The sequence below is a fragment of the Homo sapiens genome, chromosome 13, assembly GCF_000001405.40.
Source record: "Homo sapiens chromosome 13, GRCh38.p14 Primary Assembly".
Classification (NCBI taxonomy): domain Eukaryota; kingdom Metazoa; phylum Chordata; class Mammalia; order Primates; family Hominidae; genus Homo; species Homo sapiens.
Window position 1 is genome coordinate 89,035,544 of NC_000013.11, and position 72,089 is coordinate 89,107,632.

Genomic DNA, 72,089 nt, shown 5'->3' on the forward strand with positions numbered 1-72,089 from the left:
TAAGGAGTGGGAGGCCACTCAAATAAATGTCTAAAAATATAAGGCTTTGTTTTAGAACTGAGCAGTGAGCTGAGTGATTGCATCACAGTATTGTAACTTTCATTTTACTTGCAGAATTTGTCTTTTGTTTTTTTTTCCCTTGTAAGCTTTGATGAACTAAGCCATCATATGCAGAGTTACACAATGCAAGCAATTAAGGGTGGCATCTTGCTGAAAGATAGCAAGGAGCTAAGGCCCTCAGTCTGACAGCCCACCAGTAACTGAATCACACCAATACCCATGTGAAATAGGAAGCAGATTCTTCCCCAGTTGAACCTGAAATCAAATCTGAGTCCTGGACAGCATAGCAATAGAAGCATTGTAAGAGATCCTAAAGGTAAGCTGTGCCTGTCTTTTCTGTTCCACAGAAACTTTGAGATAATAAATGTATGTTGTTTTAAGAAATTAAGTTTATAATGATATGTTTCACAGCAATAATAACTAATACAAAATCTGAAAGATACTCCTTGATTATTTTTGTTGGGGGGCAATATTTTTATTTACTTATTTTTTTCTTTCCAATTCTTACTTTAGGATCAAGGGGTACATGTACAGGTTTGTTACATGTCTAAATCGCATGTCAATGTGGGAGTTTGGTGTACAGATAATTTTGTCACCCCAGCAATCAGCATAATATCTGATAGGAAGTTTTTCAATCCTCACCATTCTCCCAATTTTCACCCTCAAATGGGCCCCAGTGTCTATTATTTCCATCTTAGTTTCCATGTGTACTCAATGTTTAGCTCCCACTTATAAGTGTGAACATGCATATTTGGTTTTCTGTTCCTATAATAATACATTTAGGATTATGGCCTCCAGCTCCATCCATGTTGCTGCAAAGTCTAAGATCTCATTTTTTTTTATAGCTGTGTAGTGTTTCATGGTGTATATGTACCACATTTTCTTTACCCAGTCCACCGATGATGGGCATCTAGGTTGATTTCATGTCTTTGCTCTTGTGAATAGCACTGTGATAAACATATGCATGCATTTGTCTTTATGCTAGAACAATTTATATTCCTTTGGGTATATAACTAGAAATGATTCATTGATTTTAATTGCTCCCCAAACTTGCTTCTTCCTAAGTATTCTATCTCTTGTTAATTGGCAACTCAATCCACTTGTTTGTTCCATAAGAATTTGGTGTAATCCTTGAATTTTCTCTACATATCACATCACAAAATGCTAATAACTCCTATAAGGTAGAGTAAATAAATATTTTTAATACTACCATGGATATGAGGCTACTCTGAAGAACCAACATCTCACTTCTAAATCACTGCAATGGCTTTATAACATATCTCTATAGTCATATGCCTAGTCTCCTTAAGCTGATCCTCTGCAATATCAAAATGACACTTTCACAGTATAAATCAGATTATATCTCAACACTCCAACAATGTTTTATACACAAACTGAACTCCTAACCACAGTCTGCGAGGCTTTCACATCAGGTCCTTCATTTCCTCTCCCTGTCTTTCTCTCACTCACTCTGATTAAATTGGACTGTAATTTCTGTTGCTTCATCTTATAATGATCCTGCCTCAAGTCTTGGCATCCACTCCTCTTATTGGGGAAACTCTTCCTCCAGATCTTTGTGAGGTTTGTTCTTTTTATTTTAGGACCTGCAAAAATATTCATGCCCTCAGAGAAGTCTTTACTGGCCACCTTATCTAAAACAGCTTTATAGTATCCATAACTACCCATTTTCTTACTGGCATCTATACTACTTAGTTATTAGCCATCATTTCCTTAATTTTTTCTTCCACCCCATTAAAGGAAAAAAGCCACTAACTTTCTTGTTTTAGTCACTGTTTATTAATAACCTCTGGAAATATAACTGTCATAGAGTAGATGCTCACTAAATATTGTCTAGTGGTGCATGATTAATCAACCATATATAATTATAATTATAAAATTATGTCTAATTTGCTTCAACTATAGCACCGTCATTGACTGAGATTCGGGTGAATATTAGCTAAAGTGATTATGCTCATATAATCGCTATTCTAATGTTCATCTTTTTGATAGTCTCACTTTTAATTTTAGGTTTAATGTCTTACTTCCTGTTTGATTTATTAAGTTAAATAATCTTGAAAATTCCTATGTACTTTGTCTCCCAATAATAATATGCTCCATCATTATTGCTTCTTTTGAGTTATCTTGTAAGTGGCATTACACATGTGCCTTTAGTTTACATTCTGTTCTTTGCCCATTTTCTTTTATAGTTTAAATTTACTGGTACAGTTTTCTAAAAACTGGCTTCTATCTAAGCTCTTGTGACCAACGATTATTTTGTGATTTAGGGCTCACTGGTCTTCACAGACTTCAAGTTCACCCAAAATAGGACTGTCTGTTTAAGCATTAATTTTGAGCTGAAAAGTGCCTAGAGCTTGATGCCCCAGATAGAAAAATTTTGTGTATATATATATATGTGTGTGTATATATATATGTATATATATATATATATACATATATATATACACACACACTCATACACACACACACATATATATATACATACCCACATATATATATAAATGGCATGATGACATGATATAAAAAGTTGATTTTTAATTTAAATTATGTTATATATAATATAGAAGATAAATTATAATATTAAACTTTATATACTGTATTTTAATTAAAACACATCTTTAAACAAGAAATATTTTTGAATCTAACTCAAATGTTTTCATGTTTTAAATCATATAAATATTTCTTACATATTATTTTATTTGAGAAAAAACTATATCCCCACATAACTTTTGATATTATGTCAACTGAAGCAAGTACTCTAAATATCTGAGCTCCTTGAGGAAAATGTTTGTATCTGTACTGTTTATTGTTGTGTGCCCAAAAATTCATATAGTGTCACACACTTAGTAGAAATTCAACTAATTCTTGCTTAATAGTCAAACGAATTAATAAACTGGACCTCAAACCATGCAAAACTTGAAGCGTGCATAGGTTAAACATTTGGTTAAGATTGGAGTTTATATGGATATATATATCAGTTACATATTAATATCACTGATTAAAGAGTTTACATGCCTTTCTATTCTAGTACATAAAGGCCTGAATTTCAACCCACAGAAACTGCATCTACTTGCATGAGGACATTCTTTGATTTCCAGAGACCTCTTCCCCATTTCTAAATCTGGTTAGGTTTCCCAAATTATTGAAACCTTCAGCAGAATTCCTCTAACAATGACTTATAGGAGTTACTGTGTACATATCTGAATCACACAAAACTTATATGGAATAATTCTCTAGTATGTTTTTTTCATTTGCTCCCAGAGCCTTCCATTAGTATTAAGCTTAGTTACCCACAATGGTCACTTGCTTAATAATGCATCTTGTATTGTACCATTTGCTTTTATTGTACCCTTTTCTTTCCTACTTCCTATACCCATAAATACCCAAAATGGTGATTCTTGGGATCACCCCCCAAATAAGTTATATTCATTTCAGTCATTTTCTCAAGTTGGCTTCTGGAAATACCTAATGAAGACAGATTCTCTCTCTCTCTCTCTCTCTCTCTCTCTCTCTCTCTCTCTCCCCAACCCCCTCACACACACATACACACACACACGTTCAAATACAAAACAAATACTCCTGTTGTAAATATATAAACAGTATATAAGGTTACCTAAGTGTTTATGTGGAAGCTGGATAGCCTAATGTATAGGCTGTCCCAATTATAAATTGATGGCTTACCTGTTCTAAATGTACACTTAAATGCCCTTCTTTGTAACATTGGAGCTCTATCTGGTAAACATCTCTTTTTGACAGCTCAACAAGTATTAGACTTTGTCAGGAGAGAGTGTTCAAAGGATAACTGAGAAAGGAAGGAGCCCCTCTCCTCTTCTATGTGAAGCACTTACACATATATACTCTTGCTTATAGGATATGGCTACCAGGAGAAAGCTTGCTTGTTGGTGGGAAGATTCCTTTTCAGTTGTCTGAAGGAGACCCAGTAATGAATGCCCTTTGGTAAGTTTCTCCAGCACATAGTTAGAGAGCTTCTTGGTGAATTTTACTTTACTGCAGAGGGTAATTCTTACCAAGTTTTCTAGCAAGGCAGTGGACAGCTTCTAACTGAGTTTCACCAATAGCTCAGTGACAGATTTCCTTCCTGACAGTCCTAACCTACAACACCTTAGCATATCGCCCTGCCATTAAGTAAACAGCAGCCTCACCCTCTTGCATGAGCTCTTGGCCTCAGTCTCAAGGGTTGGGATGTGAAGAACTGTCCTCTAATGGGCTGCTTCCTACATGTGCTCTTCTTGTATTCTTTAATGTTCTCTTTACTCAAATGATTAGTGAATCTCTGATTACTAATTATTTTATATTAAAATTTTCCTATTCAGAAAAAGCGTGATTTTGGTTCCTTTAATGTACACTTACTAATATATCTACTAATTATGGCTTGTTAAAATATTGTTATGTCATTTCTAAATGATACTTTGTTGAGAAGACAGGAAGGAAATACCTTTCCTTAAATTTCAAAGGTGTTTTTGGCCTCCAAAAAGTTTGAAAATTACTAGTTATCCATAAGAAAAAAAGTATGCCCAAAACTAAGAAGGAATCAGAGCAAATTGGACTAAAATTGGAATATCTATCTCGAGCTGAGAGATACAACGATAAGTTTTCTGATTGTACAGATGCTTAAGATCGAAATAGTAAAAGATGAACACCCAGAAATTAAGTGAACACTCATAGACAGTGAGACTGACAGTGTGATCTGAGGTTATATTTTAATATAATGGCTTTCTAGTCGGAAACCTACAGATTGGTCTTTTGTTGTCAAGAATAGTATAGCATAATGCAATAGCACTCTAATTATCCCTTTTCTGGATTATTTGCATCATATTTTTGAAATTGAAGAATATTTAAGAAAAATAATGTTACATGATAGCTATTCAAATGATGACGATAATACATCAAACATTTATGACATGAAAAAATTACTGCAACTTAAAAAACAATTCAGTATTTACACAACTGGCAAAATGATTTTGTGTCCTAAGAAATTCTGTGCATTAGAAAACCCACAATTGACAGCAACACCTTTAGTGTAATTGCAATGACTCATAATGATGGCATAAAACTTCATCAGTAAAGCATAACAAATTTTTATTTCTATATATATAGAAACTTTCCAGTAAAACACATATATTTACACACACATATATATATAAACACATCCTCTCAACATATGTATATATGTATATACATATATACATATTTATACATATATATGCACATATATAAGGAAAAAATATATATATATATAGAACTATGTACATGACCGGGATATGTATATGTATACATATGTGTGTGTATATATATATGTGTGTATTTTTCCAGGAAAGTTTCACAAATATTGTATGAATGAAGTGCCTACTCTTGTCTATAGGTATTATTCTGTGAAAGAAGTTTAAGTCATTATGATGTATAATTTTACATATAAAATTATAATATTGATAACCATTTTTTGCCTAAAACTATATATTTAGTTTGGTATTATATAAATCTTGGCAATTATGCATAAAAGAATAGAATAAACCAAAAGAAAAACAAGGCAACTATATTTGTGCATAGAATTATTATTTTATACTTTTCTTTAAAAGTATTAGCTCTGAAGTCAATCTCAAGGCTGTTGGAAATGTAAAAAAGTAACTTTTCTGTAATTATAACTTCAGATTGATAGATGAATATCCATACAGATACAATATATTTCAGAGTTATCAGGAATGATCAATAAATTATGTATGTGTATAATTATGTATATATTTTTTTCTTTTGAAAATGGTAGTAATACAACTGCTACACAATTATACTACCGATCTTTTCACTAATTCCTAACAGATTTGCCTTAGTCTTGCGTTTAATATGCTCTCAGATCATCAGTATTATTATTTAAATTTGCTACTACTGTCTAATAAAAATTACTAAGGAATAAAATATAGAAACTTGCTTCAGAAATGATTAAGACATGTTCAACATTGATTATTTAATAAAGTATATTTTAAATAATAAACATGGTATATCATTTTAAGAATGTTAACTGAAAATACATGTTTACCTCCCCCAAATCTTTGTGAATAATAATTGAAAAATCTATAATAGTATGGAGATGGAGTGCATGTTTGTGTGTTGTGAGGATAATGGTAAAAGAAGTATAAATATTTACATATTTTGGAGAATTTCTCAAAGCACAAAACACACTGGTTCGCACATTGGAAGCCACAGCCTGAAACACATTCCAGAGGAGACAGAAGCCAAGATGATTGTTTGTCCCTATGCTCAAAAGAGGTAGAGAAGGACAGTTGCTTGTGCAAGGAAAAAAAATCATGGTAGGTAATTCACAGGCTGTCTAGAGGAAAAACAGTTCTGCTTTTTATTTTCATCTGAATCTTCTATTATCATCACAGATAAATTTTGTATTCAGAACAAAACACAAAGGAATTATCTGAAAAAATTAAAAAGCTACCTTAGGAAATATGGAATCCTTATGTAGGCAATTATTTATTACTGGAAACATCTCTTCAATCTGCCTCAGAAGTGAGAGGGAAAAAAAAGTCTGCTGTGGGCTCCACGCACATTAAAGTAAATCCAAATACTTGCTTCCCCTACATGCACAAAATTCTTGGTGAGAAATGCCATCAGAAGACAGATTTGTTCAGAGACATGTGTGTTTAGGCATACAGAATAAAATAAAAACCCCGAGCAGCCCTCTACATGAATGAGCCTTCTCTTATCTTCATATATGGTAGGGGTTGACAAGTTTGGTCCCAGCAGACAATCCAGCCCAACACCAGTTTTTGTGTAGCTGGTGAGGTAAGAATACATTTGCAGTTTTAAATAGTTGTAAAAAAATTTAAATACGATTTCACAACATAAAAATATATGAAATTCAAAGCTCAATGTTCATAAACAGAGCTTTTAATTTTTGTTTTAGGAACATGGAGATATTCCCTGGGTTACATCTATGGTTAATGTCATGTTGCAGTGGCAGAGATGAGAGGCGAGTAGTTAAGATAGAGGGAGTAGAATTTGCAAGCAGAAATGATATCGATATGGATATAGATGTAGATATAGACTGACAGATCTATAACTATATTGAATCTATCTATCTATCTATCTATCTATCTATCTATCTATCTATCTATCTATATCTATCTATAATAGCTGGGGCCTATCCCAGCAGTTCAGGGTGCAAGGCAGGAATTTCACCCTGGGAACGCCAACCCATGGCAGGGTGCGCTCACAGACACCTACATTCACTCATATTGGCACAATTTACACATGCCAGTTAACCGAATATGCACAGTTTTGTGATGTGGGAGGAAACTGGAGTACCTGGGAAAGACTCACACATACATGGGGAGAAACAAGAGCTCACATAAACAGTAGCCACTGTATTTGTGTAGAGAGTTCTTATTTGATACACAGTTTTCCTCTTCAGGAACTTATTGTTTCATGCTTCATGGCGTGCACTGCTCTTTCCTGTATTTTCAGTCGCTGTTCTTGGAACAAAATACTATGTTTATTATTTAAAATATATGAAACGATCAATACTGTACATGTCTTAAGCATGTCAGATGACATATCTGACCAAGGGTATTGTGCAGGTGGGAGAAGCAATTATTTGAGTTTACTTTAATGTGCATGGAGCCCACGGTAGACTTCTTTTATTCCATTTCTGAGAAAAATTAAAGAGCTCTTTCCAATCATAAATAATCACCTATCATTAGATAAAGAACTCCATATTCCTTAAAGCAGCTTTTGTAATTTTTCAGATAACTGCTTTGTTTTCGTTCTGAATACAAAAATTATCTATGCTGAGAATAGGAAATTGAGATGATTGAGATTAAAATTAAAAGCAGATTGAAATGCTGCTTTTTAAAAGTAAAAAGCAGATTGAGATGAAAAGAAAAAGCAGAACTCTTTTTCCATATATATCTTTTATTTTTATATGTATTTATTATATATATATTTTATCTTATATTTTATATACAAAAGATATATATTTTATTTTCATTATATATGTATGTTTTCCATATATGTACATATATATGTTTTGCATAAATGTATGTGTATATGTATATTCCACATATATGCATACGTTTTTCCATGTCTATGTTTTCCATATACTTATATATGGATAAACAGTTATGTATGTATGTATATAAACCATATATGTATATGTCAGGTCTTTGACTAGCAACATTTCTTTATAACATTGATGAGAAAAATAAATGATTCCTGATAGGGTCCCCCGTCTATGTGAAGTTCTCACGTTCTCCCCATGTTTGTGTGGGTCTTCTCCAAGTACTCCAGTTTCCTCCCACATCACGAAGCGGTGCGTATTTGGTTAATCGGCATGTGCAAATTGCCCAGTGTGAGTGAATGTGGGTGTCTGTAAGTGCATCCTGCCATGGGATGGCGTTCTGCTAGGGGTTAAATTCCTGCCTTGCATCCTTAGCTGCTGGGATCGACTCCAGCCACCCACGAACCTGAAGTGCAATAATTGGGTATATCATTATCCTGCTTTTTATTAATTTTCCTTAAATGTACATATAGCTCAAATTCATTTTAATGTTTTATATCAGAAGTGTTTTATCTTTTTCTGACAGATATATGCGATAGGAACTTGACTCTTGCTGTTATCAATTAGCCTATAGTAAAGTTGGTTTCGTTATGCATCATTTTGCTTGAAGTCACAATTTCCAAGAATCTATCCATGGCATTAGGTGAGGACTATGCTCTGTGTATATATACACACAATTGAGCCTTGAATGTGGGGGTTAGGGTCACTGACCCCCTGCCCAGTCGAAAATCTGTGTATAACTTTTGACTTCTCCAAAACAACTACTAATAGCCTACTGTTGACTGGAAATATTACCTACAACATAAACAGCTGAATAACAAATATTTTGTGTGTTGTGTATATTATATGCTGTATTTTGTAATAAAGTAAGCTAGAGAAAAAATGTTACTAAGAAAATCACAAGAGAAAATATACTTACTATTGGTCAAGTGGAAGTGTATCATTTTAATAAAGATCTTGATCCTTGTTATCTTCACACTGAGTAGACTGAGGAGGAAGAGGAAAAAGGGGAGTTGCTCTTGTCTTGGGGTGGCAGAGACAGAAGAAGTGGAGGAGGTGGAAGGGGAGGCGGAAGAGGCAGACACACTCAGTGTAACTTTACAGAAATACACGGTAATATCTGCCTGAATTTTTGCTTATTTCTCTAAAAATGCTTGTGTATATTATAGTAGCAATCTTTCTTCCACTGTTTGCTTTAGTTTCAGTGCTTTTATCATAGAAGGGTCCGTGTAGTAAAAAAAAAAAAAAAAAAAAAAAAAAAAAAAAAAAAAAAAAACTGTCAAAAGCAGTCCTGAATAGTTGGAACCCTTTTGACAGACTGTCTAATATCAATTAGTTTTCTGGCACTGCTTCTTCTACCTCTTATTCTCTTCTTCCTCATCATCTGGCCCTGATTTGGAAGCATTCATCTGCATCAAGTCATCACCTGTTAAATCCTCTGTTTTCATTTCCATTAACTTTTGATTTTCTCCAAAATCCTTATCTTGAAAGTCTTGACCACCTGCGTCTTTTTCACTATATCCACAATCTCTTTTATGATTTTCTTGATTGGTTCTGTTGGAAATCCTGGGAAGGGGTGCACAATATCTGTACACAGTTTTCTTCTTCAGGGATTTATTGTCTCATGCTTCATGGCTTTCACTGCTTTTTCTGGAACAATGTTGGCACCTTAAATGTTGTAATCCTTCTAGACTTGCATGGTGTTCTCTGTATCAGGGTTCTCTTCTACAGTTTTGACAGTCATTGCTACAAAGAATTAAGTGTAATGAGTCTTACAGGTTTTTAAGATTCCCTGATTTAGAGGATGAATTAAGGATGTGTGTTTAAGGGCAAGTAGACTATTTTGAAGCCTTCTGTGTTGAACTCATGGGGTTCTGAACGGCCAAGGCTTTGTCCAATATCAAAAGAACTTTAAAAGTAGTCAGTCCCTTACTGAAAAAGTAATTCCTCACTTCAGGGACAAAGCGTCACTGAAAACAATTCAGAAAAAGTTTCTTATTGCCCAGGTCTTCATATTGTACAATAAAAAGGCTAGCAGCTGATGTTTATCTTTTTCCTTCATGGCTCTAGAGTTAGCAGTTTTGTAGATAAGGGCAGTCCTGATTATAATCCCAACTGCATTTGCACAAAACAATAGAGCTCATCTACTAAATGTCTTAAATTCTTGTGCTCACTTCTCTTCCTTCTTAATAAATGTCCTTTGTGGCATTTTTTTTTCCAGAATAGGGCACTTTTGTCTAAATTAAAAACCTATTCAGCAGATATTTCTTCTCCTCAATTATCTTGGGCTTCTGGGAATTCTTCTCCTGCCTCTTCGTCAGTAAAAGCTGCTTTTCCTGCTAATCTTGACATTTTTAAAGCCAAACCTTTTTAAAAATTGTCAAACCATCCTTTACTGGTGTTAAATTATCCAGCTTAATATGCTTTACCTTCCTTTTGCTTTAAGATGTCATATAATGATGTTGCTTTTTAAAAAATTCATTTTAGATTCTGTTAGTACGCCTTTCTTATAGCAATCCTGTACTCACATAAAAGCTGCAATTTTAATATGAGATAAAAAGGTATTTTGCAAAAACTGCAAGGTTTGTGTGCTGGTTGGCACAGCTACAGTGATGGCTTTACATTTTTTTTCTTTCTATAGTGCCTACACTGGGTTCGTTTATCTTGACATGGCCGTCAACTGCAGCTGCAGACCTCAACCTATGGTACGTACCAAGTAATTTAACTTTTTCTTGCAATGCAATGACTTTTATTGGCTTATTGGGAAAACCTCCAGCATCACTAGTGACATTTTATGAGGGTCCCATAATGTTATTTAAGATTTAACTTATTGCACTAAATATGATTTATAACATGGCGAGAACTCTGTGAGATCACTTTTTACTGTGATACACAAATTCACTGGAGAAAAAAGAGATAGCATCACACAGCATTTTAAGTGAATATTTGAAACTTTTGAGCTCATTGCAATAGCAACAAGAGGTGGCTACATAATTATTACAGTATTACAGTCTGTACTACAGTTAATTTTAAGTAGTAATGACTTACTACTTATGTTTGTTTACATTTCTACTGTAAGCAGCGTATGTACAGTATGTGTGCTTTGATAAATATTAACTTTTTATTATAGATTTGGTTATTTTTATGGTAGTACTAATAAAATAGATTTATGGTAGTACCTAATAAAATAGATACTACCTAATAAAATATATATATATATATATATATATATTTTAATTACATATAAGTGGACCCACCCCGTTTGAATCAATTTTGTTCAAGGATCAAAGTATGTATAGTCATGTGCCACACAATGACGTTTTGGATAATGATGGAGTAATATAATATTGTATTTTTCCTGTAATTATTTTATGATTAGATACACAAGTATTTACTATTATATTTGTCTACATTATTGACTACAGTAACATGCTCTACAGCTTTGTAGCTTAGGAGCAATAGGTTGCCCCATATAGCCTAGGTGTGTAGTAGGTTACAACATTTAGGTTTGTAAATATCACTCAATTGAATAAAAATATAACATTATACTAAAGTCATTCATTTAGTCTTCAGCTAGGTGAATGTAATATGGAAAGTGCACAGGAAAACATATCCAAAATAAATTACACAACTTCACTAATAAATAATTCTAAAAATTTGCGTGGTATGTACAATAGCTTTAAAATTTTTATCTTGGCTGGGGCATGGTGTCTCACGCCTGTAATCCCAGCACTTTGGGAGGCCGAGGCAGGCAGATCACAAGGTCAGGAGTTCGAGACCAGCCTGCCCAATATAGTGAAACCCTGTCTCTCCTAAAAAATACCAAAAAATTAGCTGGGTGTGATGCCGCATGCCTGTAATCCCAGCTACTCGGGAGGCTGAGGCAGGAGAATCGCTTGAACCTGGGAGGCACAGGTTACAGTGAGCCGAGACCACGCCACTGCACTCCAGCCTGTGCAACAGAGCAAGACTCCATCTCAAAATAAAAACCACAAACAAAAACAAAAAACAAACAAACAAGAAACAAATTATCTTAATAAGATCAGCCTTATGAGCAATACTGAACACTAAAATAAAATGTAGCAGAGCCTTTTTGAAGGCAGGTTGTTTGTGCTCAGGTTTCTTATTGAAATACCAAATAAAAAGTTTAAACTAATAGACAACATAAAAATATCACTGAGAAAATCAAGGACTCAGAGAGTTTTCCTGTTGTTCATCACTTGTGTAAAGAATATGTACAACTTTCTAAAGATTATTTGAAAGAAACAGAGAAATAATATAGGCTCCTCAGCTGGAATATACAGTAAACATCTGTGCAACAACAGATTTGTATTACAAGAGGAATTCACAGGGTTATCAATACATTTTCTCACCAAAAATATTTTTTTGAAAATGAATGATTAGGAGGACAAAAATTATATTGTTTTGGGAAAGTAGGCATATATTTTCTCTGTTAGAGAAAAACACAGGTGTTGAAAATTTTGCAGACTTTGTGTTTGCACGTGTAGCATGTGTTTGCATGCTAAACAAAATTCATCTTATAAAAGCTCATTTCAAATACAAAAGCAAATTAAATGCAAATCAAAGCCACAGTGAGATACTGTCTCACACCAGTCAGAATGGTGATTATTAAAAAGTCAAGAAACAATAGATGCTGATGAGGCTGTGGGGAAATAGAAACGCTTTTACACTGTTGGTGGTAATGTAAATTGGAAGACAACGTGGAGATTCCTCAAGGATCTAGAATCAGAAATACCATTTGACCCAGCAATTGCATTACTGGGTATATACCTAAAGGAATATAAATCATTCTACTACAAAGACACATGGACACATATGTTTATTGCAGCACTATTTACAATAGCAAAGACACGGAACCAACCCAAATTCTCATCAACAGTGGACTGGATAAAGAAAATGTAGTACCTGTACACCATGGAATACTATGCAACCATAAAAAGAAATGAGATTATGTCCTTTGCAGGGGCATGGATGAAGTTGGAAGCCATCATCCTCAGCAAACTAACACAGGAATAGAACACCAAACGCCGCATATTCTCACTCATAATTGCGAGTTGAACAATGAGAACACATGGACATGATGGGGAGAAACACACACCAGGGCCAGTCAGGGGATAAGGGCTGAGGGGGGAGAGAGCATTAGGACAAATAGCTAATGAATGTGGGGCTTAAAACCTGTATGGTGGGTTGATAGGTGCAGCAATCCACTATGGCACATGTATACCTGTTTAACAAGCCTACACGTCCTGCACTTGTATCCCAGAACTTAAAGTAAAATAAATAAATATTTTTTAAAAAAAGTAAACTAATACAAAATATTTAAATAACTGTTATGATTTACAAAAAGAAAACTGAGTTGACATTGCTTTCTAGAACAATTTCCTTAGAGGAACAGAGATCTAAGGTGCATATGACTGATTTTCTTTTCTGTGGGTCTAACATATAAGTGATTAATACAGCTTATTTAGTGTATTTTAATTGACCTATCAGATAAAGAAAACATGCACTCATACACACATAGTACATGAATTAATCAAGCTATAAGTCAAAAGCATATGCTCTGTATTCAAGAGCTTGAAGGCTTGAAATCTAAATTTATACTTTATAGGCTAAGCAACCTAAATCTGCAAGTTTCTACTTTATGATTAAATGATACTACAGACAAAAATAGTGACATAAAACTTATATCACGATTGTTATTAAGATTATTTACCTTCTCAATCAACCTACAGAAAAAAAATTGAAGAGAAATGCACTTAATGAACAGATTCTAAAAATTAAAAACCTTGGCAATGTTAAAGTAGCCATAGAGTTATATAAGTTGAAAGACAAAAGGAGAGCCAAAGGTGGTTGATGCAATATAAAGGATTTTGTTTTCTTATTTCACATAAATGATAAATGATTGCTTTCAAAGTGGATAGTAAAAAATTTAGTTTTAAGGTTAGTGTTTTAAAATTGAAAGTTCACAAATAGAAGGGGCAGTTGACCAAAGCAGGTGATCGAGAATATATTCAAGTCCATCTTTGGTACCAAAGCAAAAACTCTGGGTTAATTAAGGTGTGATTGATTAGAAGACTATTGACTAAGTACACTTGGACAAGTACACTTGGATGAATCCTTTGAAAGAGAACAATGCTCACGATATTTTAAAATATGGTCAATTCAATAGGCTTACTAAAATTTTCCGTATTATCAGGCTAAATCTAACAAAAATTGGTAACTGAGAGAAATAAACAGGACGTTGCAGAGGGCTTGACTATAAGATAATTGCAGAATTAAAAAAAGGGATTTGTATTTCAATCAGTTTATGGAATTTGGGATTCAAAAATAAAACCCGAGTTTCAACCTTGTATGAGTTGAATAAGAGAATTTACCTCTATAAAACTATAGATACATTAAGGGTGAACATAAAATAATATGATGTAAAATAACCTCACCCATATTCTTGGAAATTTAAGGGAAATCACTCACCTTAGCCTTGATCAGAAATTAGAAGGGAAAAGAGCAAAACCTCATTTCTGAAAAATTTTAATCATAGACCACTCTTTACATAGATGTATAGCGGTCCAAAATTATTAAACAAAAAATGAGGAGAAATTGATTCTTGGGAAAGGCATTAGTTAATCATTATATGTAATGATGAGTTTTTTGTGGAGGCCGTTACATCTTGTCAAACTCAAATTAATATCACAAATAAGTTTCCAATTAAATTTAACAACTCAGGATAAGAATTTATTAAGCACACGAGAAAATAAGCTGTCATAAGTAAAAAACCAGCAGAATGAGTGCTGCTGGGTTTCATTTTATATTCTCAAAGGCCAATTATTTACTTTAGTTATTGGTCTTTGAAAATACAAAATGAAAAATAAGTGTAATTACTATTTTCAAAAATAAAAAATACATGTTTTTAAACACAGAATAAAGAGAATATATATTGACTCATTAGTCAGACTTGAGAAATGAGCTATTAGAACTTTCAGAAATAAAATATTCAATAATTGAAATGGGAAATCAATACACAGGCTTCATGGCAGTTTAACTATAGCTGATGAGAGAATTAATAAACTGGGAGATATATTTGAAGAAATGTTTCCAAATGGAACACTGATATCAAAGAAATGGAAAATATGAAGCAGAAGCTAAAGATATGGAGGGATAATGTGTAATGTATGTAATATAAACCTAACTGGAGTTCTCAAAAGGAAGAATATAACAAACGGACACAGTCCTAATTGTCAAATTAACATTGGAAACATTTTCAGAAATGGTGAGACAACAATCAAAACATTCAAATTATACAATAACAAAACATTCAGGTTATACAACAAAAAATTAAGATATGCAAAAAGAAATCCAAGAGTTGATTTTAATATCTATGTTTATTAACATTAAGTTAATGTTAAGTATTTTAATATTTATATTTATTTTATATACCTATAGGTGTTATATTTAATATCTTTGTTCATATTATATTTAAGCTGTATTTTATCTTATATATTTACTTTGTAATGCTGTATTTGTTTTTCATATTTGGCTCATTTGTTTATAACTTACCTATTATTTATGTTTTATTTACAATATATTGTATATATGCCATAATTTATAATAATATAGTAATTATTTTATAATTATATGCATATATTATGTTATATTACCTATCTGAATTTTTAATTATATAATATATTATATACTAATTTCATGTAAATTTACCATCTATATTTAATATCTATATTTATAATGTATATATTTAATATCTATGTTTCTTTACATTATTTGAATGCGAACATAAACATTTGGTATTTGGAATACAACAGATAATTTTTGACTTTTAGCAGAAAATCATGCTGATTCCTCATGTTTAGTATTCACCTTCAGGGGTGAATATGAGAGCCAGGTGAGATGTCACCTTGTAGACACTGGAGTTTGTAAGATAGTCCAGGAGTCAACAAAATCTGAATCTGGGTGTTAACGTAAGAGAGAGAGAGAGACCTGTGCACCCCAACCCCAACCCTCTTGATAAATGGAGAGAAACGTTTTGATTTCTCTTAAAACAAATTCCCCTTCAGAATAGAAAGGGAAAACATTTAGGGACCTTAACATTTGCAATGTAAATACACATCTCCTAGCAGAAGATAAGACCAGTGTCTCTAGCCTTACAATCTACAGACATCTTTGTGGTCCCAATTTCCAATCACCCTTGAAATGTGAATACACACATTGAGGGAAATAAATGTCTCTGGAATTCTGATTATCTTTTCTGTCATTTTTATTTTCTGCAAGATCTTCTCAGAAAGTCCTGACTACACAGAAATGTAGAAACATTCAGAAATAGTTTTATAAGGCAAAAAGCAAAATTAAGAAAATAAATAAATAGGTAAAGAGAAAGAGAGGAAGGGAGGAATATATTCAGAGTCAGAATATAAAATGTTGTTGGACTTCTCAACAACAGACACCAGGAATGATCAACACCATGTACTCAAAATGCAGAGAAAATATACTTTTCAACCAGAAATATTAGTTTTCAAAAATAAAATTGAGTAGGACCAAAGAAGTTAAAGTATAGCATTTTCCACTGGAAACAATTATTAAAAATAAATCTAAAGGATGTTTTTAAGGCAGAAAGAAAATAATTCTGGATGTAAATTTTGATATGTATGAAATAATGAAGAGAAAAATAAAAAAGATAAATAGACATACTATTGAGAGGAGTTAAATTGATATATATATATATATATATATAAACATATAAGCTTTATCCTTCAAGAAGTATGAGTTAAAAAGCGACTGAGTTCTATATAAAGTTTTCACAAAACTTTATAGTGTTAAAGTTTTACACTATCAGCTCTCAGAAAGCAGCACTGACAGGAAAAGGAAATCTATGTCTGCAATGTATGTATTGATTCCAGTCAAGATAATTCACTCTTCCTTGTGAATTCACTGCTTCCTTGTGCTGGAAAGCATTTGACACAATCAACTCGCCAGCAACACTAGATTCTCTCTTCAAGAGTTTTTTCCATGGTTGGCAAGTTGGACTTTGGCAGTCCCAGTGGATAGATCCACCTTGGTGAAAAAAAATCTATGCTATTGTAACCACTCATAGCTTCAAATCTCTGTCATCAGCTACTTAATTCATCTAGGGTAATGAATATAAGATGACTGAAACTGACTGATATAAACTGGCTGAGTCATTCATTCTACTTTGTTGTTTAGTACCTCTTCCGTGGTAGGTAATCCATGATGTAAGTTCACATGAAATACAAAGTTCTCTCACTTTGCACCCACTCTGTTAAGTCCACTCACAAACTTTTTTTTTCTTACACGCCCCCTTATGCCTTAGCTTTTCATCTTTGTCTTTACTAGCTTCTTTTTTTTTTTTTTTTTTTTTTGAGACGGAGTCTTACTCTGTCACCCGGGCTGGAGTGCAGTGGTGCCATCTTGGCTCACTGCAAGCTCCGTCTCCCGGGTTCATGCCATTCTCCTGCCTCTGCCTCCTGAGTAGCTGGGACTACAGGTGCCCGCCACCATGCCCAGCTCATTTTTTGTATTTTTAGTAGAGACGGGGTTTCACCGTGTTAGCCAGGAAGGTCTCGATCTCCTGACCTCGTGATCCGCCCGCCTTGGCCTCCCAAAGTGCTGGGAATACAGGCGTGAGCCACCGCGTCTGGCTGTCCTTGATAGCTTCTAACCAACCATCCAAGCTATTTGTGGCTACCCTTGACTCTATGTGTATTCTAACCATAAGCCAGCTCTTTTTCTACTTGGAATGAATGAATACAGGTACACTCAAAGCTCTGGCCACTGGGGTAATTTTGCCTAACTCCTTTGTTTTGTATTATTACAGCCTCACTATACCTCTGAGCAAGTCTATAGTGCAATACAATTGCAAATTCAGCACAAACTGTGCTGACTCATCAGAGAATCCCACCCCTCCTCTTTCAGCTCATTATAAGAAAATACCACATGCTAGTAGATGTGAGCAGTAGAGGGACATCATTGTAACAATTTCGGGATGGCATGTTGTTGGGCACCAGTTCATGCAGCTTATTTGTGCCCTCTGGACCTGCTTGTGCCTAATACTGAATTTTCCACATTAATATTACAGTGGATTTCTGTTACACCAGCACATTATGGCATTGCTTCGTGATTGGCAGTGCTAGCTATATGATCACTTGTGGTTTCATGATTCAGTATCTACCAAGGCCCAGTAACTCTCTGGAAGCTCCTTTTCCAACATTATTCCAGACCCAAGAAATGTGAATAACCCCTTGGGATTTTCCATAAGTACCACCATAATGTCTGGTCCCACCACAGATAGCCTGGTACCAAAGAGCCAACTGCATTACATGGTCCAAGTGTATGACTGCTTGCATGGCTGTTTGGATGTGTTGCAGTGGCCTTTACTGTTTACGAGCTTTTCATAGGATTTATCTTCCACTTTCTTTACCATGGGTCCTAATAAAACCTTCAATGTAATTTTACTTTTTGCACATATGTTCTTATTTATATGATGCTGTCAATATAATGGGCCAAGGATATCAAAGTAGACATTGTCTCTTCAGAATGTTATAATACAGGGCAGGAGAATCACCACAGTTCTTGAATAAGGACAAAATGGTATTCTAATTTTAAAATTGTATTTGAATTCAGAATTGTATTGTAGCTCTGTGTAAATGTGAGTTACTTTTGAGGCTCCTTTTTGACATGGATATAAAAGACCTTCCTGGTGTGAAAGAACATACATGCCAAATCAACAGCCATATATTATGTGCACAAAATTGTGTTACTCTCTTTTGAGAGAAAAAAAAAATCCTGTCGAGAACTGAAATTGAGGCTATTACTTGGTTGAGTGTATAACAGTCAAAGACTATCTGCCATGTCTATTTTCTCAAAGGTCAAAAATAATGAATTAATGTGTAATATCATAGGAACCATCACCTCAGCATGCTCTAAATCTTAAGGTGACACTGAACTAGGCCATTCCCCTGAGATCTGATATTATTTTAGATTGAGCATCTTTTCTGGGTTTCAGGGGGTGGCTATGTTAGAGATTTTTAGTTTAAATTTTCTCTTAATAATCAAATAGGACAATTCTAATTATATGTCCCAAGAATTAATCTATTGTAGAGTGGACCCACCATGAGAAGAATCTGGTTCTGCTATTCCCTTATGACAGAGCCCCTATTTGTCCTCAATCAACTGAAGAGGAGAATATAATGGGATAATTCTGTGGCTCCCTGGGAATAAACATAGGGTGAACGATGTTTTCAATAGCCCTTTAAATGTGTGAAAATGTCCTTTACCATTGTTTTAATAAATGGCTGTGGATGTCTTTGAGAAAGAACTTGGGAAATAATTGCCAGATATTACCATGGTTGCTCCCGAGTCTTTCGTCATAGGAATCGGGTTTTTCCTTTACTCAACAAGCTGTGGGTCTGAAAACTGGCTAAGGTCAAGAAATCAGGCTAAGAAGCATTGCATTTCATCAGGGTGTCTGTTCTCAGATTCCTGACAATCCATCCTTGATTTCTGTTGGCTGCTTAACTTGAGAAATACAATTGCTGGCTGTCGATTTTGCTTGTCCCTAAATATTACATATTCCAATAACCATCTTCAAAGCTCTTTGTTGAACAACCTTGTTCTCTTTGTGGAACAGGCTGCCACTCTGACTTTGTTGCTCACTTCTATTTTTGAACTTATTTTGCTTTTTATGGTTAAACCTTATCTCTTAACCTCCATGAATTTGAGATTATATCATCACCAAGTGCTCGAATATACCCCAGTTATAAAACTATCTCTTCCTTAGCCCTAGTCTACAGATGACAATTATCTTTGAACTTCTCAACAATGCTAATGCCCACGCCCCACCAGCGTGTTCTTTTTCAGTTAGTTAAAAACGTGTTCTCCAGGTTCTCCTCCTGAATGTATTGCTGATGCATGTTCTGGCCGGATATGATACATTCAATGTAGGATGTCTACTTCTCTAAGCCTGTTGTTTACCCCCTTTATCGTCTGCCGTGACTGGTCACAAATGCCATGTCAGGCATTTCTATTTTTCTTAGTGGGGGCCATTGCTTTTCCATGTTTCCAAGATCCAAATAATAATAGCACATTAATTCTTATCTGGAGTTTACTTTACGTATCTTGGGCCAGTGACCACCTTTTGAAAAGTACTCCATTTTAAGATTATATCCCATCTCATGTGATCTCTTTGGATTCTTATGATACTGATACTCTCTTGTTCCCTGTACACAAGGTTCTGCAGCACCATTTAATAGAGTTCCTTTCCTTCTGTGCAAACCCAGGATAACTCTGACATGCTACATTGTGACTTGACCTTGGTTATTGTTCTGGCAGCAGTGGAAGAGGTGTTATGGAGGATCCTGAGAGCCTGTATTGGACTTCAAGGTGAAGGCATTGTCCAATTGGGAATATAAGAAGCATTTCTACAGCCAAGAGGGTATAGGAGGAACACGGTTTCTATACCAAGACTCAGGTCCCATTTTTTTTATCCTCTTTTATTTTTTAATTTTTGTTTTATGTTTGAGGGGTACATATGCAGGCTTATTACTTGGGTATATTGCGTGATGCCATGGTTTGGGGATACAAATGATTCTGTCATCCAGGTAGTGAGCATGGTACCCAATAGTTTTTCAACACTTGCCCCCACTCCTTTCCTTCTCCCTTAGTATCCCCAATTTCTATTGTTCCCATCTTTATGTCCATGACTACCCATTGTTTAGCTCACACTTATAAGTGAAAACATGTGATATTTTGTTTTCTGTTTCTGCATTAATTTCCTTAGGAAAATGGCCTTCAGTTTTATCTATGTTTCTGCAAAAGGCTTGATTTCATGTTTTTATGGCTGTGTTGTATTTCATGGGGTGAGTATATGTACATTTTCTTTATCCAGTCCACAGATGGGCACCTGGTTTGGTTCCATGTCTTTGCTGTTGCAAATAGTGCTACAATGAACATGTGAGTATATGTATCTTTTTGTTAGAAGGATTTGTTTTCTTTTAGATGTATAGCCGGTAATGGGATTCCTGGGATAAATAGTAGCTCTGTTTTAAGTTCTTTGAGAAATCTCCAAATTGCTTTCCACAACAGCTGAACTAATTTATTATACATTCTCGCTAACAATGTATAAGTGTTCCCTTTACTCTACAGTCTCACAATCATCTGTTGTTTTTGACTTTTTAATAATAGCAATTCTGATTGGTGTGAGGTGGTGTCTTACTGTGGTTTTCATTTCCATTCCTCTGATGATTAGTAATGCCCAGCATTTTTTATATGTTGCCTGCTTGTATGTCTTCTTTTGAGAAGTATCCATTCATGTCTTTGGCCCATTTTTTAATGGGGTTGTTTTTGTTTGTGTAATTGGTCAAGTTCCTTATACATGCTGGATATTGGATTTTGTTGGATGCATAGTTGGCAAATATATCCTCCCATTCTGTAGGTTGCCTCTTTACTCTGTTGATAGTTTCTTTTGCTTGGCAGAGCTAGTTTAATTCTTATTTTTGTTGCAGTTGTATTTCAGAACTTAGTCACAAATTCTCTCCTAAAGCTGATGTCCAGAATAGTGTTTCCCAGGTTTTCTTCTAGGATTCTATAGTTTGAGGTCTTACATTTAAGTCTTTGATCTGCCTTGAGTCAATCTGGTGTATAGTGAAAGGGAGGGGTCCAGTTTCACTCTTTTGCATATAGCTAACCAGCTAGCAAGCTATCTCACCACCATTTGTTGAATAGGGAGTCCTTTCCTTATAGCTTATTTTTATTGACTTTGCCAAAGATAAGATGGCTTTAGGTGTATGGCTTTATTCTGGTTTCTCTATTCTGTTTCATTGAACTATGTGTTGGCTTTTGTACCAGTGCTATGCTGTTTTGGTTATTGTAGCCTTATAGCATAGTTTGAAGTCAGGTAATGTGATACCTCCAGTTATGTTCTTTTTGCTAAGATAGTTTGGCTATTTGGGCTCTTTTTTGCTTCAATATGAATTTTATAATATATTTTCTAATTCTGTGAAAAATGTTATTGGTAGTTGAATAGGAATAACATTGAATCTGTATATAGCTTTGGGAAATATGACCATTGCAATTATATTGACTCTTCCAATCCTGAGCATGGAATTTTTTTCTACTTGTTTGTTTCATCTGTGATTTCTTTTAACAGTGTTTTGTAGATTTCTCTGTAGAGATTTTTCACTTCCTTGGTTAGATTTATTCCTAAGTGTTTTATTTTAATTGTGGCAGTTGTAAATGAGATTGCATTCCTGATTTGGCTCTCTACTTGAATGTTATTGGTGTGTAGAAATGTTACTGATTACCGTATATTGGTTTTGTATTCTGAAACTTTATTGCAGTTGTTAATCAGTCCCAGGAGCTTTTGGCAGAGTCCATAGGGTGTCATAGGTATAGAATCATATCATCAGCAAAGGGAGATAGCTTGGCATCTTCTTTTCTTATTTGAATGTTTTTATTTCTTTCTCTCGCCTGATAGCTCTGGCTAGCACTTCCAATCCTGCGTTGAAGAAGGGTGGTGAGAGTGGGCATCCTTGTCTTGTTGCAGTTTTCAAGGAGAATGCTTCCAGTTTTTTTCCATTCCGTACAATGTTGGCTATGGCTCGTATTTTTTTGAAGTATAGATGGTTCGTATTATTTTGAAGTATGTTCCCTTGATGATTATTTTCTTGAGGTTCTTATCATGAAGGAGTATTCAATTTTATTGAAAACTTTTTCTGCATCTATTTAGATGATCATGTGGATTTTGTTTTTAATTTTGTTCATGAAATGAGTCACATTTATTGATTTGCATATGTTAAGATAACCTCACATCCCAGCAATGAAGCTTACTTGATTGTGACAAATTAACTTTTTGATGTGTTGTTGGATTCAGTTTGTTAATATTTTGTTGAGGATATTTGTTTCTATGTTCATCAGGGATATTTACCTTTAAATTTTTTGTTGTTGTTGTGTCTTTGCCAAGTTTTAGTATTAAGGTGATGCTGGCTTCATATAATGAGTTTGGGAGGAGTCCCTTCTCCTTGATGTTATGAAATAATTTCAGTAGAATTGGTACCAGCTATACAAAGTATAGCTGGTACATTTTGATGGTGAATCCATCTGGTCTGGGGCTTTTTTTGATTGGTTGATTTTTTATTACTGTTTCAATTTTAGAACTCAATATTGGTCTGTTCATGATTTCAGTTTCTTCCTAATTCAATAATAGAGACTATGTGTTTCCAGGAATTTATCCATTTTTTCTAGATTTTGTAGTTTGTGTGATAAAGCTATTCATAGTAGTCACTGAGGATCTTTTGTATTTCTGTGGGATCAGTTGTAATGACACTTACGTCATTTCTGATTGTGCTTACTTGGTTATTCTCTTTTACTTGTTAATCTGACTAGTGGTCAATTGATTTTGTGTATCTTTTAAAAGAAGCATGTTTTGGTTCCATTGATTCTTTTTATGGATTTCTGGGTCTCAGTATCATTTAATTCTACTCTGATTTTTGTTATCTCTTTTCTTCTGCTAGCTTTGCAGTTAATTTGTTCTGGTTTTTTTAGTCCCTCTAGGTGTGATGTTAAATCATTTATTTGAGATCTTTGTAACCGTTTAAGGTAGGTGTTTAGCACTATGAACTTTTTTCTAACACTGTTTTTGCTGGATCCCAGCTGGTATGCTGTGACTGTGTTTTCATTTATTTCAAATAATTGTTTTATTTTTGTATTAATTTCATTGTTAGCACAAAAGTCATTCAGGAGAAAGTTGTTTAATTTCCATATAGTTGTGAGATGTAATGGTTTTGAAAGATCTTGGTATTGATGTCTATGTTTATTCCACTGTTGCACAAAAGTATGGTTGGTATGATTGCAACTTTTTTTACTTTACTGAGACTTGCTTGTGGCGATCTTGGAGTATGTTCCCTGTGCAGACAGGAAGAATGTATATTCTGTGTTTGATGGGTGGAGCATCCTCCAGATGTCTTTTAGGTCTTATTGGCCAAGTGCTGAGTTTAAGTCCAGTATTTGTAAGTTTTCTTCCTTGATGATCTGTTTAATGCTGACCTTGGGATTTGAGGTCTGTGAATATTATTACATGGCTGTCTAAGATTTTTTGTAAGTCTAGAAGTGTTAGTTTCACAAATTTGGGTTCCCCAATGTTGAGTGCATATATATTTATGACAGTTAAGCCTTCTTGTTGAACTGAAGTTTTTATGATTATGTAATGCCCTTTTTCGTCCTTTTTTAATGTTGTTAAAGTCTGTTTTATCTGATATCTGAATAGTGACCACTGCTCTTTTTTGTTTTCCATTTGTGTGGTAGATCTTTCTTGAACCCTTTACTTTAAGCCTATTGGTGTTTTTACAAGTGAGATGGGTCTCCTGAAGATAGAAGATAGTTGCGTCTTATTTTTTAAATCCAACTTGCACCTACGTGCCTTTTAAGTGGGTTGTTTCCACCATTTACATTCAAGGTTAACATTGATATGTGAGGTTTTGATTAGATTGTGAAGATGTTAGCTGGTTGCTTTGTAGTTTCTATTGTGTGGTTGCTTTATAGGGTCTGTGGACTATATATTTCAGTGTGTTTTTGTGGTAGCAGGTATTGTTCTTTTGTTTCCATGTTTAGAACTCCCTTAAGGATCTCTTATAAGGTTTGCCTAGTGGTAATTCATTTCCTTAGCACTTATTTTTCTGGAAAAAATTATAATTTATCTTTCTTTTATAAAGTTTAGTTTTGTGTGATATAAAATTATTACTCGGAATTTCTTTTCTGTAAGAATGCTAAAAATACTTCCCCAATATCTCTTGGCTTGTAAAGTGTCTACTGAGAAGTGTGCCATTAGCGTGATAAGAATTTGACCTTTTTCCTCTAGCTGAGTTTAAGATATTTTCTTTTGGCCAGGCACAGTGGCTTACGCCTATAACCCCAGAACTTTGGGATGCTGAGGTGGGCGGATCGCCTGAGGTCAGCAGTTCCAGACCAGCCTGCCCAACATGGAGAAACCCTGTCTCTACTAAAAATACAAAAAATTAGCTGGGTGTGGTGGCGGGCACCTGTAATCCCAGCTACTCAGGAGGCTGAGGCAGGAGAATCGCTTGATTCTTCTGAACCCAGGATGCGCTTGAACCCAGATCCGCTTGAACCCAGGATGCGAAGGTTGCAGTGAGCCAGGATTGCTCCACTGCACTCCAACCTGGGTGATAAGACTGAAACTCCGTCTCAAAGAAAAAAAAAAAAAGATACTTTCTTTGGACAGTCTAGTGACTCTATGCCTTGGTGATGTTTATTTTGAATAGTATCTCACAGGTGTTCTCTGAATTTCTTCCATCTGGATATCTACCTCTCTGACAAGATTGGGGAAATTTTCTTGGATTATTCTCTCAACTATGATTTCCAGGTTGTTTACTTTTTCTTCTCTCTGAGAAATGCCAATAATTTATATTTAGTTTTTCTTTACATAATTCCATATTTCTTGAAGATTTTGTTCATATTTTTAAATTACTTTTTCTATTTTTGTCTGACTAGGTTAGTTCTACAGATTAGTCTTCAAGCTCTGAAATTACTTCTTCTGTTTGGTCTGGCCTATTGAAAAAGCTTTCAATTGTATTCTGAAATTCCTTAACTGAGTTTTTGAATTCGAGAAGCTCTGATTAATTTCTTTTTAATATGTGTATCTCTTCCTTCATTTCCTGGATTGCTTTAAAAGTTTTGTTGTGTTACTTTTCAGCCTTGTCTCGGTTCTTGTTGACCTTGCTTGCAATCCATGCTTTAAATTATTTATCTGTCATTTCTGAGTTTAAATTTGCTTAGGGGCCATTTCTGGTAAGCTAATGTGGTCTTTTCATGCTATCACTACATTCTGATTTTTCATAGTGCAAGAATTCTTGCATTCGTTTTATCTCATCTGAAGATACTTGCACTTCTAATTTTTCTAATTATTTTCACATAGGTACAATTTTTTTTGTTTTTATTTTCTTATAGTACTATTTTTATTTTTTCTTTTCCTTTCCTTTTTCTCCCTTCCCTAAGGGGAGCAAATGTAGAGAATGGTGGGTAGGTTATTTTGACCTTGTCTCTGTAGATCTAGGCACTTCTATCAGCAGGTTTTATATTGGGCTATGCAGTTCAACCTATAAGCTAGTAGATGGCACTTATAGGTATAAGCCAGCTGCAACAAACACAGCTGTGTACATATTTGATCTTTGTTTGCTGGCAGAGGCTCTTTGTTTCCTCAGACAATGAGCTGATTCATGGAGTGCACAGTGGCCTGGGCTCCCTCTTAGGCCCCGGTGGGGAGAGCACAAGTGAGAGAGGTGGGAATTGACCAGGCAGATCTGCCTACAGGTTTCCTGAGGGCCAGCACAAGCACTAGCACTAAGGGAGAATACAATGGGCAGTCCACCAAGTGCTCAGAGGTGTGCCTAGGTGTGAAGCTGGGAATCTCTCTTGGCCCTACATTCTCTGCACAGGGAAGTGGAGGAGGCTAAAATCCTAATCCAAGAGAGTGGGTATTCCATATGCCTGGAGATTTGCCTCAGTGTGGAGCAGAAAGGGGAGCTCTATATCGAGATCTCTGCACAGGAATGGTGGGGTAACTCAGGCTGCTCAACCGGGCAAGCAAGTGCTCTGAATGCCTGGAAATCTTCTGTGCCTTTTTAAATTTTAATCGAGAGCCCTTACCTACAAAAACAATTCAACTTTCACTTATACTCTCCTACCCATGTGGTTAATCCCTAGATCTTAAACTCAGTTTATTTGCATTTCCTTGTGGCTAATCGAGATCATAATTATATTAAATGTGTCAAAGGAAACCCTGTGACTTTCCCATTTGGTTTTAATCATTTGTAACCATTTAGTCGTTTCTGCTACATGTTATATTCAACAGTACTCAGCAACAACCCACAAATGCTATTATCCTTATAAACACTACTTCCCTGAATAAACATATTAAAAATAAATCATAATAAATATATAGAACATATAAAGACATTTTCATATATTTTACTATAAAATATTAAAAACATGTTTAACATAAACATTAAATTTTAAATTTTATTTAGTTTTAAATTAAATAAACAAATTAAAAAGATAAACATTAAAAAGAAATCAATCAGAGCTTCTGAAATTGAAAAACTCACTTAAAGAATTTCCAAATACAGTTGAAAGCTTTTACAGTGCTTAGTTATTTCACCTGTGACAGCTTTATATTGTGTCAACTTGGTTAGGCTAAAGTATGCTTCCCAGAACTCCCTTTCCTTTAAGCTTCTGGTTAGAGTGGTCCACAGATATATTTTTCAGTGAGATTTCAGAGGAAGACTTGAAACAGAATATTTTTGTTGTTTTTGTCGTTGCTGTTGCTTTCTTTGCTTTCAGAAATGCAGTGGAAGTGCCTTTGTAACTCACACGTCACGTATCTGCTGGCTTACTTTTATTGGCATGGAACAGCAGCCATGAGTATAAATTCTCCATTTCACCCACATTCCTCCTTCAACTTAACTGACTCCTGAGCCAGATTTCTCTACAATTTCATGACATAGGTTGTCAGTTTCTCCTCTAGGAAAGTTATTTCACAAAGAACATAAGTAGAGGCAGCTGGCATGTGTTCTCCTGAGTTCCTGCTCTTACTTATCTTTTTTTAAGGGCCTGACCTGTGGACTTAAAGTTCCTTGTCAACTATAAAAACAACAGCTTTCATATACAATTGGGTGAGATCAAATCCCAGTAGCACCTTTACTATGTATACCTCCTACTGGTTCTTCCCTGGTTAAATCCTGACTGATAAAGCCTCCACCGGTGTAATATATCATTCTAGTTTACCACATTAATTATTTCAACAGAGTCATTGCTGTAAAATGTCACAGTTTGTTGGTAATGAGATCCTAATTCCCATTTCATTATCAGCATATCCAGCCACAAAATCCTATCATGGAATCTGGTTCATCATACCACTCATAGCACATGCTTTCTGATGAGCTTTCCTCAGAAATAATCTTTAATACAGACAATTGCCTATAGGAATTGTATTAATGAGTGCTTTCAAGGAAAATCACTGCAGTGGAATGAAGGAATCAGAACTGGGCAGAGTAAAAAAGTTTATATAGAGTGAGATTGCAACACAAGTCACAGTTCATCCCACAGGGAGATCTGGAGCTGGGACAGATCTTCAGATTATCAAGAATGGTGAAGAGTCTGAGATTTTACTGTATTTGCAAGCTAACAAGTTATTCCCTTACAGTTTTATTGAGGCTGGCAGAGACATGAGACTCCTTGGTCAGAGAACAAGCATTTTGCTATTCACAATGAACGTTATGAGCACTGGAATACTTGTGTCAGTTTTCCTTGCCAAGTTCCATGGGGCAATGCATTAGAAAAAGATGGATGGCTGCATATGAAGTAAGTTGAACTTAAGGAAATAAAATCTTATATACTGGCAATAAATATGCCTGTACATTGCTAGTGAAGGAGATACTATCTCTATCTTCCAAGACTTTAAATAAACCTTCCCTTTTTTCACAGAAAATTGTCCTATCTCTATCTTCCAAGTTAGTTCAATGTGCACATATCTTTAGCTAGTTAATGCCTCTGTTTGCAAGATGTGCAAATGAGATGGACTGCCATGAGGAATTGTCTCACCAAAAAGAGTTCTCATAGATGAGAAAAGGGGCTGGCCTTCGAAACCTTTTAATAACTAATCATTAGATACACACTGCCCTTTCAGCTGATTGAAATATCCGAGAGATACTCGACTGTGAGTCATTGACAGCTAACAGTTCTCTTGGCTAGGGGAATAGTAATTTGGTCTGGGAGCTGGGAGTCTTGTGTATTATCCTACAGCATGGACTACATGATGAGAACATGTCATTCTACAAACTATTATCATTTTGCCTTATCTTGTTAATTCATTAACCAAAGACCACACAGATATGTATCATCATATATCATCTGATGTTCCCTTTTATCTTTTTAATTTTATCCCTTTTATCTTCATTTTATCCTACTCACAGTTTGAATGCATGCCATTTAATTTGTAGATAGTTCTATTCTAGTGCATCTTCTTAGAATAGTTATTCTAGAATAGTTATTCTATTCTAGTGTGTCTTTTTATTTTGATAGTATGCAAGTTGTTAGAATAAACATTCTTTTCCTTGCTGCATCAAATAAACAGATGGCTGTTTTGAAACTGTGAAATATGAGCATAATTAAATAAATTCAGAGACAATCACGCGTTTACTTTTAGTTTCTAACATAGCTTTATCTATGCCTACAAATATATTTGATTTTCCAAATGATATTATCGACTTATTTTCATTTGTCAAATAGCTTAATCTAAACCAGACAATGAAATTTAATATGTTATAGAAATGTCTCACTGTAGTTGAGAGAAAAAATTACTGAAGACCCAAGTGTTTCTTAAAAACTTGGGGAAACTTCAATTTCCACGATTTTCACCGGTATTATATAACAGAGCTTCACAGTTACAATTTTTTTATTGCCAGATATGTTTGTACATTTGAATCATCATGGAGATGTTTTAAAAAACAGATTCTTAAATCAATAACAATTGAATATCGAAAAAGTACTCACATATTTTTTTTTATCAGGCCAGGAAGTATGTGTTTTTTCAAAAGTTCTTCAAGTAATTCTGATTATCAGTCAAGTCTTGGAAACATCAGATTACATGAATCAATCAAACTCTTATGTTACATGAACTATCATAACATACAGGATAATTTTAAGACCCTGTGTCAAGAAAGATCTCATAACATTTAAGACAAAAGGAGTGTCTACTTAGAAAATAATATTAATGATCATAAAACTTCTTGCCAAACGTTATCTAGAAAAGTAGCACCAGGGCCCAATGGAGGACATGTCCTATCCTTTAAAAAGATAAACAAGCAAAAAAATAAGTGGAGTTGGGGGGGCTACATTTTTATAAAATTGACAAATTTGGATAAATGTGAAATGGAAATATTCAAAATATTGATAATGTTTTCATTCATTAATTAGAGAAGGGCTGTTAATATAAGTAATGTTAAAAATTAATTCACTTTTGCTATATTCTTGAGTATTTCTGAGTCTGAATTAAAAAATAGTATTTACATTAATATTATTTGAAATACAGCTAGATGCAAAATATATATTAATCTAAGGCATGTTTATTATACTTCTACTATTTTTCTAGTTACTGAGTTAGTTACTATCAATACAATGTACAATATAAAAAATTCGAAAGGATCCCCTCATCCATTAAGCTAGACAAAAAAGGAAAAGGATTTTTGTTTGTTTTTGTTTTGATGTTGAGGAACTGACTTGCATAAGTACTTGCTTCATCCATTTAAGTCATTCTTAGATACTCCAGGGCAGGTTTCCTCAGAAACAGACTCAGAGACAGACAATAGCAGAAACTGTACTGAAGAGAACTTTCAGGAACATCACTATGATAAAATAAGGAAGTCAGTAATTTATCTTATTTTGGATTTTTTTCTCTAGACTAGATAATCTAAAATAAATAAATTCAGCCTGGAATAGGCTATAGGTAAGAGAGGCAATTCCATTTGGAGTGTGAAGGCCAGAGTCAATATTTTTCTGTTTTTTGATTTTTTTGTCAGACATATCATTATGTATTTTAATTTAGTTTTATTACGTTTAAAAACTGTCTCCTTTAAAAATACTGTTATGCAATTTTCTTTAAAAAATCAGACTAAAAATTAAATACATACACATATAAATGAATTAACAGCATGATTGTATAAACTCATGATATATTTTGTGTAAAAGAGACCTTTATATTATTTGAGATGTAAGGTAATTTACCAATTTACCTAATGGAAATATTTGATTGAAAAGCACATTAGAATATTTGTTTTTTTCCCCAAGAATATACATATTTGTGTATGAGAGATTTTATTAAAGACTATAAAAATTGAAATAAGAATTTTGTGTTTTGAAAATATTTTATATAAATAATAAATAATTGTTTTATAAAAATAAGAAAATTTTAAATATTCTGAGCAAAAGAGAATATTTTAGAAAGAACAAACATTATTATCTAAGATCCACAAACCTTCAGCCAAAACTAGTCATAAGTTTAGTGTAGCTATGCATTAGATATTGAGAAATCATAAAAATTTAATAATGAGAAATTTGTATTCACATTTCTCTGAGTTAATGATTCTCACTAACATATGCTATGATCAGGTAGTCTTAATTTGATATTTGCAATCATTGGCATTTAAATATTTTTGAACCTACTAAATACAGCCTACTCACAAGTTACGATAAAACTTCCTGCTTGGGTCAGAACTGAGGTTCCCTTCTGACTTCATGGTGTTAGGCAACACTGCCGCCTAGAGGTATTATGATTATTCCTAGTGGACAAGGTTTCTACTAGGAAAGGCTCAGAAAATAAATGTATTTACGCTTAAGCAATGTTAAGAACATGTTAAATGGATATGTAGCTACTTTATGTGACGTGTGAGATATCTAAGAACCCTATGAAAGAAGAAGTGGAAGTTTATTAACAATCGGAGTGCAAGCAAATACTGACAAGTACATGTTCTTAAGAAGTTCTGGTGAAAGTTGAACCAGGTTTGACTGTCAAAAGAAACAACGGCTTCTACATTGTGTGACTGACGTTGGGAATCGCCCTAATCGACTACTCCCTGATATGATTGTGCATTTTGTAAGGAAGGAGTCAGTTCTGTAAAAGAAAGAGCTTTCTTAGTATCAGAGTTTGCAACTTTTATGCTGCAACTTTACCTAAGGAGCAGTTTATCAGAATCTGGAAGGCAATTTATCACTAGATCAAAAGTGGAGAGTATCAGAGGTCAGTGGTAGAAAAAAGTTTGATTATCATTCAAGAGGAACACGAGGGTAAAATAGCAAAGATGAATAGTGGAGAAACTTCCACAATTGCAGGTGATGGATTTGTTTTCACTAGGACAATCCATGCCCAAAATATGTAAGAGAAATAATTTTTCATTAAGATTTACAGATGAATGGCAATTTTCCAAAAATGTTAACCTGGTTAGGGTAGTCTTGGAGAATATTCACTTTTTGACACCCAAAATAGAAAAAGTTCAAAATGCTGAAATTCAGCATAATACAAAATGTAATAGGAAATGTCTGTAGCTGATAGTCGATGGAGAAAAGGAAAGAGGTTACTTATTTTCTCAGAAGCATCACTGTGATTATTATTATTATAAAGTTCCCTAGAACCATACTGAGAAGTGGGAAATGTCCAAGGTCTTATTCATTATTTTAACATATACATCCTAAGTGTCTCCTACCTGTGAGGCTTCAAAAGGCAAGCAGACACATTATTTGCCCTATGTCACAGAGGAGATAGTAAATGAAACAATTAAATATTTTTAACTTGTCAAATATTGTTAGTGTTTGAAGTAAATGAACATGGTAATGTAATGTTTTGTTACCTCTGAGAAGTTATATTTAATTCTGAGACTTTAAGAATCTGAAGTCTAATGAGTGAATTAGGCAAAGGCAGACACTCAAACGATGGCCTAAGGATGGGAAGCAGATGAGAATTTGGTAAGAAGTGACAGAGGACCAGTGAGATTGGAATATAAGAGGGCGCTTTGGTTGACTTCGCTGAAGTTACAGTTCTAAACTCTCAGTTTTTTAAAACAATGAAAATTACTTGTAGGATTAAATATAGATTAAATGTAGAAACTAGGTCAATTGTATGTCTGATCCAAGATAGAGGCCTACTGTAGCCTATGCTATGATACCCATCTCTTCCCATTTTGGAACCCTCACTGAAGGTGTCGACACTAAGTGAGAGATGATGTTCTCCTGACCAAAGAAGAAAGAAAAGACTAACCTGAACCAGGTAATCCCATTTGAAAACCTATTTAAACTTCACTGGGATGCGGTGTACATCATATCTCTCCTTCCTCCAACTGAAGCTAACACACAAAACCAAGCTCAATATTGGGGTAGTGAAGTTATTTTTTTATAAAGAAAAAAGAGAACAATAAACTGAAATAATAATTCAATCTGTCACAGATGGAGAAGGTGATATGTTATTTGAAAAGGTAAGCAAATAATATTACTTAGAAAGTTTTGAAGCTATGGAAAGATTTTACACTTGAAAACCAAAGATGGGTATTAAAGAAAATGGCATAATATAATTTACATCACAAAATAGTAACCCAGATTAACATGTGAAGAATTTATTACAGTTAGGCAACCAGAAGAGCAGAGAAACTTGTTCGGTGACTGTGAAAGCACCCCCAAAACAAGGCAGCATAAACTAGGCTAGTGAAGCTTGAAAAAAATAGATGAATTTAAGATATACTTTTAAACTGGAATCCAAAATATTTCCTGAAATGTGCTTGATAGCATATTTCTTGAAGAAATATGTTAATTATATAGATTTCAGATCCACTTCTAGGGCTAAATCCTAGAAAAATCTAAGGAATTGAAGTCATCAAGACCTGTTAATCTGGGGTTCATGATGTCACTGAAAAGAGGATTTATTGAAACTCCTTATAATAAAACTTTAAACTCTTCTATTCTATTATCTCACCCCTGGCTGGATGCAGAGCTGCAGAAGATTAAGGGGAATTTAGTATGTAGAATTGCACTTACCTTTCCTATTTTCAGAGGTACATCTAACTCAAAGAGTTACCAGGTGCAGCTGAGGTTGAGAGTGAGACACATTAACGAAAACTTAGAGGAGTATGTGACAGTCAGGTTACTGAAGGCCAAAACCCCCAAATCCCTTCCAATATTTTATTCCTCAATCATTGTGGTCAACTTTATATACCCCAAGTATGAGATTGGAAAGATTCTTGCTTCAGAAATTTGCACTATACAAAGGAAGAAAGATTTCAAAAAGTACTGACAGTTGGGAATCAAAATATCGACAGTTGGCAGTCACTTTTCCCACAAAAATTGAAATGGCTGGATTTTTTTTCTCAATAACACTGGAGAAAGAAAGGTCCATCCGGTGAAACCATGGCTATACAAGTGCAGGAGGTTTGATTGCTTTGTTTAATAATTTGGAACAAATACTATTTAGTAGAAGAAGTACTAAACAGCCAAATAGACAAAGTAAACTGGTTGACTGACATTAGCAGTTTATGTCACTGGCCCCCCAAGTACTGGCACAATGAGCACATGAACAAAGTAGTCACGCTGAGAGAGATTGATTCTATATGTTGGCCCAACAACTTAGACTTACTGATGCAACTATGATTAATGCCAATTGTATAATCTGCTAGCAACAAAGAACAATGTTGTGCCTATAATTTGAATAGGTATCACAGGCTTGAAACCTCAATAGGCACTTGATGGCAGGTTAACTATGTTGGTCACCTTGCATTCTGAAAAAGTCAGAAATGTGTTCTCACAAAACTAGACACATATTATGAATATCAGTTTGCCTTATCTGCCCATAGAACTTCAGTTAATATCACCATGTTAAGGATTAGTCCTTGTTTATCCCATGGACATGGGGTGCCACATAATCAGATCAGTGGACCCACTATACAGTGGTAAGGTTTTAGGATGGCTCATGTCCCTGGGATTTACTGACAGTATCACATCCACACTACTCAGAAGCTTCTGGACTTCTGAGTGTTGGATTGCCTTATTGAAAGCACAGATAAGCTCCAACTCAGAGGCAATACTCAATTAGGATATACTGCCGTTGTCTATGCAGTATATTAAATGAAATGAAAATCCATGTATTAAATGAAAGATTGCTGCTGTGGTTTGAATGTTTGTATCTCCCCTAAATCCATTTGTTAAAATCTAACCCCAATGTGATTTCACTAAGATGTGGGCCTTTAGGAGGTAATTAGATCGTGTTGATGAAGCCCTATGAATGGAATTAGTGCTCTTATGAAAAAGACCAAAGGGAGCTAATTGGCTCATTCCACCATGTGAGGATGCAGCAAGAAAGTGTCCTCTATGATGGACAGATCCTCAGATGACACTCAATCTGCTGGGACCTTGATTGTGGACTTCCCAGCCTACAAAAGAGAAATCAATTTCCATTGTCTGTAAATCACTCAGTTCATGCTATGCTGCTATGGCAGCCCAAATGAGCTAGGACAATTACTATGTGATGCTGTGTCCCAAACAGGAAGAATATATAGTTCCATGAGCCAAGGGACAGAAGCAGGAATAGCCCCACTTACAACAATTTCCAATAAATGATTAATGGGCTTTTTGTTTTCTTTCTGCACAACTTTGGGATCTGCAGGGTATCAAATGAAAAACATCAAGAATCCCATTGATATATAAGCCACAGCTGACACCTAGGCACTTTGGGCTTTGTCTCTAGAGACATGAAGGAAAGAAGAGGTTCTAGTGCATTTCAAGAAGTAACTGGTCTTGATAATCAATGGAGAGCAAGGCTATTATTACATTTTGGAGATAGGGAGGAAAATATGTTCACATGTAATCTGCTGAAATTTATTATTGTACGTGCTTGATTGTGACTAAATGGACATGCACAGCAAACCCAACCTGAGAAGAGATTCCACAGGCTCAGGTCACTTTTGTATAAAAGTTTGGGTCATACCACCAGGTAAATCACCAAGATAACGAGAGGAAAGAGGATCTGGAATAGATAGTGGAGGGAGGAGATGGAGAATAGTCATTGTTCTTGAGATGACTACAGTGGCAGGAGCTTATTTTGTCCCCATTAGCTGCATACTTCCAAGTATTCCCTCAGGAAAAGAGCCCCAGGGAATCAGGGAGGAGCTGTACTCAAATGTATATGAAAAAGATCCATATGTCATAAGGAGTAAACAATAACAGAGAGCGTCTTCCAGAATCCCCTATAGGGATAACTTGCTTCCCATTTTAGAGATTGCATTCAGTAAGCAGTTTCCAGCTTGCAGATACTCAGGATCTGCCTCATGTGCAGAGAACCACCTTGCTGCACATCACAATTTCCCTGGCAACTTACACGTAGTAACTGAGTGAAAAGGGGGTAAACAGCCAAGCAATTCTGACATGAAACAGGATTACTGTAACAGATGATACTGACTCTAGAACTCCATACAAGAATGGCCTTGGCTAGACTGAGCATTCATCACAATTTAACCTCTTACAGTGGCCAATCATGTGCCCTCTTCCCCTTTACAAGTGTTGATCTCTAACAAATATTTTTCATTGCAAACTTTTTCTCAACATCTGTTTCCAGCAAATCCATGTGCAGTTTTTACTTTGCATTTCTGTGTATTTTAATTTCTGCCTAAGACTGACTCTTTTTTGAGTGTTTGAGGCAGTTTATGTTTCATGTATTAGAATCAATAAAAAAATTGCTTTTTCTGTCTTTTTAAATTTTATTCTAAATTGATGAATTCTAATTTTATATAAATGGGGCACAATCCAATGTTATGATTTATTAATACAATTTGAAATAATTAGAGCAAGATAATTTACATGTCAATTGCCTCAAACACTTATCATTTTTTTGTGGTGAGAACATTTGAAATTTACTTTATTAGTAACTTTGAAATGTACAACACACTATAAACCCATGTTACCAAAATGCTTGGAATAGTGGTAAATATTTAAATTTCGGCATGTAAAATAATGATTTTGGTTATGCTCCTGTCTGGTAATATACAACTCTAGTAATTTTGGTTGGAAAATGTAGATGAACGTAAATAATTAATAAAATGATCTGTAGAGCTGAATTTTTCACCTTATTCTTCCAAAATGACTTTATGTGAGTTAAGAATTTGCAATCTATTGGGTTAAAAATGAGACGTAGCAAGCTGCAGAGTAAGTTTTCTTGCAGAAGGAAAAACACCACCACTGACCCTATCACTCTAAATGGAGGGAAAAATCTGTTTCTGCTGATTCACCTGAGACAGATTATTGGAAGGGGTGCACAGTGGATGGAATAAACACACACACACACACACACACACACACACACACAGAGGAACACAGCATAAAAAATGAGAAGAATAAATATTCTCTCCTTTTTAAAATTTATTTATTTTTTCCATAAGTTATTGGGGTACAAGTGGTCTTCGGTTACATGAGTAAGATCTTTAGTGGTGATTTGTGAGATTTGGGTGCACCCATCACCTGATCAGTATATACTGCACCATATTTGTAGTCTTTTATCCCTCCTTCGCTCCCATTCTTCCCCCTCAAGTCCGCAGAGTCCATTGTATCATTCTTATGCCTTTGCGTCCTCATAGCTTATCTCCTGCATAATCAGTGAGAACATACGATGTTTGTTTTTCCATTCCTATATTCTCTCTCTTTTTTAATAGTCTTTCTCTTGTATATTTCCATTGCTTTTTGGAGAAAATTAATATTTCAAAAGCAGTGATTATGATATGGGCACACAGGAGAGACACTGACTAGACTACTTACTATCTTTAAGTACACCCTTTGTGCCAGTTGTACACGCATAAAAAAGGTTTTTATGGCTATCATGTGTTACAGCCAAGCCCAGGCCTTATGGCATAAAATGTGTTCTCTGCATATGAACATCAACAATCTTGACTACAACATGTGGCTGGAAAAATAAACTGGGATTCTGGGATCCTGACTTGCTAATTACATATCTATTTTATGTTTCATTCTGTCCTAAATTCTGTATGGGAATTTCATAATACATGAGGGGGTGCTTATTATGATAATATTCTTCCTTCTGTTTCTGACAAGACAGTAAATGCTGTATTGCAAAAGATATACTACTACACAAAACATTTTAAAACATCATAGTTTTTGCATTCTTTGTGAAAAAACAGAGAGATAGGGACTGAAAATCTTTGGCTATCAAATTGTGATGTCTAGGCCAATAAAACATATTTAATAATTTCAATTGGAAGAAAAATAAACACATATTTATATATCTTCTAGTAATTTAAGTTTCCCAAAACATATCCCACTAACTTCATAACTTTATGTTGTGATTCATTGTATTGTGTTCAAATATGAATATGTACTAATTACATATAGTACTAATATATTATAAAACATACATTTAACTTTTTTATTAAAAGAAGTAATTACTTTGATTCAATATCTTGATTTTAATAGTTTCTTAGAAGGTATTTAAATTATCATTTTTTAAGCTTTTTGGAATGAATTGAAAGTCAAAATTAAAATATGTCAGAAAGATTTGTATATTTAGATTTGTATGAACGTATATAACCAGTGACTTCTAAAATTTACATGTTTATTTCTTTAAAAACCTAATAGGAATTCATTGAACAGAAGGAAAACCAATTATACAGATTTCAGATTTTTATAACTAGTGGATATCTTCCAATATGCAGCCTTTTATAGACACTGCCTCAAGGTTTAAAGATAATGAAGTGGCATTTAGACAATTCATCATTTAACCACCATTTAACCACCACAGTCAATTTCTTATTTCAAAGTAGTAAGGATGGGAATAAATATTAATATGTATCATTTATGAACATATATGTATTTGATTTCCTTTTGCAAGTCAAATTCTGTCTGTAGGCTTTCATTTATTTTCATTAAAATAAATAAAATTATTTTAAGTTAGAGTAGATAGAGCAATGAATAATACTCATTAAACATTTATCATGAGGAGAAAAGGTAAGTTCAACCAAATTATTGAAAGCTACTGACAAAGTAGCTTGTTTCATTAGTTTCCATAATGAATCTGTCCTACTTAAAATACTTTTATATAAAGTCATTGAATTACTCATTATAAAGTTAATCTTCCAAAGACTTGGTCAGTACAACATATAATCTGTGCTTTGAATCTATGGAAAAGTTTATATTCAAGTACCAATATTGCAAGAATTTAAACAATACAAATATAAATACCCTGTATACATAATTCTCCCTCTTCACACTTTCTCCCTCCTGTCCCAAGAATAACCACCATTTTGACTTGCAATCTGTCATTCTCAAACATGTCTTTTCACAGTTAAAACATATTTCTGTTTAAAATATATATAACATTTTATGTATCATACTGCATTACTAGATCTGTCTCAATTAATGTAAGATTTAGAATAGACCAATCATAGTAATGTCTGTGAAAAAAAATGGAACCTTTGATGAATTTGTATACTGAAAGCATCTAGCAGATATTAAGTGATTAGTAAATATTTTTTAAAGAAAATAATGATGCTACTCACACATAAATACCCAAGAAAGATAATTTGAAAAGAAAAAAATCCACACAAATAAAGATACAATTAAGTAACAAAATAGTTTACAAAATATTTTAAAACATCACTACCTGACGAGAAAATAATGAAAGAAAATAATAATTTTCAGCAGTACAAAACATCAAATATCGAAAAATAAATTATATAAGAACGTGCAGTAATTATAGTAAATGAAGCAAAATTTCAAATATCCTTGAAATGGTAGCACACACAAATTATAGGACAAACAATTTCAAGATCAGGAAAACTCAAAATCATAAAGATGTCAAAGATCTTAAGTCCAACTATAAATTTAATATAACTGTGGTCAATATATTGACATTAATATTCCCAAGAAATAGAAAATATGAAGCTAAAATTTTTGTGTTTAGTTAAATAAATATGTATATCCAGGGAAATTCTAATTGAGAAATAACACAAGAAAAAACATGCTATCCAGATATTGAATTGGATGACAAAACATCAATAATTAAACCATGTCACTATGGCCCATAAAGACACTCTTAGTAACAAAACACGTGTAATGCCCAGAATAAAACCAAAGGCATGGATGAATATAGAATATAAAATTGGTGATGTTACAAATCAGTAGAATCAAGTAACAACAAATTATTTATAGACAACTTAGCAGACATCTGAAAGTAAGTCAAGATCAAAGAGTGAGTGCCTCATACTTTACAGGGGGATTAATTCTAAATATATCAAACAATAAACCATACAAAAGGAATGAAAGATGTGAGCATTTTAATTACATATTCTAAGTTGTAGTATTTTTTAATCATTACAGAATGCTTGGTTTCAAAGAAAATTGCACTGAATGGAATTAAACAGGGAAAGATGTATTCAAGACTATTCCAATATGAGTCAAAATATTGCAATGAGGGAGTGAGAGTGGACTTAATTCTGCCAAAGCAAAAGGCAAAAGAGGAAGGTGTTTTTTTTGTTGTTTTTTTTGTTTTGTTTTGTTTTTGAGACGGAGTTTTGCTCTTGTTGCCCAGGCTGGAGTGCAATGGCACGATCTCGGCTCACTGCAACCTCCACCCCCGGGTTCAAGTGATTCTCCTGCCTCAGCCTCCTGAGTAGCTGGGATTACAGGCACCTGCCACCACACCTAGCTAATTTTTTGTATTTTTAGTAGAGATGGGGTTTCACCATGTTGGCCAGGCTGGTCTTGAACTCCAGACCTCAGGTGATCCACCCACCTCGGCCTCCCCAAGTTCTGGGATTACAGGCATGAGCTACCAAGTGGGACCAGAGGAAAAGTTTAAAGCACTGCTGTGAGCTAGGGGTGGCTCAACCCTAGAGGATGTTAGGCCAATGTGACAGGCCATGTGTTTGCTAATGGTGCTTAATGAGATTAATCTCATCCCTGTGAGACTGAAAGATAGGGCACTTTTTTTTAATTCTATTTTTATTTTTAATTATTATGGGTACATAATAATTGTATATATTTATAAGGTAAATGTAACTTCGGATATAGTCATACAATGTGAAATCATCAAATTAGGGGAATTGGTGTATCCACATGCAGCATTTATCATTTCTTTGTGTTGGGAACATTACAATTCCAATCTTTTTGTCATTTTAAAATATACAATAAAATATTTTAAGTATAGTCATACTGTGCCACCAAATACCAGATCTTATTCACTCTATCAACTGTATTTTTGTACCCTTTAACCATCCCCACTTTGTCTCCCCCTTTCTGTTATCCTTCCCAGCCTTTGCTAACCACCATTCTCCTCACTATGTTTATGTATTCTTTCTTTTCTTTCTTTCTTTCTTTCTTTCTTTCTTTCTTCTCTTTCTTTTTTTCTTTCTCTTTCTTTCTTTTTCTTTCTTTCCTCCTTTCCTTGTTTCTTTCTTTCTCTTTCTCTTTTCTTCCTTCCTTCCTTCCTCTTTTTCTTTCTTTCTTTTTTCTTCTTTCTCTTTCTTTCTTTCCTTCTTTCTTTCTTTACTTTCTTTCTTTCTCTCTCTCTCTTTCTTTCTTTCTTTCTTTCTTTCTTTCCTCCTTCCTTCCTTTCTTTCCTTCCTCCTTCCCTCCCTCCCTTCCTTCCTTCCTTCTTTCTTTCTTTTTTTTTTGGAGAAGATGGGGTAAGGAGCGATGTCACTCTGTCACCCAATCTGGAGTGCCGTGGTGTGATCATGGCTCACTGCACCCTTAACCTCCCAGATTCAATACTCCTACCGCTTCGCCTCCCCAGTAGCTGCGATTACAGGCACATGCCATTATGCCTGGATAATTTATTTTTGTTTCTTGTAGAGACAGGGTCTCCCTGTGTTGTCTAGGCTGGCCTCAAATTCCTGGACTCAAGTGATCCTCCCTCCTCAGCCACCCAAATCGCTGGGATCACAGGCACTGATCCCAGCCCATGGGTTCACTTAAAAAAAAATTTAGCTCCCACATATGAGTGAGAATATGTGAAATTTGTCCTTCTGTGGCATTTCACTTAACATAATATCCTTCAGTTCTATCTATGTTGTTGTGAATGACAGGATTTAACCCCAGCCCATGGGTTCATTAAAAAAAAAAAAATAGCTCCCACATATCAGTGAGAATATGTGAAATTTGTCCTTCTGTGGCTAGCTTATTTCACTTAACATAATATCCTTCAGTTCTATCTATGTTGTTGTGAATGACAGGATTTATTTTTATGGATGAATCATGTTTCATCGTGTATATGTACCACATTTTCTTTATCCATTTATCCACTGATGGGTACTCAGGTTGATTCCATATCTCGGCTATTGTGAATAGTGCTGCAATAAACATGAGAATGCAGACAGCAGTTCATCCTACTAATTACCATTATTTTGTGTATATACCTAGCAGTAAGGCTGCTGTATCATACGGTAGGTCTATTTATAGTTTTTTGAGGACACCCCCAGACTGTTCTCCTTAGTGGTGGTACTAATTTACATTCTTATAAACAGCGTAGGGGCTTCCCGTTTTTCCACATCTGCACCAGCATTTGTTATTGTCTGCCTTTGGATAAAAGCCATTATAACTGCAGTGAAATTATATCTCATTGTAATTTTGATTGGCATTTCTCTGATTATTAGTGATATTCAACTTTTTTATATACCTGTTGGACATTTGTATGTCTTCTTTTGAGGCACTTCCTTTCTGATGTATATATTTCAAAGTGATGGCTCTCAGGTTCTAAAGAGAGAGGCTTGGAGATAATTTACATTTCAAAGGAGCAGAAATGAAAAGTACAATTACAAGTTTTCTAAAGCAAATGTTCTAAGAAAAGAGGGATCTAGAGACTAGAGTTAGGAAGAAATATGACTAAAGTTTAGTCAATCTGAGGGGACCATTAAAGACACGTAAGTCACTCTGATCACTCACTTGACCTCTGGGAACACATGGACTTATCTGTTTTTCCATTTCCATTTCACTTCTGTGGAATGTTGCAAAAGAAAACAAATTAAGTCTTCTTAATAAGGTAAATTTGTGAATTCCAGCTTCTTCTAGAGTGATGTTGTCAGGACTTCTTCTATCATACCTACAATTTCTCATTCATGGTGTTTACGATTATAATCTTCTATCACTCTTGTTAGCCTCCATGTAAATGTCTACTGCCACATTGAGAAAAGCAAGTGTGTCCTGCTGGAAATTTTGGAACTTGATTATTCTTTCCACTTTTTTCTCTTAACACACTCTTATGCAGTTGGGTCTGCACATATCATTCAATCTTTTAAAATTTTAGGACTCTTTTCCAAGTTAAAAAATACAAATCTACTATTATTTTCATCTGCTAGAATGGCATTAGATTTTGTAGATTTAATTAAAATATATTTAACAAAATATCTTTTTTTGGACTTGTTTCAAACACTGCACAATGTAAATGTTTTTGTACCTTACTTCTCATAGTTAGCATAATCTTATATATATTTCCTGCCTTTGAAATTCCACCATGATTCACAATAACATTTTGTCTATTCCTCTTTCATCATTCTGATTATACTATATTATATTGTATGTATTGATATTTTATCTCTTTATAAAATTATATATATTAGTATCACTACTATAAATATATGTACATATATATAAAACATCCTTATTTTTAAATATGGTGACGTATAAAATAATCAGGCTACACGTATTTAATGAATATGTGAGTGGGTTACGCAAAAACATTCTAATAATAGTTTTCATTATTTTTAATCTTGCATAAAGTTTAAAGTCTATGCTAATTAAGTGACCCCAAATTATTTAACTGTTTGTTTCTCAATGCTTGAATAGATTTGAATCTGTAGTGGGAGGGGAAGAAAGCGGTACAGAAAGACAAATATCATATGTACTCATTCATGTTGGGAAACTAAACAAAAGTTGGTTTCATGGAGGTGGAAAGTAGAATGATAGCTACCAGAGGCTGGGAAGAATGTGAGTGTGTGTGTGAGGGAGGTGGGTAAAGAAAGGTTGGTTAATGTGTACAAACATATAGTTAGAAGCAGTTAAGTTCTCATGTTCAGTAGCAGAGTAGAGTGGCTATAGTTAACAACTATGTATTCTATATTATAAAATAGTTAAAGTAACTACTTGAAATGTCCTCAACACATAGAAATGATAACTGATCAAGGTGATGGGTCATCTAAATACCCTGACATGATCATTACACATTATTCATATACAACAAAATATCACACATACCCAATAAATATGTACAAACATTATGTGTCAATAAAAAAAGGAAAAGTTAAAAGTTAAGTTCATGAGAAATAATTTTTAATTAATAATTTATTTTTATAATTGTTTTACTTTTGGTGAAATAATAGCTTTTGAATAACATTTTTCAAATGTGATATACTGTTATTATGTATATGAATTATTAATTTGCATATGTAATTGATAAAATTTGATAGTAAATAAATTACTTAAAAGTTTCTCAGTAAATAAAGCTATGAAGTTAAATGTTAACAACTTAATTTTTAATGTAAATTTTAATTTAAATTTTAGTCATTCTTAATCCTGCACTGACTAATAATAGTAAACTGTAAAAATAAATAAAATAAAATAAATAGCAAAGAAAACACTAAACATGTACAAAATTTTGGATTGGATTAAACAGTGTCAATATAAATGGATCATAAGTGGAGAGATCGTGATGTGTTGGATTTTTGGAAATCAGGAGTACCAGGCATGTTTGTTTTCATAACAGCTAAATTTTGATGTCACATATAAAAAACATTCTCTGATTTAAATTGACAGGATGTTATTTTTGTAGCACTCTGGGCCATTTTAATACCTCTTTTCTGTGAGCCCACAGAAAAGAAGCTAATGTTTATGTGATAAAATAAACCATATGTAAAATATTGTATCAAGGATCTTTTCAACCATATTTAAGTGTCTATCCTTTAACATGCTTCCATTTCTAGGTGAACTGATGCCTTGGGAAAATTATTTTGAATTTTAAAAAAATGGAAAAAAAAATTAAGTAATGCTGAATATAGTTGAATCTCAACAGAAAAGTTGATTGGCATTGGAGGAAAAGCAGATATCAAGTTCACTCACACAAGCATTATTTTATAAAGATACACTGCACTTATTTTTTCACTAATGCATATTTGTATGGTTTATTGAATGGTGGAAATTAACTTATTACTTTTTATAAAACTACCTGTTGCTATATTACTAATTTTATTTTATTGTTAATAAGTTTCTATTGATGCATTGAAACTATTATGTATATAAATATAGTAATTTTCACATTACATTAGTAATGCCATTATCTTATGGTGTCTATACTTTTGGACTTGTACCCCAACAGCCTTTGGAATATGAAAAGATTAAAATAAAAATAAAAATATTTATTAAGTTAAATAAAAATAAAATTAATCTTTGTATTACATAGTTTTCTCCTTCAGATATACATTTTATACAAATATTTTCTTTCTATAATGATTATAGATTTTCCAAATGTACCTGTCACTGTGTATATACTCTCTCTCTCTGTGTGTGTGTGCATGTGTGTGCGTGTGTGTGTGTAGTGAATTTGGGATTCGTTATATCTAAAATATTTCTAAATTTATTTAAATTTAATATATTTAAAATTTTCCATTTAAATTTATAAATTTTAAGAAAATTTTATATTTTACATATTTTTAAACAAGCTTCAATCTTTACCTATTTTGTTAGTTAAAGTTTTAGCTTTTTCACTGCTATGTTTAGAAAGTTAGCTTTATAGTCTGAATAGTGCTCTCTTTACCCATTCTCCATTTCGACTTTTTAAACTAATGCAAATTGATATTTTTTTTTTCCCGTCAGTTTTTAGAAAAAGTGAAATAAGAAATTAACAATTACTTTCAAAATGCTCCTTTTAGTTAGATTTTTATTTTTGGAAGAACTGTGATGCCATCTTTTGAATATGTACATTTGTCTGAGAATTGTTTTCACATCCTTGGATAATTATATAATAATCTCATAATAATAATTATATAATAACATGTATATATACTATCTACGTGTTACATGACATGTTAATAGTTTCACATTCATGTTTCACATCTTCTGAATCATATGAGAAAAGAGTTGCGTGTTTAGACCTCCATATTACAGATGTGGTGTATTAGTCCATTTTCATGCTCCTCATAAAGACACACCTGAGACTGGCAAGAAAAAGGTTTAATTGGACTTAAAGAGTTCCACATGGCTGGGGAGGCCTCAGAATCATGGCGGGAGGCAAAAGGCACTTCTTACATGGTGTCAGGAAGAGAAAACAAGGAAGAAGCAGAAACTCCTGATAAGCCCATCAGATCTCCTGAGCTTTATTCACTATCAGGAGAATAGCATTGGAAAGACGGGCCCCCATGATTCAATTACCTCCCCATGGGTCCCTCACACAACAGATGGCAATTCTGGGAGATACAATTCAAGTTGAGATTTGGGTCGGGACAAAGTCAAACTATGTCATATGGTCACTGACTTTTCATGAAGTTAGGCAATATGCCTAAGGTCATACATATTAATATAAGTGAACAAATACTTGAAATCAGATTTCCCTGCTCCAATTTCCAAGCTAGTGTATGCTTTATTCTGCTTCTTTCATGTGTTACTTACTACTTTCTTTAATATCTTCTTAACCGACCATGTTTTAAGCCAAATAAAACTGAAAGCTTAACAATAAATATAATATCGTTGTTTGAAGATGTTCTCCTCTATTCTCCATAAATGTTTTTTATTAAATGAAACTTAACGGCATATCATTCAGAAATGTTTTCAAGTTTCTAAATGCACTAAGCTTTAAATAGTTAATATGATATTTTATATTACCTTAGTGTCCTGTTAATCTGTAATTAAATACATTACTTTTTCAATTCTCAAAAGTCAGCACAGTTCAAAAATAAAATGTGTAAACATTATTTTATTTATCCGATTGTTAACTTTACCTCGTGATTACCCTATCTTGGACATTATGATAGGTTCTTAATTGCAAACAAAAAATAGATTGTCTTGTAGCATCCCATGACCTTCTATAAATTCTTATATTAACTATAATTACTACAATGTTAAGCACCTACTTACTAAGATTATTGATCCAGAAAAAGAATGCCATAATCCAATATGCCCATGAGAGAAATATGAGCTAGTCATACAATATGAGTAAGTGCTATGACCTAGATTATAAGCCATCTGCCTGGCATTAAATCATGTATCCTGTAAAAGTAAGAATATATAAGCATATTTCAATGTTTATGTGCATTTATACATGTAATCTAGTTAAGTGTTGAAGAATTCATGTCACCACAACTAAAGAAATCACTAACACCTTATTTTTTGTTATGGCTGCTGATATTCCAGTATTCAGTGGGCTAACCAGAAGAAAGGTTAATAAAATGGAAAGAAAACTAGGTATTGGGGAAGAAACTAAAAAATAATGATTTTATTTGCAAAGAACTGAGAAATTCTTTGCCGCATTGCGAAATAGGCCATGGACTCACATGACTAGCACCACATAATGTTGATGCTGGGGAAATAATTACAAGCAGCAGAGTAAAAGAGACCATTGGGACACACAAGCCCTCATTATTTCACAGGAGAGGGTGACCTAGACAATTTAACTGCACTATGTTCAAGATTCCAAAAGAGGGTACCTACTTCAGCTATCAGGCTGGACTTGCTACGAAGAACATTCCAAGGAAGATAGTGAACCTCATTCCCTTACCACATTCCATATTTATGGGTCAGCCTGAAAGGGGATAGGGCACATAATTTCTCCAAGTAATGAGGTCTGCACAGTGAGGGTCCTGGAAACAGCTGTGCCTGACATCAGCTAAATGTCTCTGTATCCTGGCTTAGTCTCATTTAAGTCAACAAAAGGGAGAAAGGGAATGAGCTTCCAAGGCATTCATATTTGATGCTCACCAAATTGATTGTCTTCTATGGAAAATGTGTGTTCTATCTTCATGTCTTTCTATGGGAATTTAAAAGGAAACATCCTAACATAATCTTCTTTTTTGACACAATGTCTAGTTTTAAGGGATTTTTGCCAGAGTTTGATTTGGTTTATATTTCAGTCTTTGGTTTATATTTCAGTTGTACTAGTTCTAGTACGATATGAGCTAGAAGAGTTAGTTTTCCAGACCAAAAGTCTTTTGATATTTGACTTATCACTTTTTTTCTAACTTCTGACTGAAGTCAACTAATGCTTGCTGCTTCCTCTTAATATTACAAAATGAGCAGCCATCATCTGGCAAAACATACTTATTTTGCTAACCTTGGAGCCTTAGACTCAGTAGGCCTTTGGGTTGTATTCAACCTGATGACTGGCATAACACAACCTAACATGACCTCAAACCTTTTATTTCATGCTGTGTTTTATACCAGACAGAAAACTAAGGCAGAGACAAGTATTTTGAGTGTTTTGTTTGTTTGCTTGTGTATTTTTTATTTTCGTTTTTGTTTTAGTGGCAGCACACAGCAGAGTTTCACTCTAGATCATTGCAAAATGGGTCCATTAAAAGTAAGATCATGGTATCTGGGATGGGAGTTATGCATGGGTTCAACAACCTTTCACACATAGCTTCAACAAACTTTCATAAACAGATCTAGTTTTTACAATTACTGAGTGCAACCTCTGCCAACAATTTTAAAAAATGCTAGAAACATGCCAGTTACCTGGAAGTGGGGAGATTACATTGGATTCCTAATGTCATGAAAAAGGCAGTATTTTCTCTGCCATAGAAGAAGTACTTATGTTGGAAATGAATTCCCACCATTGCCCACAGTATTTCAGCCATCATAATTATTCATGAAAGAACTAGTATCACATCTTTGGGATTCGTAGTCTTAATTATATGCCAAACCCAACTGTACACATAGAACTGTGAAATGACCTATGAATGACATAATGATACCACTGGCTTGGAGAATATATCCTCTAAGGCTGGTATGTTTTATTATAACATGCAGTATGTCCTTTGAACAAGGGACCAATATAGTTAGTATGTCTTAGACTATGAAGCAAAGAATAGAATTGGGATGAAAGGGTTGGGGAATTTTTCTTAGTAAACTTAATAAAATATTACTTAATTTATTTGTTTTCCTTCCTCGAATTCTTAGACTCAACTGAATTAGAGAGATTAGTGCTTAAGAAAGAGTAACCTTGGTAGAATATAACGTTGGTCCCATTGAACTGGATGTTAAAGGATGACATATGGACAATTTCAGCTTCTCATGTCACTTGTTTGACACACAATGAAGAATTTTTTCTAAAGTAGAGTGACTGGTTCTGCTTATACAAGGCAAATAGATTCTTTATATTATGACATTGCTGCTGCATAATGAGGTAAGAGCAATACCATTGAATATCTAAGTGATTCCATGTAATATCTTTCAGTATTTCCACGTATAATTTCAACAGTTAACTAGTACCACAAATACTAATAGGAGTATTAATGGTTCTGACTTTACAAGAATGAGGGTTTACCTTTCATCACGAGGTAAGATACCATATAAATAAATGGTGTTGACTGATGGCAAGGAACACATCCTGTTGGGGAGAGAATAAAGAGAGAGGGGGAAGAAGACAAACAAGAAGAAGAAAAAGAAGAGAAAGAAGATGAAGAAAAAGGAGAAGGAGAAAATGAAAAGGAGGAGAAGGAAGAAGGAGGGAGAGAGGAGAGAAAAAAATGATAAGAATGCCCATATGAATTGTTGCAATTTGTATTTATATATATGAGCTGACATGTTTTCCACTGCTACTTTTTTATTCTTTTATATAAGGTACATTGCATTAGGTTAGTTATAAAATATCAAGTTACAAGATAAAGTCCTAATCATTACGGTTAAAATCTTAAATAGGGATTCTATATATACTTGAAAAGAAATAAAAATCATAAGGTAGATAAAGAGATTAATGGGAACTGGATCTTTGTTGTGGGAAAAGGGAGAATGTATCTTTTTGTTCAATGGATTGGTGGATTATTTGAGTCAGAATGGCTGCTGTTGCAACTAGCATTAGTAGAAGTTTCATATGAAGAGTTACTGAGTACTCAAAGGGTTGACTGTATCTGAATGTCTTTGGTAGGTAGCAGGGATTCTTTCTGTCTACACTGTTCCCTTTCTAGAAAGTACTGAAAACACGGACTGATATTATGAGAATCACTGCTATCGGCTTTCTGAGTTACATTCACCAATGAGCAGTACTCACAGGATGACAGCAATACCACAGGATGTTTGGAAGGTGAAAATAAAGCTCTATAATTCAGGAGAACAATGACAAATAGGCATGTGGGAATTGGCAAGTGAATGAAGTGGTTTTTCCAGCAATTTCTGAGATTTTCCACTGCAGATGATATTCTGTCATACTAGAGAGTGCTGGATTCTGCTCCAGACAAATGTTAATTCGTCCTTTGCTCATCTTGCCCTTTCAATGAGCTAGTAAGCCTCTTAGCCTCAATATTAAATCCCGTTAATCCATAATACTTAGAGAGTTATTTCTGTTTTATTAAACAAAAGTAACACCCATCCCTACTCTCTGACTATTCAAGCAAGATATAAATCTGCATGTATTTGATCTGCTCAGACACACATGATTAAATATAATCACAAACACACAATTAAATATGCTCATGTATAACCTTAAAAAAGAGAGGAACTTTCGAAATACCTTATGATCAATTTATTACATTCTCTCGGGTTAACTTGTGAAATACACTAGAGAATAGAGCAATATCCCTAAAATTATAAATTTGGTACTTTTATTTAAAATATAGTTTTCCTAAAATAAAACTTGCCCATAATACACATGGTAAAATAATTAACATATATTGCTATGCTTTGTCTTTTTTGATTATATATTGTAAAACAAAATACTGGTTTAGTATCTTCCTTCATTATCTTTTGATTTACATATATATGTATGTGTATTTATATGTAATTTGACTATATATTTTTAAATGTTGTGTCCTTTGTGGTTAACTAGTGTGTATGCACAACTCAATGCAATGGATAGGATTTACACCATTCATCATGCAAGAATATGTGGGGCATTCATTATGTGCCAAACAAACATCTAGGCTCCAGGAATAAAAAGATAAATGGGACAGGGTGTCTAGTTTTAAATGAAAGATTTCTACTAGGATAAGAAAGCAACCATATTGAATATGAAGTCTAGTAAGAGTATGTGTGATGTGAAACAAATCTGGTCTTTCTCAGTACAAATAAAAAAATTATTCCCAATAAATATTAATTAAATTGGGATCAAGAGGATAAATCTGTTTATTTAAGAGAATAGGAGTACTAGAAAAAACAGATACACCATCTTCATAACTAGGTCAATATGGAAAATAACTTACAGGATTAAAGTTACTTTTCGTATTCGAGTAAGCAAGGAAATGCTAAAATATTTTAATCAAGGATGGGATTTGATCAGATATTTGCTTCAGAAATATTCATCAGGAAGACAGAAAAATTTGCTTAGAACCCTTTAATAATGGAGATCAGTTACTACTGTAATGTAATAAAGATATTTTAATAACCTACTCAGATGGTGAAGCTGTCCTAGATTAAATCATAGGCCCCTGGGATGAAAAAGAACCAACTTAATGTAAAAGTCTTAAATAGGAAGATTTTGGCTGGGCGTGGTGGCTCAAGCCAAACAGCATTTTGGGAGGCCAAGGCGGGCAGATCACCCGAGGTCAGGAGTTCAAGACCAGCCTGACCAACGTGGCAAAACCCTGTCTCTACTAAAAACACACAAAAAATTTGCCGGGCGTGGTGACAGGCGTGTAATCCCAGCTACTCAGGAGGCTGAGGGAAGAGAATTGCTTGAACCCGGTAGTCAGAAGTTGCAGTAAGCTGAGATTGCACCATTGCACTCCAGCCTGGGTGACAGAGCAGGACTCCATCTCAAAGAAAAAAAAGAAAAGAAAAAGAAAAAGAAAAGAAAAGAAAAAGTCTTAAATAAGAAGATTTTGCAGTCAAATGGAATGAGTATGAATGATAAATAAAACCTAATATCTTTTTTTCTTCTTTGGTTAGCCAGAATGATGGTGGTGACTTGTACAAAGAAATGTTAGAGAAAGAGCCACTGTAAAGACAACATTGGTAAGTCCACTTTATAACTTTATACATGCTGAGATTTGGTGCCATTGAGACTTCCATGAATATGTATTGCACAGGATGTGAAATATATGGTTTTAGATTTTGAAAGAGATTTGAAAGCAAATATATGTATGAAAAGCTCACTATAAAAAAGTTATTAAAGACATCAAAGATGATGTAAGCTCCTCCAACTTTTTTTTGAAAAGAAGAAGCATAAAACAAAATTCTCAGACACTAGTCTATTAAGGAAATCAATAGAAAACAAGACACACAAAAAAAGAAAGGACAATTAGGGTGGGTAAGAAGAGAATATAACGATAAAAAAAAACAGAAAAAAATGGCATTAAAAAACACAATGGAATAAACATTTCAAGAAGGAGAAATGGGTCAAGTATGTTAAATGCTCCAGATATATCAAGCCAAATGAGAAATTAGAGATAGTCATTTGAGGGAGGAGCCAAGATGGCCGAATAGGAACAGCTCCGGTCTACAGCTCCCAGCGTGAGCGACGCAGAAGACGGGTGATTTCTGCATTTCCATCTGAGGTACCGGTTTCATCTCACTAGGGAGTGCCAGACAGTGGGCGCAGGTCAGTGGGTGCGTGCACCGTGCGCGAAGCAGGGCGAGGCACTGCCTCACTTGGGAAGCGCAAGGGGTCAGGGAGTTCCCTTTCCGAGTCAAAGAAAGGGGTGACGGACGCACCTGGAAAATCGGGTCACTCCCACCCAAATATTGAGCTTTACGGACCGGCTTAAAAAACGGCGCACCACGAGATTATATCCCACACCTGGCTCGGAGGGTCCTACGCCCACGGACTCTCGCTGATTGCTAGCACAGCAGTCTGAGATCAAACTGCAAGGCGGCAGCCAGACTGGGGGAGGGGCGCCTGCCCTGCCCAGGCTTGCTTAGGTAAACAAAGCAGCAGGGAAGCTCGAACTGGGTGGAGCCCACCACAGCTCAAGGAGGCCTGCCTGCCTCTGTAGGCTCCACCTCTGGGGGCAGGGCACAGACAAACAAAAAGACAGCAGTAACCTCTGCAGACTTAAATGTCCCTGTCTGACAGCTTTGAAGAGAGCAGTGGTTCTCCCAGCACAAAGCTGGAGATCTGAGAATGGGCAGACTGCCTCCTCAAGTGGGTCCCTGACCCCTGACCCCCGAGCAGCCTAACTGGGAGGCACCCCCCAGCAAGGGCACACTGACACCTCACACGGCAGGGTATTCCAACAGACCTGCAGCTGAGGGTCCTGTCTGTTAGAAGGAAAACTAACAAACAGAAAGGACATCCACACCAAAAACCCATCTGTACATCACCATCATCAAAGACCAAAAGTAGATAAAACCACAAAGATGGGGAAAAAACAGAACAGAAAAACTGGAAACTCTAAAAAGCAGAGGGCCTCTCCTCCTCCAAAGGAATGCAGTTCCTCACCAGCAACGGAACAAAGCTGGATGGAGAATGAATGACTTTGACGAGCTGAGAGAAGAAGGCTTCAGATGATCAAATTACTCTGAGCTACGGGAGGACATTCAAACCAAAGGCAAAGAAGTTGAAAACTTTGAAAAAAATTTAGAAGAATATATAACTAGAATAACCAATACAGAGAAGTGCTTAAAGGAGCTGATGGAGCTGAAAACCAAGGCTCGAGAACTACATGAAGAATGCAGAAGCCTCAGGAGCGGATGCGATCAACTGGAAGAAAGGGTATCAGCAATGGAAGATGAAATGAATGAAATGAAGCGAGAAGGGAAGTTTAGAGAAAAAAGAATAAAAAGAAATAAGCAAAGCCTCCAAGAAATATGGGACTATGTGAAAAGACCAAATCTACGTCTGATTGGTGTACCTGAAAGTGATGGAGAGAATGGAACCAAGTTGGAAAACACTCTGAAGGATATTATCCAGGAGAACTTCCCCAATCTAGCAAGGCAGGCCAACGTTCAGATTCAGGAAATACAGAGAACGCCACAAAGATACTCCTCGAGAAGAGCAACTCCAAGACACATAATTGTCAGATTCACCAAAGTTGAAATGAAGGAAAAAATGTTAAGGACAGCCAGAGAGAAAGGTCGGGTTACCCTCAAAGGGAAGCCCATCAGACTAACAGCGGATCTCTCAGCAGAAACCCTACAAGCAAGAAGAGAGTGGGGGCCAATATTCAACATTCTTAAAGAAAAGAATTTTCAACCCAGAATTTCATATCCAGCCAAACTAAGCTTCATAAGCGAAGGAGAAATAAAATACTTTACAGACAAGCAAATGCTGAGAGATTTTGTCACCACCAGGCCTGCCCTAAAAGAGCTCCTGAAGGAAGTGCTAAACATGGAAAGGAACAACTGGTACCAGCCGCTGCAAAATCATGCCAAAATGTAAAGACCATCGAGACTAGGAAGAAACTGCATCAACTAACGAGCAAAATCACCAGCTAACATCATAATGACAGGATCAGATTCACACATAACAATATTAACTTTAAATGTAAATGGACTAAATGCTCCAATTAAAAGATACAGACTGGCAAATTGGATAAAGAGTCAAGACCCATCAGTGTGCTGTATTCAGGAAACCCATCACACGTGCAGAGACACACATAGGCTAAAAATAAAAGGATGGAAGAAGATCTACCAAGCAAATGGAAAACAAAAAAAGGCAGGGGTTGCAATCCTAGTCTCTGATAAAACAGACTTTAAACCAACAAAGATCAAAAGAGACAAAGAAGGCCATTACATAATGGTAAAGGGATCAATTCAACAAGAAGAGCTAACTATCCTAAATATGTATGCACCCAATACAGTAGCACCCTGATTCATAAAACAAGTCCTGAGTGACCTACAAAGAGACTTAGACTCCCACACATTAATAATGGGAGACTTTAACACCCCACTGTCAACATTAGACAGATCAACGAGACAGAAAGTCAATAAGGATACCCAGGAATTGAACTCAGCTCTGCACCAAGCGGACCTAATAGACATCTACAGAACTCTCCACCCCAAATCAACAGAATATACATTTTTTTCAGCACCACACCATACCTATTCCAAAATTGACCACATACTTGGAAGTAAAGCTCTCCTCAGCAAATGTAAAAGAACAGAGATTATAACAAACTATCTCTCAGACCACAGTGCAATCAAACTAGAACTCAGGATTAAGAATCTCACTCAAAACCGCTCAACTACATGGAAACTGAACAACCTGCTCCTGAATAACTACTGGATACATAACGAAATGAAGGCAGAAATAAAGATGTTCTTTGAAACCAACGAGAACAAAGACACAACATACCAGAATCTCTGGGATGCATTCAAAGCAGTGTGTAGAGGGAAATTTATAGCACTAAATGCCCACAAGAGAAAGCAGGAAAGATCCAAAATTGACACCCTAACATCACAATTAAAAGAACTAGAAAAGTAAGAGCAAACACATTCAAAAGCTAGCAGAAGGCAAGAAATAACTAAAATCAGAGCAGAACTGAAGGAAATAGAGACACAAAAAACCCTTCAAAAAATTAATGAATCCAGGAGCTGGTTTTTTGAAAGGATCAACAAAATTGATAGACCGCTAGCAAGACTAATAAAGAAAAAAAGAGAGAAGAATCAAATAGACACAATAAAAAATGATAAAGGGGATATCACCACCGATCCCACAGAAATACAAACTACCATCAGAGAATACTACAAACACCTCTATGCAAATAAACTAGAAAATCTAGAAGAAATGGATAAATTCCTCGACACATACACTCTCCCAAGACTAAACCAGGAAGAAGTTGAATCTCTGAATAGACCAATAACAGGAGCTGAAATTGTGGCAATAATCAATAGTTTACCAACCAAAATGAGTCCAGGACCAGATGGATTCACAGCTGAATTCTACCAGAGGTACAAGGAGGAACTGGTACCATTCCTTCTGAAACTATTCCAATCAATAGAAAAAGAGGGAATCCTCCCTAACTCATTTTATGAGGTCAGCATCATTCTGATACCAAAGCCGGGCAGAGACACAACCAAAAAAGAGAATTTTAGACCAATATCCTTGATGAACATTGATGCAAAAATCCTCAATACAATACTGGCAAACCGAATCCAGCAGCACATCAAAAAGCTTATCCACCATGATCAAGTGGGCTTCATCCCTGGGATGCAAGGCTCGTTCAATATACGCAAATCAATAAATGTAATCCAGCATATAAACAGAGCCAAAGACAAAAACCACATGATTATCTCAATAGATGCAGAAAAAGCCTTTGACAAAATTCAACAACGCTTCATGCTAAAAACTCTCAATAAATTAGGTATTGATGGGACGTATTTCAAAATAATAAGAGCTATCTATGACAAACCCACAGCCAATATCATACTGAATGGACAAAAACTGGAAGCATTCCCTTTGAAAACTGGCACAAGACAGGGATGCCCTCTCTCACCACTCCTATTAAACATATTGTTGGAATTTCTGGCCAGGGCAATTAGGCAGGAGAAGGAAATAAAGGGTATTCAATTAGGAAAAGAGGAAGTCAAATTGTCCCTGTTTGCAGACGACATGACTGTATATCTAGAAAACCCCATTGTCTCAGCCCAAAATTTCCTTAGGCTGATAAGCAACTTCAGCAAAGTCTCAGGATACAAAATCAATGTACAAAAATCACAAGCATTCTTATACACCAACAACAAACAAACAGAGAGCCAAATCATGAGTGAACTCCCATTCACAATTGCTTCAAAGATAATAAAATACTTAGGAATCCAACTTACAAGGGATGTGAAGGACCTCTTCAAGGAGAACTACAAACCACTGCTCAAGGAAATAAAAGAGGATACAAACAAATGGAAGAACATTCCATGCTCATGGGTAGGAAAAATCAATATCATGAAAATGGCCATACTGCCCAAGGTAATTTACAGATTCAATGCCATCCCCATAAAGCTACCAATGACTTTCTTCACAGAATTGGAAAAAACTACTTTAAAGTTCATATGGAACCAAAAAAGAGCCTGCATCGCCAAGGCAATCCTAAGCCAAAAGAACAAAGCTGGAGGCATCACACTACCTGACTTCAAACTATACTACAAGGCTACAGTAACCAAAACAGCATGGTACTCATACCAAAACAGAGATATAGATCAATGGAACAGAACAGAGCCCTCAGAAATAACGACGCATATCTACAACTATCTGATCTTTGACAAACCTGAGAAAAACAAGCAATGGGGAAAGGATTCCCTATTTAATAAATGGTGCTGGGAAAACTGGCTAGCCATATGTAGAAAGCTGAAACTGGATCCCTTCCTTACACCTTATACAAAAATCAATTCAAGATGGATTAAAGACTTAAATGTTAGACCTAAAACCATAAAAACCCTAGAAGAAAACCTAGGCATTACCATTCAGGACATAGGCATGGGCAAGGACTTCATGTCCAAAACACCAAAAACAATGGCAACAAAAGACAAAATTGACAAATGGGATCTAATTAAACTCAAGAGCTTCTGCACAGCAAAAGAAACTACCATCAGAGTGAACAGGCAACCTACAAAATGGGAGAAAATTTTCGCAACCTACTCATCTGACAAGGGGCTAATATCCAGAATCTACAATGAACTCAAACAAATTTACAAAAAAAACACAAACAACCCCATCAAAAAGTGGGCGAAGGACATGAATAGACACTTCTCAAAAGAAGACATTTATTATGCAGCCAAAAAACACATGAAAAAATGCTCATCATCACTGGCCATCAGAGAAATGCAAATCAAAACCACAATGAGATACCATCTCACACCAGTTAGAATGGCAATCATTAAAAAGTCAGGAAACAACAGGTGCTGGAGAGGATGTGGAGAAATAGGAATACTTTTACACTGTTGGTGGGACTGTAAACTAGTTCAACCATTGTGGAAGTCAGTGTGGCGATTGCTCAGGGATCTAGAACTAGAAATACCATTTGACCCAGCCATCCCATTACTGGGTATATACCCAAAGGACTATAAATCATGCTGCTATAAAGACACATGCACACGTATGTTTATTGCGGCATTATTCACAATAGCAAAGACTTGGAACCAACCCAAATGTCCAACAATGATAGACTGGATTAAGAAAATGTGGCACATATATACCATGGAATACTATGCAGCCATAAAAAATGATGAGTTCATGTCCTTTGTAGGGACATGGATGAAATTGGAAATCATCATTCTTAGTAAACTATCGCAAGAACAAAAAACCAAACACCGCATATTCTCACTCATAGGTGGGACTTGAACAATGAGATCACATGGACACAGGAAGGGGAATATCACACTCTGGGGACTGTTGTGGGGTGGGGGTAGGGGGGAGGGATAGCATTGGGAGATATACCTAATGCTAGATGACGAGTTAGTGGGTGCAGCGCACCAGCATGGCACAGGTATACATATGTTACTAACCTGCACAATGTGCACATATACCCTAAAACTTAAAGTATAATTTAAAAAAATAAATAAATAAAAAATAATAATAATAAAAATAAAAAAAAATAAAAACCTAAGTTAACTTGAAAAAAAAAAGAGTCATTCGATGTAACAATAATGCAATAAGTAGAGGAGAATCTATATTTCAATTGAGAGAAGATAAAAGTTAAATTAAGGATAATTTTGGTCACTTTTTCAAGACAGAAAAAGGAAATATAGAAAGGGATCAAAAATGACTTCCTGAGAACAATATAAATACAAAAGTAAAATAAAATTAAAAAGGAAAGGGAGCAAGAGTGAAATGTGCATTTAAAGTAGTTTCTTTTTTCTGTGAGAAGTAATCTTACAAATAAAGGTTCAAAAAAATATGAATCTGTAGAAAATGAAAGAGAACTGGAATACCAAAGAGATGAAGAATATGGATAGAGGAGTAAGCTATGAGCAGAGGTTTGAACACATCTGTGAGAAATATGTTCTATTTAATTATATAATCCAAATATCACAAACACCTCTGGTCACACATCCACAATGGTTCTTAATTATAAATATTATTTATAATTTTTATTACTAATGATGATGTATGACATGTTATCTATTTACTATCATTTTTAAAAATTTGGACTCTTTTTATAAAATTGGAAAAATTGGAAAAATAGGCAAGGTGCAGTGGCTCACACTTGTAATCCCAGCACTTTGGGAGGCCGAGGCAGGCAGGTTACATGAGCCTGGGAGTATGGTGGTGTGTGCCTGTAGTCCCAGCTACTTGTGAGGCTGAGGTGGAAGGATTGCTTGAGTCCAGTAGGCACAGGTGGCAATGAGCCAAATTCGCCCCACTGCACTCCAGGCTGGGATACACAGTGAGACTCCATCTCAAAAAATGGAAAAATAAAAAAACAACTATCGCAATATTGTTTTTGTAAATGTATGCAAAAGCCTAGGACTCAGATTCCACTGAAGTCACTGTGATGTGTATATACATCACAGTGTATATATACATATATATATACACACATATATATATGCTCAAATTTTTTTAAATGCTCAGATTTTTAAAATCTTATTAAAATAATTTCCAGATTTTAAAATCTGTTAATACTTATGAGACTACATTTGTAAAAATGTATTTTAAGAATATGGTTTACTGACAAACATAACAAAAATGCTGACACAAATTTTTTTTAAGAAACAAAGAATATTGGTTAGAATTTGGAGAAAAGGAAACCCTTGCACATCGTTAGTAGGAATAGAAATTAGAGCCGCCATTATTAAAACCTATATGACAGTTTCTCAAAAGAATTAAAGATAGAACTAGCTGGGTGCAGTGGCTCACGCCTGTAATCCCAGCACTTTGGGAGGCCAAGGCGGGCAGATCACGAAGTCAGTAGATCGAGACCATCCTGGCTGACACGGTGAAACCCCGTCTCTACTAAAAATACAAAAAATTAGCCAGGTGTGGTGGCGGGCACCTGTAGTCCCAGCTACTCGGGAGGCTGAGGCAGGAGAATGGCATGAACCCGGGAGTCGGAGCTTGCAGTGAGCCGAGATCACGCCACTGCACTCCAGCCTGGGGTACGGAGCAAGACTCTGTCTCAAAAAAAAAAAAAAAAAAAAGAATTAAAGATAGAACTATCATATTATCTAGCAATCTCTCAGTACTGGGCATGTATTTAAGGGAAATAAAGTCAATATTTTAAAGAGACATGTACACTCTCACGTTAACTGCATTTTTATTCTCCATAGCCAAGACATGGAATCAGTCCAAATGTCCATCAGTGGCTGAGTGGATAAAGAAAACATGGAATATATACAAAATGGAATAATAAACGGCCATAAAAAATATCAAAATCCTGTCATTTGCAACATGAATGAACCTGGAAAACATTATGCTGAGTGAAATAAGGTAAGCAGAGAAAGAAAAATGTTGCATAATTTCACTCAAATGTGTGTTAAAAGAAACAACTTTAGCCAAATTAAATTTAAAAGAGTTAATTGAGTGAATAACAATTCACAAATCCAGCAGTCTCCAGAGGCTGAGTAAGCTCTGAGACTCCAGTGCAGCTACATGGTAGAAGAAAATTTACCGACAGAAAAAGGAATGTGACGAAAATGGAAGTGAGGTACAGAAACAGCCGGATTGCTTACAGCTCAGCATTTGCCTTATTTGAACATGATTTGAGCAACTGGCTACCTTTGATTGGCTAAAATTCAGTAATTGGCACAGGAGTGGAATACAGTCTGTATACAACTCCATTTAGGTTATAGTTCACAATGTACAGAAAAACCTTTAGGCCAAACTTAAAATGGTAAGGAGGAATTTTAGGCTAATCTTGACTTAACATGTGAAATCTAAACTAGTTGATCTCATAGACGTAAATAATAGAATGGTAGGTAGTTACCAGGGTATGGGATGGTTGGGAGCAAGATAGAGAAGATGTTGGTCAAAAAATCAAAAAAATTCATTTAGATGGTAGAAATAAACTCAAGAGATATATTTTAAAAGATGGTAACTATAGTTAATAATATATTGTATTCTTAAAAGATACTGAGGGTGGACGTAAAGTGTTCTTATCACAAAAGGGATAGCCATGTGAGATAATGCATATATTAATTAGCTAGATGTAGTTATTCAACAAAGTATATATACTTCAAAACATCATGTTATACATGGTAAATACATTTATCTGTCAATGTAAAAAAAACTAAAAATAACAAAGGATAGTAGAATACTTACTGTATTCCTTCTTTGTTAAAAAATGAATAGAATCACTATACACAAAAAGTATTTTATCATTGCTAAACCAAAACAACAAAATCCCTGATGATGCTTTTTAAGAGGGGTTTAACTAAAAACATATACAATTTAATAAATTTCACAGTGAAAAATAAGACTTACTAATTTTTTTAAAGTGCTGAAAATATCAATAAAGACATTTAAATATAATGCAATTTTACTATTTCAACATTTCTCATCATTTCATAATGTTAGTGCTCCAAAAAGACTAAAGTTAATTATTACCTGGGGAAGCTGGAGTTATATTAATTAAATGTCTTGGTTATACTGATCCAAACAGAACGAAAAGTATTAACGTATTTTCTGTTTAACTTATTTTATTTTAAATATATCTTCATATATATGCGTGTGTCTATGTATATATATTCCCCAATCAAATAGCCAGCTCCAGGAAAAGGCTACGATGTTTAAAAAACTCTTTTTGAAAATATCTTCATTAAATATGCAATAACTATATTTCTCTGGTAGTATACACAATTATTTAATCCAAAATACTTTATAATTTTAGACTGTAACAAATTTTAAATATAGTTTACAATGATGCTGTGATATTCATTTCAACAACTAACAGTATGAAAAGATTACTATAAATCCCTGGAGGATTATCTAAGGTATGATATAGCCAGAAATTGCAGAAATAATATGCTTTGTAAAATAGCAATACAATATTTGTAATTATTTTTTGTATATTATATACATATCAATACCAGCACATGCTTGAGGTCTAAAAGAAATGCAGTGTATTTAGTGGGAGAATAGTTATATTAGATTTAAACAGACCTTAATTTAAATGCACACCTCACCACTGCAGTAAAATTAATGATTATTTATGAGATTTAGGTTTTTTAATCCTTAAAGGAGGCATATCTTTCATTATGGTAAATTTTGTAGTAAAAATTCAATTGAAAAATAGTTAAAGTTGTCTTAGTTAAATACATTGAAAACATTTGCTGTCATCACAATGCTAATGATAACAAAAGAAGTCATTTTGATTCCTTTAATTCTACAATACAATTGTATAACATGACAAAATTTTGTTCCTCAAGTCTAGCTTGCTCCTTGTCCCAGAGAGGAACAAGAAGCAAGCTAGACTTGGACAGGAAGCAAGCTAGACTTGAGAAAGAAAATTTTGCACTGTGAGGTCTTTATGGATATTGTTCACATTAAAATATTAAATTATTATCTTGCCATTCATACTGCCAGTCTGCCTCATTTCTCATCACTACCCTGAACTGGCTTTCATCGAGCTAATAATTGTTACCTCATCATACATTTCAAAATCCTCAATTCCTTGACTTCCAACCAATATAAAACTGTGCTGACTATTCCTTTTTTCTTACTTTTTAATTTTGCTGTGATAAGAACAATTACCAATACAAGATGTACTCTCTTAACAGATTTTTAAGTATTCAATATGTGTACAGCATTAGCTCGAGACACAATGTTGTACAGCAGATTTCTAGAACTTGTTTCATCTTACATAACTGAAACTTTATGCCCAATGTTTGGCAACTTCCTGTTTCCTCTTTTCTTGTCAACACTTGCAACCACCATTTAACTCTCTACTTATAGAAGTTTGACTATTTTAGATGTCTCATATAAGTGGAATCATGCAGCATTTTTTCTGTGGCAGTCTTATTTCACTTAGCTTAAAGTGCTCAAGCTTCACTCATGTTGTTGCACATGGCAAGATTTCTTTCTTTTTAAAGAGTGAATAATGTTTCATTGCATATAGATATGATGTTAAAAATGGACATTCAGATTGTTTCCACATCCTTGGTGCTTGTGAATAGTGCTGTCTTTAACATGAGAGTTATAATTTCTCTTTGAGATCCTGATTTGAACTATTTTGGAAAATTACACTTCAGTAGTATTGCTGGATTGTATGGTAGTTCAATTTTTATTTTTTTAAGGAACCTCCATACTGTTTTCCACTGTGGCTGTACCAGTTTGCATTTCCACAAACACTGTACAATGGTTCCACATCCTGGCCAACATTTGTGTGTTTTTCTGTTACATATATTCATATATATATGTGTGTGTGTGTATATATATAAACACACACACACGTGTCTATATACACATATATATGTGTCTATATGTAACTATATATATCTTTATGTATATTTGGATCTGTATACATTTAAAATATATGTAAATATATGTCACATATATGTAATAACTGTCCTAACAGGTGTGAGGTGATGTTGTGGTTTTGATTTGCATTTCCCTGATGATTAGTGATTGACACAGTTTGGCTGTGTCCCCACCCAAATCTCATCTTGAATTGTAGCTTGCATAATTCCCACATATTGCGAAAGGGATCTGGTTGGAGATAATTGAATCAAAAGGGCCAGTCTTTCCCGTGCTATTATCATGATAGTGCATAAGTCTCGTGAGCTCTGATGGTTTTATAAAGGGCAGTTTAACTGCAGAAGCTGTCATCTCTTGTCTGCCGCCATGTGAGATATGCCTTTCAGCTTCCAGCATGATTGTGAGGCCTCCTCAGCACATGGAACTGTGAGTCCATTAAACCTCTTTCTTTTGTAAATTGCCCAGTCTTAGATACGTCTTTATCAGTAACTTGAAAATGGACTAATACAGTGATGTTGACCATCTTTTCATACACCTGTTGGAAATCACAGGGGAAAACAAAAACAAAAACAAAAAACTAATGATATTGATCTTGGCAATAATTTCTTGGATATGACACCAAAAATACAGATAACAGAAGTGAAAATGGACAAGTGGGACAACAGGAAAATAAAAATTTACTAAACAAAAAAGAAGCAATTAATGGAGCGTAAAAGCAACATAAAGAATAGAGGAAAATATTGCAAACCATATATCTGTTAAGGGCTTAATAACCAAAATATACAAGGAACTCTTACAGCTCAATAGCAAAAAGGTAGTAATCCAGTTTAAAAAATGAACTATTCCCTTCATGTTGCAACAATTTATTTCTCTTTTGCAAACTCCTCTTTACTGACACTTTTCTTGCCAGTCTGACTACCCCCTTTAATTTTCTCTGCAGTATTATTCTTCTCTAATAAGGCTTTAGAGCTTGTGGTTCTGCAATTCTTTATATTTAATCTTGTTTTCTTGCTATTCCATGTGCCCTTCCCTGCCTGTGGCACATAAATCACAAGTTTGTTCCTACAGCCTTGCTTTTGTATTTATGCTCCAGAGCTGCAAACACAACTGTTATGCTATGTGGATTATGTCCTTTATCTGAAACAATTGGTGCTCTTTGTGCTTAAAAAATAGATAGTTTTTGGATTTTAAAAAGACCTATACATGAGGTGTTATGAAACATTACAACTGTCACATGGAAAAACCCCAAATTTGTAAATATTTGCATTAAGTCAGCTTAATTATGAAATACACAACAAAAACAACAACAAAAATCCTATAGAGCCTCATGTAGTTTAAATCAGCTTTTTGCTGCCAAATAAATTTCTACAATTTTTTTAGGAAAAATTCATTTGATTTTCCGGGAATTTCTAACTTCCAAAAGTGAAATAAGTGGTTGTGAACTTATAGCTCTCTTGAAGTCTCAAAACAAACAAACAAAAATTCCAACCAAGAATTTCCAAAGACAAAACTCATAATCATCCCTGTTCAAGTTTATTTACTTTCTCCAGTTCAGTTTACAGCCCTGCTAAATATTCAGTTAGGCAAACCTTAACCTTAGCAATTCAATTTTAATTTTCTTTCTCTGTCACCGTCCATGTCTAATGATCAGTTTCCCTGTCTTATTTTGATACATACACTCACCCATGCACAGGCATCGATGTGCATGCAAACAGACACACACCATTCGTTTCTATTAACTTCACTCCATATCCAAGCTACCACCATTGCTTAACTGATTTGCAAAAATAACTCTAAAATCAATCTCCCATCACTCAGTTTTGGGCTCTTCCAAGTCATTCTTTACTTTTAAAAACATAGTGACTACGTACATGCAGGAACACCCATACCCATTGCAGTGATATTTCATGCTATTCCCTCTATTTGGAATCAATACCCCTTTCTCCTTCATCAATAGCTACTTAAAATGAGATCCACACATTACAGTACTGGAGGACGATTTCTGCAGAATTTGAGCATCTGAATTTAAACCCATGATCTAAACCAAACTATTTATGTGATATTTATTTAACAACAAATATACTTATTCTTCTCTCAGCACTTATCACACTTAAAACTTTACATTTTTGTTTTACTTAATACAATGAAACATTGTTTAAATTTATCTCTACCACTAAACTGCAAAATCTGAGAGCACAAATACCATTTTAATTTAACTAATCATTCAATGTATAATAAATTCTCTCACATACACACAATTTCTAATAATTGTCTCAGATTGAACAGATCAAATAAAATAAGTTACAAAAATAAATAAATACTATTTTTACTAGCAACAATCTTTGACTCCAGCTCTTTATATTGGTAATTTCAGATTATCTTAAGCAATAAAGTAGGAATTTTATAGAAAACTGGATATGGAGTTTTCAAGTGTGTGGAGACCAATGAGATGCAATTTTGGTTGTATTATCTTTATTATCAATTATAAATCACATCTAAATTTTAATTTTGGAATAAGGCTTGATTTATATCCATAGCTTCATAGAGTTAATGTTTAGCCCCATATTTTTTTAAAGTTAGCCAGACTGCCAGGCTCCCTTTCTGACGAAGTTCAGCATCTATAAATAGATTGCAAATACTAATATTTTAAAATTGTCTAAAATGTAATTTTATATAAATGTTAAGAATTAATTTGGGAAATCAAAAATTGGTTATAGTTAAATTGCAAATAACATTACATATTGAATACATTTTATTTCTTTGGTCTATAATAGGAAAAATACAAGTTGCTGTACATCACAAAGTCAAAAAAATCAATATAAATTAAGTTGAAGCTCGTGAGGAAAGCTCTGTTCAAAATCAGTGTTGATTTAAAAATCAATATAAGTTTAAACAAACATGTTATGTTTCATCAATATAACATGCATAACAGTAAGGCAGGTTAAGTATACTAAATATACAAACAAAACCTTGTAATGAATATATGTGCTATTACACATCATGTATACAAATAGGTGAACTATGCAAATAAATACAGGTCGGCATGACCACAGATCAGATGATTCAAACCCACCTGACCAAGAAAGATTCTTCTAGACTTTCATGCTAGAAATAATAATTTCAAGCTTTCTTAGTCTATACATGTAACACAACTGACCATTTATTTTACAGCACTATCAATTTTACTATTATTTATGTTTTGCATCCTCAGCTCAATTGATTTATAAATTTATAAATTAGAAAAAGAAAATACTACCTGTTTATTGTATAAAATTTTATGCACTTTTGGAGTAACATTGTTTGCCTACTGTGCTTTCTAACAAATGGCTTTTAGTTGAAAGAAATTAGAAGCAACTAGTTTAATCTTTGCAAATTACCTATATACATATATAATGTAGGTGAAATATATGCTCCTTCCTATGTGTAATTAAGTTATTAAGCTCTCAGAAATATTGTAAGTGAAAAAAAATGTGGTTCTTACTCCAGCTACTTCTACCTACTTCAAATTCAACGAATGTTTTGTTATTCTAAGTGTGGTGTGTGTGTGTGTGTGTATTTTTTCTTCATATCTATATAGACAATATTTAAAATAATTACAGATAGGCAAAACTTTCCAGTCATATGTTCTAGGAAGTTGCTTTGATTATTACTTTATGTATTTTTCCCAAAAACTATGAAACGTGTGAGATGTTCACCTTAGTTGCCAGAAAATATGTTAGCCTGTCACAGTTTCATGAATACTGGCAGACCACGGAAGACTCCTGGGTAAGAGATAGGAATTAGATTTCTTCTAATTCAGCAAGCCGCATGAGCTTTACGGTTGCATCAGCTCTCTTCATCTTCTGAGTCTCGTGGGGATGATGCAGATTGGTCCAAGTGAATACTGTATGATAACATCCCTAAGGATATCACGTAGTATGACAAACAAAACAAAACAAAAGCAAACAAAAAAACTAAGACCTTGGTTTGGTCATTGAGCAATGCCAATATTTAATGATCATATTAGTTTGCAATAAAGACATAGAAAAAATTGCCAGAGAACTAGATAAAAGCCTAAATGTGTCATGCTATGAAAAACCATGGAGAGAGCACTAGATTCTGCTCAAGTGTCTGATGAGTTCTTTAAAAATGTGAATTGAACATAGCATAACCCAGTGCATCGGTGAACTTGGAAGTTTTTTGGTAGAATGGTGAACATAGAGACTGTTTTATAATATATATATTTTAAATAGGATGTGGACAAATACATGAGATTGTGTTGGAAAATTTCTTTTTAAAAAAGTGGAGAGAACACCATGTTTCAGGCCAGCTTAAAATAATCCAGTTTAGAGAGTGTAGGTGATTTTATGAGAGAGAAAAGGACAGTTGACGGTACCAAGAAAAAGTAGTAGACCCAATTCAGTGAAGATCCCAATGAAATTTAAAGGACTTTTAAAACAGTATTTTTCATACTATACATTATAGAAGAAAACCATGTGTAAATTAATTATGTTGGACATAAAAAATACAGCTGATAAGGTCCAAAAAATCATGGGAAGGGGGGTTTATACAGATTAAAAAACAATTTATTAGACATGAATACAGAAAGAAATTGGCAGTCTAGGAAATTGAAAGGAATATGCATCTGCATATTATAATTATTCAGGATTGTACCAGGACCTGAGATGGAAACAAAGACTATTAGCTAAGTGCCAATTGTGTTAACACATGAGCTGGAGCAAACTGCCTTTGCTAGATGCTATGAATGAGATGAAGAGAAAGGATGGTATAGTCAAATGGTATGAGTCAATAACTAGTAATTTTCTATGTGTAATATATGTTGGTACTTTTAAGTATACATTCACACATACACACAATATATACATTGTAATTGAACCATAAGTGAATATTGGATATCTTAATATATATTGTATACAACAGCAAATGTACCAAGTTAGTAGTAGCTCTATTAAATAAATTTTGTAATTTTCACACTCTAATAGTATAAAATTATTGTTCATAAAAATTAATAAAAACCAGTCTTCAATAATTTAATGTGTATACAGCCATTATTATCTTATTAGTTATAACATATTTGTAATAAGGTTAAATAATAATGTGTTATGATAAAAATCTATCATTTACATTCTATTTTTGAGAAAATAATTTATCTCTACATGTAGTTACTTTGCTTGAAATATATTTAATTTAAAAGTATTGTTTAAACTTCACAAGAAAAGAACTTTTTATGCTAAGTAATTTTTAGTGAGATTTTATTGTTCAAAACTGACCTACTTATGACTCATGTTTTTATTTTTGGAATGTTTTCAATGAATCAAGACTACAATTATTTTTTACTGTATCCTTATATTTTCTCCTTCTATTATTTTTTTTCCACCAACATATCCTGAAGTTATTACTGCAAGTGGGGAACTATCTTGAAGACTCAATGGATTGAAACTTTTTAGATTTTTCTTGCTTAATGATATGATTTTGCTGTGTCCCCAACCAAATCTCATCTTGAATTGTAGTTCCCATTATCCCTATGTGTTGTGGGAGGGAACCAGTAGGAGGCAATTTAATCACAAGCACAGTTACCCTCATGCTGTTCTTGTAATAGTGAGTGAGTTCTCATGAGATCCGATGGTTTTATGAGGGGCCTTTACCTCTTTTGCTAGGCACTTCTCCTTGCTGCCTCCATGTGAAGAAGGTTGTGTTTGCTTCCACTTTTGCCATGATTTTAAGTTTTCTGAGGCCTAACCAGTGAGGCTGAACTGTGAGTCAATTAAACCTCTTTCCTTTATAAATTACCCAGTCTCAGGTATGTCTTTATTAGCAGCATGAGAATGGACTAATACACTTTTCTCCCAAATTATTTACAATAGATATAACATTTGACCCAGCCATCCCATTATTGGGTATATACCCAAAGGACTATAAATCATGCTGCTATAAAGACATATGCACACATATGTTTATTGTGGCATTATTCACAATAGCAAAGACTTGGAACCAACCCAAATGTCCAACGATGATAGACTGGATTAAGAAAATGTGGCACATATACACCATGGAATACTATGCAGCCATAAAAAATGATGAGTTCATGTCCTTTGTAGGGACATGGATGAAATTGGAAATCATCATTCTCAGTAAACTATTGCAAGAACAAAAAACCAAACACCGCATATTCTTACTCATAGGTGGGAATTGAACAATGAGAACACATGGACACAGGAAGGGGAACATCACACTCTGGGGACTGTTGTGGGGTGGGGGTAGGGGGGAGGGATAGCATTGGGAGATATACCTAATGCTAGATGACGAGTTAGTGGGTGCAGCGCACCAGCATGGCACATGTATACATATGTAACTAATCTGCACATTGTGCCCATGTACCCTAAAACTTAAAGTATAATAATAATAAATTAATTAATTTAAAAAAGAAAGATTTTGAAAACAAAAACAAAAACAAACACAATAGATATACTTACAAAATAGGATCCCATTATTTTTACGCTCATCCAAATTCAACTATCAATTCTCAAGACAGTGTGTGATTAGAGTGTTTAAAGAATGTTATGCTGTTGTATGGTATGACTATGCAACAGGCTGCTTAATGAATTATTAATATTTTCAAAAATATTAATGCTTCAGTATTCAGCTGAATTCTTAATAGTGAAGGAGAAAATTGCATTTTGGATGTACTGATACATGTCTAGAGAACTTCAAGAGAAATTGGGGTTTTTTAGGGTAATCCTGATTATGTGTAATTTTCAAGTAATGTACTAAATTTGCAATGTAAGCATCAAGCAATGAGGATTTCTATTATATTATTATCCAGACTTTACAAATTGAGAAAATAAGCATGAAAAAAAATCACATGAGTTTATACTAGGTATACACGTCTAGTAAACCGCAAAGTCAAAACATAAACATTTGCCTGATTTTTATCCCCATTAACTTAAATATTAATACTAAATATTTTTACCCACCTTATGTGTCAACCACAATCCTAGGCTCTACCCATGTTTACCACACCATTTCCTACAAACCAACTTAAGTGGTAGTTATTACTGCATACCATTTAAGAATGAAAAAGGAAGGTAATGGTAACTGACTCAAAGTCACACAGTCATTAATGGATGGAGCAAAGATTTGGACTCAGGAAACCTGTGAGTGCTTCTTCTTAATTACTGTGCTGCTCTTTGTCTCTCCACTTATGCTATATTGCCTTTCTCATCCTTTATTATAAGTCAGTTTCTCATTTCCTATTTCTCTTTAATGTCTTCCAAAAGGCTCTGTGAACCTTGTGATTTCTTGAAAACTCCATCAGAGCACATGTTCAATGAAACAGATCACTTCTTTTCTTTATCCTAGTCCTAGTCTTGGAACATTTTTAAAGTAAAACATTATTGGGCACCAAGATATTTGCATCAGCTGAGTGTTTTCCTGCATCTCTGTAATGCTTTACATAAAACAATACTAAAGAATGTGCAGATATGACACATATACTTTTAGTTAGTTTCCTTGGGAGATTCATCTTATTCTACCTCTCCCATACTCACACTCATTTTGGAGGAAGAAATGGGCACAGAAACAACTGGTGACAGCAAGGTGATCCATTTATTACTGCTTTTGATTAAGAACATATTAACAATGCAGAAACCCAGTCATATCTCTCTTGCATCGTGTTAGGCATGTTTAATGAACAGATGTCTCTAGGATATTCAGTAGTAATATTACAATTATTAAAATTTTAGATATATTTCTTATAAGAACTTTTGAGTGTATGCATATTTTATTTATTTTGTAATTACATTAAAGTATTTATGTGGGGTATGTCCACATGAATCAGAATTGAACTAAGACAGTAACAGTCAAAATGTATTAATTGCATTTGTTTGCATGAGAGAGGTGAAAAAATAGTAGTGTTATGTTGGTATCTTTCAAGTCCATCCATGGAAATTTTCCTAAGTATTTCATGAAAAATGAGATTATCATGCTTAATGCATTTTATTTTTTACAGTCACCCTTGTGATTCAGTCTGAGCTGGGCAAATCACATATGCTAGTGACAGCACAACAAATGCCTGCCTTTGCTTAGAATTCTGGTACACTGGTTTTTGCTTCTCTCTTCTTTTTTTCTTTTAATGTCCACTTTCTGTTAAGCCTGGTATAATGTGAGGGCTGGATACTCTTTCTTTGTTTGGTATTTTTATATACCATAGGGAGCCAGCTTAGGTATGAATATTATCATGGACGGGTGCAGAGACCTAGAGACTAAGAACATTCCTGAAATCTGTCTTTTGTTTTGTTTTGTTTTGTTTTGTTTTGTTTGTTTTGTTTTGTTTTGTTTGAGAGGGAGTCTCGCTCTGTCGCCCATGCTGGAGTGCGATGGTGCGATCTCGGCTCACTGCAACTTCCGCCTCCTGGATCCAAGCGATTCTTCCACCTCAGCCTCCTGAGTATCTGGGATTAAAGGCGCACACCACCATGCCTGGTTAATTTTTGTATTTTTGTAGAGATGAGGTTTTGCCATGTTGGCCAGGCTGGGCTGTAACTCCCAACCTCATGTTATCCACCCGCCTCGGCCTCCCAAAGCGCTAGGATTACAGGCGTGAGCCACCGCGCCTAGTGAAATCTGCTCTTTTACAGTGACTGCCATATACTCTTTATAGTTAAATGGGTTTTTTTGTTTGTTTGTTTTTTATCTTTAGGCCATCAACAAACTCTTCCATATCCCTCACAGATGCTCTTTTATGCATTTAGTTTCAGAGAAAAACATAAGGGCTCTCTCTGACTTATTATGACTACATAAGTTATGCCGTTATTTCTACTTTTATGTTGGGCTAAGGAACAAGTCATTATATGAGATCCC

The 72,089-nt window shown here is 34.5% G+C and overlaps 1 long non-coding RNA gene across 1 annotated transcript; it reads left to right on the forward strand.

Moving 5' to 3' along the window:
* Positions 1 to 3,951: 3,951 nt before the first annotated feature.
* Positions 3,952 to 51,949, forward strand: LOC105370307 (uncharacterized). The gene is made up of 3 exons (XR_001749951.2): positions 3,952 to 4,035; positions 10,800 to 10,863; positions 51,833 to 51,949. It is a non-coding gene; the product is annotated as an uncharacterized LOC105370307 (long non-coding RNA).
* Positions 51,950 to 72,089: the final 20,140 nt, after the last annotated feature.